Source organism: Phoxinus phoxinus, assembly GCF_949152265.1.
Source record: "Phoxinus phoxinus genome assembly, chromosome: 1".
NCBI classification, from domain to species: Eukaryota; Metazoa; Chordata; class Actinopteri; order Cypriniformes; family Leuciscidae; genus Phoxinus; species Phoxinus phoxinus.
In genome coordinates this window covers 45,749,869-45,821,957 of record NC_136876.1, presented here as the reverse complement: position 1 = coordinate 45,821,957, position 72,089 = coordinate 45,749,869, and the positions used below count along the sequence as shown (strand labels likewise).

General features: G+C 39.1%; 1 protein-coding gene across 4 annotated transcripts; it reads left to right on the top strand.

Annotated features, from left to right (window-relative positions):
* Positions 1–39,217: 39,217 nt before the first annotated feature.
* pecam1a (platelet and endothelial cell adhesion molecule 1a) lies at positions 39,218–65,999 on the top strand. 4 transcript variants are annotated; one of them, XM_079628710.1, is made up of 15 exons: positions 39,218–39,349; positions 39,440–39,463; positions 42,155–42,448; positions 42,693–42,974; positions 45,745–46,005; positions 46,428–46,694; positions 47,595–47,879; positions 52,066–52,335; positions 58,387–58,525; positions 58,619–58,704; positions 59,417–59,470; positions 59,547–59,612; positions 63,905–63,976; positions 64,768–64,790; positions 65,267–65,999. In XM_079628710.1, the coding sequence occupies exons 1-15, from the start codon at positions 39,310–39,312 to the stop codon at positions 65,318–65,320; spliced, it is 2,217 nt and encodes a 738-aa protein (XP_079484836.1). In that variant the 5' UTR covers positions 39,218–39,309; the 3' UTR covers positions 65,321–65,999. The 4 variants fall into 4 exon arrangements, with proteins under 4 accessions (XP_079484836.1, XP_079484837.1, XP_079484839.1 ...); XM_079628711.1 differs by having other exon boundaries at positions 65,270–65,518; XM_079628713.1 differs by having other exon boundaries at positions 64,768–64,842; positions 65,270–65,504.
* The last annotated feature ends 6,090 nt before the right edge of the window (positions 66,000–72,089 follow it).

Genomic DNA, 72,089 nt, shown 5'->3' with positions numbered 1-72,089 from the left:
TTTTTTGGAAACTGTATTTTTCAGTGTTCTCTGATGAATATAAATGTAAAGAGAACAGCATTAATTTGAAACAGAAATCTTTTATTATAATGTAAATGTATTTACTGTCACTTTTGATTAATTGCATACTTGCTAAATAAAAGTACACCCAAGCTTTTGAACTTTTCAATATTGATATGGTTCATGAATTAAAAATCATTAGCCGACATATGCATGTTCACTTATGTCTACCCAGCATTCCATATGATACATTTTTCATAAATTAAATCATTTATCATTTTGGAGTAGTAGTCTATGTTTACTTAAAAAACGACCTGTATGTGTTTTTATTTTATTTTTTATTCATTCATTTTTATTTATTCATTGCTGTTTATGAGAATTTGAGATCTCTTAAAGTCCCCCTGTGGTGAGAATCACATTTTTCATGTTGTTTATACTGTATGTGGTGCTTTTAATATGTTTTAAGACAAACCATGTGCACTTTCATAAGGCAAAAGCATTGCTGTGTATTTTCTCCTTAAAACTGCAGTGAACCAAAGACAGTCTCAAAAATGCGTTTTAATTCTTACCATCACAAATATGTAACCAATCCCATCAATGTGTGGGGCAGGGCTTTTCCACAGTGAGCACAAGAACACCTTTAAGATGGGACAGGATAATCGGGTATACAGCGATATAGAGGGTGAATTATGTATAAGATTTATATTTCAATGTTATGATGAACTATATGCCTTTCTCCACTGACGTTTTACATTGTTCAATGAACGGGAACATGGTTTGTGAAACATTAGCAACACATTATTAGCTGTTTGATAATGCAGACAAAAGGCTAATCATATCAATTATCATTATGTATCTGACGCTAGAGAGCGATACGTAAAACATATTAACATTCTGATACATCAACTTTCTTATCAAAACTTGTTTCCGCCACAGAACAAGTCATAAGATTGAAACTAAATTGCAAGAAAAAGTCAGAATTGCGAGAATAAAAGTCTGAAATGCGAAAAAAAAGTCAGAATTTAAACTCACAATTGCAAGAAAAATGTCAAAGTTGTGAGAGAGAGAAAAAATCGGAATTTTGAGATGTAAACTCGCAGTCAGAATTGTAAGATTTAAACTAAATTGCAACAAAAATGTCACAATTGCAAGATGTAAACTCGCAATTGTGAGAGAAAAGTCAGGATTGCTATTGTGATAAAACAATCTAGAATTGTGAGAAAAACGTCAGAATTGCTAGATAATTGTCAAAAAAGTGTGATATAAACTCACAATTCCGAGAAAAAAATTCCAAATTGCGAGGAAAAAAAGTGAATTGCGAGTTTATATCGGAAATTCGGAGAAAAAATAAACTATGCATTAAACTCGATGTAAATGTAAAGGAGATGTAAACTTGTAATTTGTGAAATTAAAAAATCTGAATTGCGAGGGAAAAAAAGCTTTTTATTTATTTTTTCATGGCAGAAACAAACTTCAATAGTTTCTGGTTCGAACATACAAAGCTGAATTAAACCAGTATTTTCACTCACCATCGCGTAGCATTTACTACAGTAAAGTAGAGCGAGTGGATCAGGTATTCTGAGCTGCTGTGAGTGAGTGGAGGCGGGGCTACTTTCCATATTCATGGCCCTGCATATATTAAATGAAGCAAGGGTGCTGAGATACATTCAAGCTATTTTAAGACATGAAGACATTTTTTTCACAGTAAAATTGACTGGAGGGGGACTTTAAAACATGTGAGACTACTGGGAGAACTGGAGAACCACGAGACTTGCATCTCAATTGCATCGCATTACTGTCTTGAAGAAGCAGTTAAGCTATAATGAGATCTTCTCCATGATTTTTCTCAACTGTAGCTTCTCTCCAGCTCTTCTTTGCATCTTTCATATGCAAACCCCTCCTTACCTGTTCCCTACAGGCAGTTATCCACATTCCCTGTCAATTGAGTCTTTTCCAATTAATAGTTTTACCGTCTCCAGTGCAGTGACTGGGACGAGGCCGGCCCTGATCGGAGAGGTTGCCATGACAACATACCTTGTTATGTTCTGATTAAATTTCCTTAATATGTAATAAATTCAGCGGAGTGGCAGGCGTTACGAGCACAACTGCAGGCATTTTCAGAGATTTGATTGTAGCGCAGGCATCCAAGGCTACTCTACTGTTCTGATCAGACAGAAGAATGAATGAATGGTGTTCAGACAGCTCTGAGACTGCCTGCAAACATTTCATTTAAAGTTTCAGCAGCATTACGTAACATTCACCCAAAATTTCACAGTGGGTGCCATTTTGTCTTTGTTCAGTCTCTAGTGTGACTGCAAACAAGACCAATGACCCGGGCACAGTGCAAAAAATATGGACAGCTAGAGAAGATATTTCTGGCTGATGAAATGAAGCTTGCATACACTGATCTGATGCCATACGTTCTCAAGGTTTATTCAATTCTGAACTTAGGAACTTGAAAAATATTTTTGTAATTACACATTTGTAATGATGAAGTTGCTATACTGGATATGCTGGACAACCCTGAGCTACAGTTGCATTATATAAGTTGAGTTATAAGTCTGTTGTTAAAGGAGTCATAACCTAGTATTACCTTGGATACCCACGCTCTATTATAGTCTTACAGACCCTTCTAAAGAAAAGTGAAAAAAAAAAATAAACACAGAGCTCCTCTGACCCTTATTTCTGAAGGCATTATTGTCTCGCGAGATCTGATGCGATATTTTGGCTGTCGTGGACGGTCATTTTAATAATGCAAATGAGGGGCGTGTTGATTGGTGGCAGGAAGAAGGGGGGTTGACACCGCCAGTAACTTCAGCATATCATTCCAAAATGACATCATGGCGCAAGTTGTGAATGAACCCGACCTGGCCGCGACCTACGGGATTCAACCGTATATGCACGAGCCAGACTCTGAACCTGAGCTGGAAAGGGAAGATGTAGAGTCGATAGAAGGACGTCTACATCAAGATGTCTCTGAATGGTAAAGACAATCATTTTGACTGAGACATACATTATACCTTTTATTTAATGTAGATTACATTAACGGAGATGTAGTCTACTTTTTTTATCAGCTTACAGTGGTTATTGAGATCAACGTTTGCTATCATGTGGTGTTTTTGCCTTGTTTCACGTTGTGGTTTTTTAGACATTCAAATTTGTGAACGATTCCGGCGTAAAATGATTAGCACAGACACCTAACGTTAAGCCAGTGGGAAGGGTTGTAGGAACCGCGTCATTAAAAATGAATTTAATCCTCTGGTCCCTGATAGCTTGGTCCGTTCTTGGGAGAGAAACACATTCAAGTTACATGTTGATTCTGTCAGTCAACAACAGAGCAACTCACGTGAGCACTACGTTTCTGCATCTTTCGCGACTGAATATGAGGGGCAGGGCGGGCTTCCTGCAGCATAGGTCTGCGGTGTCCATATATGGTATATCCGGCCCCGTCTTGACGTCAAGACGGGGCAGAAATTAAAATCTCGTGTTTTTAAAATCCAGTGTATAATCGTTAGGCAATCATAACATACATTGATTCTCGTGGAAAAGTGAAAATTACAGGTCATGACTCCTTTAAATTGTTAAATCTGTTGACTAATTTCACAAAAACTGGACCGGTATGATTTGAGTCAGACTAAAGTGTGTACATCACATTTAAAAAAAAAAAAAGACAAATTATTGCTTTTTCCGACTAAAATCAAACTTTTAAAGTGCATGTAAATATATTTAATGAAACAGCCAACAAAAGATAAGATCTGATGATTCAAGGCAAACATAAGGGTGTATAGACGGACACAAAGCAATTAACGCAAGAGAGTAAAGGCGTAGGTTAGGTTTGAAAGTTGTAAAGGACATATTGAGAGGAGGCAGGAGACAACCTTGACATTATCATTTTTTTAAACACATCAGTGATTAAAGCAATGAGTCACAAGACCTTGGTCCTATTCAGAATGTTGTTGTTAAGAAAATGTCATTGCGTGGATGTAAGCCACAATTCAATCACAGACTCTGCCTCTTATCTGAAAACGTCCTGCTCCAGTGAAATGGCAAACCAAATCTGCCAATGCTCTGATTTTTTTAAAAGCATATGCGATTGTTATTTGTTTAAAAACAAATGTTCAGTCAAAAATGTTTTCAATCTGACACATATGTTAAAATACATTCTCTTAACCCAGATTAATTGCTCATTGACTACTATTAGTAAGCCATTCATGGGTTTACAGAAGTGTGTAAATATGGAGCCTCCCAGGCACCATCTAAAGAGGGGTTTGCTCAGATCTGTCAATCACTTTTCAGTTCAACCAATCGCAAGAGTTCGGGGCGTGGCTGCATTTAGACCTTCAAAGATTAAAAAGATCATGACACGTCAAAGCGAACATTGCATTATGGAAACATATTGACAAATGTGCTTCTTAATTGACCGTTCACAAAAACCCGCCCCCCCTTAGTTACTGTCGCTATGTCCGACAAGCTACGCCGCTCTCACGCCACACCATGTTCTCACGCAGTGAAAAACACATCGCGGAGCAGAGAGGAGACTGACAACACGCTGACAGACAGGACAGACCAGCTTACTTTTCGGTTACTTTTGATATTAAACATATTAAACAAAGTCTCACCTTTCAAATTTGGTCATTTTTTTAAAGAAATTTAAACAATAAATACAGTTTTGTGGCTCTTTAATGTGTCTGTCAGATCGCTGCAGAGCATCAGTTAAAGCTGCTCGTGAACAGATCATCTCTTCCTTCTAGTTAATCTATAGCATCAAATAAACATGAACATCAGAAGGAATGTTGTTTTAACCTCGGAAAGGCGTCAGTACACCCCGCTTCTCAAGTTCAAATCCTCCCATGTTAATCTACTAACTCTCCTGACTGCTTCGTCGGACAAAATGGCGGATGGCGAAGTATAATTGGTCAGATCACCTGTCAATCAAGCTCCCTGCGAAGGGTCAATTGCACTAATTGAAAAAAACGGACACCAGCTGTGTCCCAATTCAGGGGCTGCATCCTTCGAAGTGCCTTCGAGGACGCACTGAGACTGGTTTAAAGGGGAAAGTATAGCCGATTGAGTCACCGCGGCGCGACAAAGGCTGTCCCAATTCGAAGGTCCTCCGAAGGCTCCTTCAAAATGTGGCCTGCAAATGCGTCCTTCTTTTCCCGTGAACGCAGGATACATCAGAAGGTGTACATGTATAAGATACATCACTTCGCAGCCTTGCCTACCCCAGAATGCATTGTGCACCGGAGACAAAATTGCCAGATTACACTTTTAAATGTAAGTATTGGTTTAAATTTAATCGATTGATCTAATGTATCTAATGATAAAAAATGAAAGTGATGATAAAAGTAAAGGTTCAAATGTTGACTTATATGTTACCAATATGTGATTTTACTTAGGCTAGTTACTCTTTAGATTGTATTATGTACAGTACATACATTTACCATGGTGAACATTTTTAGATAGGTTTTCAACCCCGTTTTGTTTTTAGGCAGTTACAACTATATTTATAAATATATTACTTATATAAAGTTTTATATATAAAGTCCGGTACAAATGTTACTGCCGCTCGTCTCAACGGCTGTCACCAGTTGCTAGGCGACAAAACCAGACCGTCCCATTGAACAACTCCCGCGACACAGCTTGCAACAACTTGTTAACGTGACAATGCATGTTGTCGGGTATCTCAACTCAACTACTGAGGTTAAATTGGAATTTTAGAAGCATTCTCAAATTACCTCTGAACTTGCACCGCTCTGGTTGTTATGGTGACAGTCGAGACCAAGTTTGTGATATTTTTCTAATTCTATACCACCATTCTATCTCTCTCTCTCAGCCCATCAGATAATGCCATTCATAAGCACTTGACACTCAAACACATCTGCGATTGAACAGATCTAACAAAGGCATGCATGAAAGAAGAGAAGCTCTTCTCTTCCCCCTCACGTCCTTCACCCGCACTCCTCTTTTAGAGGCCTGATATTTGTGAACACAAGCCTGAAATTACATATTTTTTTCCATCGCATGACACAGCGTTAGGGTTTGACTGACAGGCCAGTAAATGTTATTTTTTCTCTCTGATGTTATTATTTTTTTTTAAGCTAACTCGTTTTTTTTAGCAGGCTAACTAGAGCACAAGACAATGTGAGAATGAGACACTTTTACGAGATTTACATAATCCCGAAATGATAAAGAATACTGTGTGACCGTGAACATTTTCAAATGCGCAAGTTGTTGGAGTGCACATAGACATTTCTGTCAGGGTTACGGTTGGTGTGTCTGATTTTTAGGGTATTTACACGACAACGGTGTACTAAAAACAGAACAGTTGTTCGCGTACAGGCGACAACGTTATCAAAATGATCCCCGTTCACACAGATCCGTGAGAAAAACTAAAACGCTGTATTATTCATGCCAGGCCACGAGTTGGTGATGTCACTGAACACGTAATACGCATGCGCATGACGTCACCGTTTTCACTAATTCACAATTTTTGGACTTTAAACGGAGACAATAACAGTAACAATTTCAAAAACCTGCACTTTGAAAACCGTTTTCAAAAGTTTGTGTTTTCAGGCCCCCAAAAACACCATTGTCGTGTGAATGAACGGCCAAAACACATAAAAAGATTTCCGTTTTTAGTTGAAAACGGTGTCGAGTCATGTTTTGTTTTTTGCTTGCCTGCCTGTCTGATTTCCTTGTTAGTTGCCTTGGTTACTGATTTGATTTACACACCTGTTTTGCTCATTATCTTGTCGTCTTCATTTATTCTCCAGTGTATAAACTGTATAGTCCTCTGTTTGTATCATTGGTTGTCCGTTCTTGTCATTATAACCCTCCATTTACTAAAAAATGCTGGGTTGTTTCAACCCAATTTTGGGTCAAATATGGACAAACCCAAACGTTGGGTTAAAAATGTAATTTAAAAAGTCAACCCAACGGCTGGGTTTGTCCATATTTGACCCAAAAATGGGTTGAAACAACCCAGCATTTTTTAGAGTGTATAGAGGTTGTTCTGTTTGTGTTTAAAGTGTTTGAAGTTACCTGAGTATTTTCTAACTTTTTGTATTTTTTTCCATTAAATACCTACTTCTGCAATTAGATTATATTCGCTGCGTCAACCTAAGTCTAAGGCGTTTTTCCTGCAAATGCAATTTAGAGGTTGTGATGAAATCACATGTGCCAAATGAAGAAATGGTAATATAACTGGCTGATAACATTTTTCTCTCTTGTGAAGCCCTTTGGATGTTTGAGCAGCTAAAGGATTTAGACAAAAATGAGAGGGATTGTTTTTCAAACTTGAGTTCCCTAAAACCCTAAAATTATTAGTCTAAAAGTTTTTAGCAGAATTTGAATCCAATACTACTTTATGAGTGTTGAATATTTAGCAGGGGGATTGTGTAAGCCAGCTTTATGAGGGGTTTTGTCTTGTGCAGTCAGACTTATTGGCAATAAAGTGCTTTCAGTGCTTGCAGGCTTTTGCAAGTTTTTGGTGCAGATGTTAGAGTTGAGTGATATTTAGACTTTGTCAAAAGCAGCAGTTCTGACATTAAAATCTGTCAATCCAGGTCAGGACTACAACTTCCTACAAACTGTTTGCGTAGGGCACAAAAAGGCACCATCTTAGTTGCACAAATAAAATAAAAAATGTTTAATTAATTGTAAATACGTTTGTATATTAATAAATCTTATTTTTTTTATTAGTTATTAAAGTTATCAACATTCTTAGTATTTCTCAATCTATTCATTCTAAGCAATATAACAAGAACAAAATATAAAAGAATGTCTTTTTATTATTCTTTTGTAAAAGAAAAAGAAGATTATATTTTATTATATATATATAAGCAGAGGTGGACAGAGTACACAGCTTCATTACTTGAGTAAAAGTACAGATACCCCTTGCTAAATTTTACTCAAGTACAAGTAAAAGTACTACAGTCAGATGTCTACTCAAGTAAAAGTACTGAAGTACTTGTTTTTAAAAGTACTTGAGTATCAAGAGTACAAGAGTACATTTTCTAAAAATTGCATTACTACTGCCACAATGCTTACATTTATGTACAGAAACGTCCTACATGGAGTTATGAAAAAAGTTAATACCTTGGATAATGTAAAAGGAATTGAAAGTAAAATCAAGTAATTTTCATATTTTTACCACGTTGCTTTAGCCTTCACCAGAGCGAGGACGCACTGAAGCGTTTTTTTTTATATAGTTCAAAGTTATCAGATTTAATGTTATTACCTTGACAAACTATACATCATTAAAAAGATATAAGTCTCACGTTTCAGTATTTGACCACTATTGTATTCTGAGAAACTTATAGTGACAGTTATGTCTTAATTTGTGTCAGGATTTATGTATTGAAAAAATGAGTCGATACCTTTAATATGAATTATGAGCATCAGCCGCGTCCATTCAAAAAAAACTCCCGTGTTGTCATGAGAACGCGTGACAAAACAACGTCCCTCAGGGCTTTTGGCTCAAAAATGTGCAGATTTGGAGAAATATTGATAGATTCTCATAGGTTTACATCATATTTCTATAGACAGGAATAATATTTATTGAATTTATATCCAAATGCGTCGATCTAAACATAAAGAGCGCTGGATACTCTGATGTACTGTGTTTTCAATCCATCCAGCAGCCTGAGGGCGATCTATGCAGGGGCGATTCCAGGATTTTATAAATGGGGGGGCACAGGGGGGACCAAGAACCAGTCAGGGGGGGCCAATCAGAAAATTCAACTGAAAATAAATACTGGTTTAAAAAATATTAAGCGCGATTTCCAACATCTTGTGCAAAGCCACGTGCTCTAATATAGATGGTATTAAATTTTTGTATTTTGCATGGATTAGACAACACAGTTCTGTTTCAATAAATAAATAAATAAATAAACACAGACATTATTTAGTAATTTAACATTATTTTATTTACACATTACTTTATTTTCAATACAAAAATTAAGTGTGTGTGTGTGAGAGTGTGTGTGTGTGTGTGTGTGTGTGTGTGAGAGAGTGTGTGTGTGTGTGTGTGAGAGAGAGTGTGTGTGAGTGTGTGTGAGAGTGTGTGTGTGTGTGTGTGTGTGAGAGTGTGTGTGTGTGTGTGTGTGTGTAAGTGTGTGAGAGAGTGTGTGTGTGTGTGTGTGAGAGTGTGTGTGTGTGTGAGAGTGTGTGTGTAAGTGTGTGAGAGAGTGTGTGTGTGTGTGTGTGTGTGTGTGTAAATATCCTCAGCATGAAATGTGTCTGTTCCTGTGGGTTATCTGCACCATCACATGTGTTATGCTCTGCCTCAGAACAGCTGTATTCTGCGGTTTTTGTGCTGGCTACCAAATAGTCTGATAAACTCATCCATGTCCAGGGACTTGGCTCTCCGTGACTCTACACTGAGCACTCCCAGGTCACTCAGTCGCTCATCAGACATGGTTGTTCGTAGGTGGTTCTTGATTAGTTTCAGGGTGGAAAAACTCCGTTCACAAGAAGCAGTGCTTGCAGGTATTGCGATGGCAATTTTGCACAACCGAAACAGTTCATGGAACACCTCTTTGAAAGGTTCCAGAAACACTGTGAACTCCAATAGGCTGGTGAGGCTTTGCATGCCTTCTTTCCTTTTCCTCTCCAAAATCCTTTTGGCTTGGTGCAGCTCATGCTTCAGATCATCTAAATTTGACTCATAGATCTCTGCGAATGAAAAAAGGGGTGACTCTTGTAGAAAGCTGTTGCTGTTAGGATGGAGTGCTTGAACACCGCTCATTATGTTGCAGCTGGGCTTGGAGAAACGTTTCTGTAATTCCCCAATAACAGAGTCAAGGATTGGATAGAAGATGTTCCTTCTAAAACCATCTTTGTCATCTTGGTCACTTGTATGCGCGCCAACAGTGGATGTCACTACAGATCCTTCTAGTCTAGAGCTGGTCTTACGTTGCCTTTTTTTCACACTTTCAATGCTGATATTACACTTTTGAGCTGTGTTTAAGATTTCTCTCCAAAGCTCATCACAAAATGATTCTTCTCTGTAATTCTTAAATGTGTCCTGAAGTGCTTCAATAAGCTCAACAGCTCTCGCTAGGTCTAGTGACGGTGATTGAAGCATATCAGATAGAAGCTTGGTGTCACCCAGCACTTTGCAGAATGTTGCTAGAAGCCCAATGAAAGGCAAGTCAATTTGGGCAAGAAGACCCCGTGCCTCCACAGACCGGTCCCCACTTCTCTCTTCAGCAATATCTTCAAGGACACACAGCACTGCAGGTAACCGGTCCATCATATTACGGCAGGCAAAGTGCCTGCATGCCCATCTTGTTTCGCTAAGCTTCTGAAGCTCTCTAGGCTGACCTCCATACATTTCTTTCTGAACTTCAAGCCATCTGTGGTGAATGTATGAGCCTGACATGAAGACATATAGTTTTTCCAGTAAAGAAAAGAAACATGATGCCTCAGGTACTGACTTGACAGTATCAACTAAAACTAAGTTCAGGCAATGTGCATTGCAATGCACATAGAACGCATGTTTTGCCACTGCCTTTATGCGTGCAGAAACACCTGTATGTTTTCCACTCATTACAGACGCTCCATCATATCCCTGGCCAACAAGATTGCTTCTGTAATCCAATCCATATCTCTCAAGACAATTGATGATCTTCTCTGTCAACCCTTCAGCATTTAAACTATCAGCTTTTTGAAAATGTAAAAAACTCTCATGTACTGCACCCTTATAATAATATCTCAGGACCAGGGAAATTTGTTCTTTTTTTTTCATGTCCTTAGTTTCATCAACTAGAACACTGAATGACTCGTTTTCTTTGACTTCTTTGATGATATTTTGTCGAACCATCTCTGCCAAACACTCCAGGATTTCTTTTTGCGTGGTATTACTTGTGTACTTAGCATTTCCGCTGGACAGTTTTTTCTTTACTATTGGGTCATGTTTTGCTATTTGCTCCAATATGGCCAGAAAGTTCCCCCTATTCTCAGACTCCTCGGACTCACGATGGCCTCTTTGGGGAATATTTTGTGTAGCAGTAAGCAGGAGAACATCTGCCACAGTTTTTATATAGTCCTGATTCTCTTTGACTCTTTTTAGGTAGTTTTTATTAATTGACTTCAACAAAGATGTGTTGCTCTCAGCTCCCCTTTTGTAGTCAGACCATGCCAACATTGCATTTACATGGTGCTCTGATTTGGAATGCATTGCAAACCCACCGTCCTTATATAGTGCTTTTTTCCAGTTTGCAAAACCAGAGCTTGAAGTGAAGGCAGATTGAGGGGCAGAAGGGAGTGAAAAATGTCTGCATACAAAACAATGGGCCGAGTTCTTGCTTTGTGAATATTCTATCCATGGATATTCTTTATACCATGTAGAATTAAATGCCCTACTTTTTTTTCCTTGCTGTGTTCTAGGAAACATCGCTAAGTTAGGCTGCACAGGACCGACCGCTCTGGATTGCGAAATATCTAAATAAATAGACATATTGATAAAGCAAAGATTAGTTCCTGTCATTTCAACATTAACAATGTTCATACTAGTAAAATGGCCTAAAACACTTGAAAATGACATTTGTCACTATACCTTGAGGTCCAAGTGGAACAGCAAATTCTGATCCAGATAGGACTGGTTGGTGCTCTCTGTCACTATCACCTCTGGAATCTGAACCACTTCTGCTGCGAAGCCTGATAAGGGACTGGTCTTCTTCTCCCTCAGAGGTTTGGGAGCTTTCATCACCTTGTAGATCTAAAACATAAATCAAATAATACCATGTTGAATATTTATCTATGAAGTGGTATCATGTGAACTGGCTGCAAAGATAAAAGCTAAGAAAATGCATGAAAGATTCATGTTCTGACTTTCACCTGTTGCTGCAGATAGGTGGCTGCTGATGTAGCCCTCACTGGTCCTCTCAGGTTGGCTATACACTGTGCTGGCAGCTTCAAGCTTGCTCATTTGTTGGCCCTGCCTGGTGGAATTTTGGCTCTGACCTGGACTGGACTGCACTGCATCTGACTGTCCCTGACATGGTTTCTTCTTAAAGAAACCTTGGATGTCCTGTTGCTGTGTTTGACTCTGTCCTCTTTTCATTCTTAACTCTCTTTTTACTAAATTCTGCCTTAAAATAAACAAAAACCCATTTAATAATAGGAATAGTTCACTTTAAATAAATTGGCATAATTTACTCATCCTAAAGTTATTTCAAACCTGTATGAGTTTTTCTTCTGCTGAACACAAAATAAAATATTTTGAAGAATCTTGGTAGCCAGAAAGTAGATGAACCCCATTGACTGCCATGTTATTTTTTTCTTACTATGGAAGTCAATGGGGTCCATCAACTGATTTTGGTTACAGACTTTCTTAATTCTCTTTGGTGTTCAGCAGAAAAAAATAAACTCATACAGGTTTGAAACAAGTTTAGGGGGAGTAAATGACCATTTAAATTAAGTGAACTAACATTAATCCTTTAAGTAGGCTAAGTTATCTAAATTACACAGAGTTGCATGTAGCTGTTATTAGTTAACGTTCAAACATTTCAGTGTTTATCAGGACTTTTTGGGAAAATATTATTGTGCCAAGACTTTAAAACAACAGATAAAGTAATATTTATCTACTTTATATGTGGTGGTGTGTGCATTGCTGCTGAATAACACTGACAAAGTCAATTCTATTCAGTAGTCTGCCGAAGTTATGTTTGGTAACGTTAATCTACTAGCTAGCAGCTACATGCAATAGCTTGGTCAGTCACACACATAAAAGTATCAGACTACTAACATAAGATGCGATATTTCAAAATATAGAACTTAATACATAGTTTGGTCAGTCACACACTAAATTATCAGACTAAATACTAACATACGATGCGATATTTCAAAATATATAATTCAGTGTGTAACGTTACATACCTCCTGACGTGTCGTCGTGTCTCTCTCCTCCTGTTTTAAAAACGCGCAACTGCTTGCTTACTCTTCGCGCCAGTCTCAAATCAAGGAGTGATTGACAGCGCTCTGGTCCAATGGTGCGGTGGGTGTCATGGTGTCTCTTTCCTCCTGTTTTAAAAACGCGCGACTGTGCTCGTTTCTTCTTCGCGTTCGCGCGAGTCTCAAAACAAACAGTGATTGACAGCGCTCTGGTCCAATGGTGCGGTGGGAATTTTTTGGAGGGGGGGCACCAGGGGGGGCCAATCATATTCCAGGGGGGGCCGGTGCCACCCCGTGCCCCCCCTCTAGACACGCCCCTGGATCTATGCACAGAATTTTTCCAAATATGGTGCACAGTGCACTCACGAAGAAGAACCATAACCTGTGACCTTCCAGGACGTCACTCACATAAACAACGCTATCAGAGATCGCTGTAACATGCAGATAAAGATGTTTTGAAGACAATAAACATGATTGCAATGATATTTGATTTACCTGTGTTCTTCGAGTCATGTCAGGTATTTTTATAATAATAGATTATATTTATAATGTAATGCTAGTCGATATAGACTTTAGCATTGTGCAGAATACGATAACATAATATATGTTCTGTCTGATTTTCTTTTCTGAAGCCAAATAAGATCATAGAAGATTATTTAAAACCAAGGGGGTAATCCATCCGCCGGAAACTGAAGCCTCCGCGGGCGCCGCCATTGTAGCAGAACTTCACCTGCTGTTAGCATTCCATTGACTCCCATTCATTTTTGCGTCACTTTGACAGCGAATAACTTTACATCTGAGGCGTCCAAAGACTCTATTTGTCCATTATTTATTTAAAGAAACTCGACAATGTATAAAAGGCTCCATTACCTTGTACCTTACGTTATGGCCCCGTACAAGCCGTTTTTGTAAAAATAGGCTAACGATTGCGTCATAACTCACGCGACTCTCTGTCGCACGGTAGAGAAATTACCGTATAGACCGGCGGAGAAGCTCGCAGGCAATCGGGGGGACGTGGAGGCATTAAGTCCGATAAAGTGAAGGGAGTAGCCCACAGAGAGTGATAAAGTTGATCCTACTGCTAGCTCATGGACAGCTAATGCTCACGCTCTCCGTCTCTGTGAGATTCGGAAGGGAATGATTCAGATTTCTCTCGGCACAGCTAATAGAAGACTGAAAACTGTCAGACACGTTGCTCACGTGTTCAAGCTCAGTTTGAGCCTGCGCAGTTCGCCTGCCGATCAGGAAGTGAGTGCTTCAAATGGGCTTCACTTTTCTCCGTTGAAGTCTATGGGGTCGCTGTGTCCATCTTATATACTGTCTATGTTTAAAACACTCGACTTGCGCTATAAAGTAAGTTTGGAGCACACACATGGTTTTAATCTCATAAATTGTCGTGTATTGATGGTGTGCTAAGCTAACATGCTAGCTAGCTCTCTAGTTGCACCAAAGAGTATAGAAGTAACAAGAGGCGAAACTCCGTTGCAGTTTTGACAACAATCGCTAGATGGCGCTGCGGTCGCGCTGACGCCATTTTGGACTGAACCAACGGCTTTACCGTTAGCACAACTATACAGCATTAACAGCATTATGTCTGGAAATGATTGGAAACAAAGAAAACAGTGTTCTGCCATCAACTGCAACAACTAATCAACTAGCATTTCATAGATTCACCAAAGATCCAGAGAGGTAAAGTAGAAAAGGTTTTTATTAACGTCAAAGTGAGCTAACGGCAACGATAACAGGTGCTGTAACGTTAAGCTATCCTATAACCGCAGTAACAGTTTATTATAACGTTATGTGTTTGGTCGAAATTGGCTTTTTAAATCGCATATTTTCAGAGATAACACCTAACCTGGCAAATTACCGCTTTATTAATTCATTGTTATCACTAAATTAACCCTTTAACTGTCACCCCCCCCCCCCCCCCCCTTTCGCATAGACATGAAAATCACTATCCAAACTTAAATGGTTGTAATTCAAGAATGCTTTAAAACAAGACCAACCATATGTCTATATTCTAAAGGAGACATTTGCCAGATTATTGTTGAAGTTAAATCAATTATTATAACCGATTAATATCAGAAGATTAGTTATTCTTATTTGATTGGAAGTGGTTCATTTATTACATATTTCTGTCATATTATTATACAGATATACACTACCGTTCAAAAGTTTTGGTGGCAGTAATCCTATTTTAATTTTTTTATTTAGCCTATATAATTTCGATTTCAAATAAATGATGTTCTTTTGAACTTTCCATTGTTCAAATAATCATGATTTTTTTTTATCACAGATTCCACAAAAATATTAAGCATAACATTGATAATCAGAAATGTTTCTTGAGCAACAAATATGTTTGGAAAAGTATGGAATTTGATTTTAATCATTTCCAGACCTGGATCATATGGAAAAAAATGTTTCCACTTTCCAGACTATTGACAAAATTGCAATATCCATATTGACCATTCAAATTTCTAAAAATAAAAAAGCAGAACATAAAAGCAGAGTGTTTTCATGGCAAAAGTTTAATTACACACGCAAGGTCTCTCACTCCCTCACCCTTTCTGCCGTGTGCGCAACACGGTCTGGAGCTGCGCGCTCTTGCTCGCTCGCTCTAGATTTCGGGAGATTTTAGCTAATTTGCCGGCATCAGGGAGCCGCTATCAATATGCGGGAGACTCCCGGAGCTTCCGGGAGACTTTGGATGTCTGCTATAGAGATATTAAAAACGAGAAACAACTATTTAGTTCCCTTAACAGCTTTTGAATTGGAACCGGTATCGTTCAATTCTATGACGTGTTCAGTCCAAGATGGCGGAGCTGCAGCTCTGCGCACGGGTGCGTTTTTTGCAATGGAACGTTCTATTGAGTTTCGCCTCTTGTTACTTCTATACTCTTTGGTTGCACCTGCCATCTAGCTGTTATTTTTTATGATTTTTTTCTAAATCGGAATGCTTACTGAAATATTTCTTTATTTAAGAAAGGCATTTGATACAGTTTCAAATGTGAAGTGAAGATTATGAAAGAAATTAGGGGGTGAAAAACCGTGAATAGCCAGTCGTTAGGCATTATAATGGAGACAAAGGAAAAGCATATTTATGGCCATAAGCAGGCTGGAGATGTGTAAATGTGTGCAGGAGAGAGACTGTCACTGAATGGGTCTCGTTTGCACCACAAAACAATAGAGACAATAGACTGAATAGATGCTAATAGATGACAATAAACACAAGTTTGCATTTTAGAGTCAATTCAAAATAAAGTCATTTGAGATGATCTTGAAAAACATTTAACAAAATACAGAGTTTTAGACTTATCACCTTCAAATTTTAAATATAACATGGTCAGACATGTGTCTTTAGCTGGAGTGCATTTCTAGAGTGCTGACGGGCCAACTTCAATTTAATTTTCATGAAGATGTTTCATAAAAATAAATTTCTAATAACTTACACAACTTTGAAGCTATTCATATTTTTTTTTCATTATGACAATAATTCATTCTACATTTCCAATAAAGTGCCAGGTGTCAGCTTTCAAATGAGATCATGCTTGTGCTTTTAGTACAAAGCGTCAATGAACTGAATCTGTTTTCGGTTGAGAATGCAATTTCTGGGGATTTTTCAAAAGTGGCGCTGAAGGCTAACAGGTTAACATTTCGCACTTGCCCACAAGGCAATAGCACAATGGCAATGCTCTGACAAACCTCTGCTGCTAGAGTTTTAATGGATTTTTTGCACCCACATTTGAACTAACAATTGTGTGTACATGTGAGTTTCTCTGTTTTTTCATCAATCAAATCAATAAACCTAAACCAGCAAAGAAGGCAATATAGCAATGTTCTGACACACCTCTGAACCACACCTCTGAAAGCTGATTGCTGATAGGCTGTCCCAATCAGTGACGCCTGCACAATCCAGTCACGCTTGAGAGGGAAACAACAAACTGAGGGTTTCCGAAATTGTTTTTTATTTTCCTTTATTTTTTATTTTTTAGAAGAAGTAACAGGTACTCAGTACTCACGGTTATGGATAGAAAGGTAGTGGAGTAAAGAGTACAATATTTGCCTCTCAAATGTACTTGAGTAAAGTCATGAGTACTCCCCAAAAATGATACTTGAGTAAAGTACACATCCCTCAAAATTGTACTTAAGTACTGTACTCAAGTAAATGTACTCCGTTACTGTCCGGCTCTGTATATAAGCAACTCCTCCGTGCAGCTATTTTGGACATTCAAGACCAAATCCTATCTTTTTGAATGGGGGAATCCTGAAATCTCAAATACTGCTAACTAAACTCACAATTAAATGACATATTTCAAATCAGCAGCAAAATCTGACATGAACTGTCCCATACATGTCGATTCTTAGGCTCAAATAGCATTAAAAAGGCTTATTTTTCAGGCTAGACTAGACAGGGCGCATGTGCAGGGCCGGCTCTAGCCCTTTGGTTGCCCTAGGCGAGATTGAGTTTTGCGCCCCCGTAACGTAACATAACGGCAACCATAGAGGGAGCCCGTGCCCTAGAGATACGCGGGCTATTATTTCATCCGCAAAGTTTTGCAAAGTTTTTCATCACAAAACTCATCCTCCGTACGCCATCCATCCTCACTAACGCTTTTGACCAATTTTCAAAACCGCACCGCCTGCCATCCGCTGATTGGACGATGGAAGGCACTGCCGATGATGACAGCTGCGAGACTAGAAAGCTCTTAGCTCAGAATATCAGCAGTGAACTCCGTCTTCGATCGGCGCACAGGGACAAAAATAAACAAATAGCCTAAATCAAACCTGACCTTATCTGATAGGCTACTGTACAATATTTTCATTGTAGCCTAGAAAACGCATTTTGGCACATCATTTCAACATGCTGCTATATTTAGCCTACTACTAATGAATGCCTATTTCACTTTATTTTTTAGCAAATAGATAGAAAGCTCGAATAAAATAACAAGTAATTTACATAGGCAAACTCTACGCACTGTCATGTCAGGGTGACGACTATAGGACAGCGCCGCCGCTCCCACCACGCGCATCACGCGCTGTGCGTAGGGCACCAAGAGCTGAGGGAGCACCAAAAAAATAGCATAATGAAAAATCAATAATTAGAATGCCGATATTATTTCAGTATAGAAAGTCAGACATCCCAAGTCTCCCGGAAGTATAGAGCGAGCGCGCCCGCGAGACAGAGACTGTGCTCCAAACCGTGTAGCGCGTGCACGGCAGAGAGGGAGAGCGAGCAAGAGACCGCACCGCGCGTGTGTGCCTCATGAAGCGCATGTAATATCATTCCCCTATTTTCTTTTTTTGGATGTAGGTATAGTCAGATAACAATATTTAACAATGTATACATATATTTTTCATTTGATTGGTTCAACCACCCGCCACCCACCCGAATTTAATTAAAATATAATTTTTCGTCACGTCATCCGCCCGATCCGTCGCGCATCTCTACCGCGCCCCCAACACATTTGTCGCCCTAGGCAACCGCCTAGTTCGCCTATAGCAATCGCCGGCCCTGCGCATGTGAGGTCCTATGCACGACTCTCAAGTTTATATGTGAACTAGAGCTTTTAACAGCAGCTGCGGTGATGTAATGACTTTACCAATCAGTGATAGGCTCTTTTATTTAGAAGGCGGGACTATTCCACCATATTGTTTCTCCCATTCATAAGTAATAGGAGTGAATCGTCTTTAAAGGTGGTAAAATGCCCTTTTCTCAAGATGTAAAATAAATATTGGATGTCCCTAGAGTGTGTGTGTGAAGTTTTAGCTCAAAATACCTCACATATATTTTTATATAGCATGTTAAAGTTGTCAGTTTTTGAGTGTCAGCAAAAATGCACCGTTTTGTGTCTGGCCCTTTAAATGCAAATGAGCTGCTGCTCTCAGCACAGAGGGCGGGGTTTCAAGAGCTTGTATGTGTTAGCAGCTGTGATTACCTCACTAAAATGACAGAAAATCTTCTGCTTTTTATGTTTAAAGGAGTCAGACAAAGATGGAGAGACTCAAGAAGTAGTGACAACAAGCAACAGGACGTCTCTGAATGGTTAGTTGATGAATTTATGTTGCTCATGTGGAGTTAACTATCTTCAATTAGCATATTCTGTCATGATAATCTATAAATCGCTCGTATAGGAACTGTTGTGAGATGCACACAGAGTGACTTTCTTTTGCATGTGAAAAGATGGATGCTAAAGTTTGAGCTGACTCACAAATGTACTCTTATACAACAACTCTTCCTCTTCTCAACACCGGGGGCGGGGCTTATGTAAATTTTAGGGTTGGTTGATGTCACTAACCCGTGAGGAATATCGTGTAGTCCCTACCAGCCGTTTGTTGTAGTCCTTAAAAAAAATGATTTCTTTAAAAGCAAATATCTCCCTTTGCTTTGAACTTTGAGCGTTGCAACTTTGCAGATGTTGTTTATACTCAAACAGCAACATTACACACTAACTAAAGTTAGAAAAGTGAAATCATACTCAACCACCCCTTTAATATCTATAGTCTTTGGTTTCACTCATAATTACCACAGGCATAAAACAAAAGAATATCGTCCCTTTACGCTCCCTAAAGGGAAGTACTGATGAAAAAGTATGAGATTGGGAGGGAAAATTATATTTCAATGATTATGCGTTCTATAAGAAATGTTTTACCGAAAAACTTTGCGTTTTGTGTGTGTTTATTTTAAAAGCGCGCAACACATATTTACATATTCATCTCATTGTTGTTGGAGTCGGGATGTTCACTAACAGAGAAACCCCTAAAATGATGAGCGAATAAAATAACTTTGCAGTGAGTATATCAGGGCCTTAGCCCTACTGACTTGTCATATATCCAGGGTGTTTTACTGCCCATGGCCCAAAGATGCTGGTATAGGCTCCTGCATTCCTGATACCCTACATAGGACAAGCGGTTTGGAAAATGCATGGATGTCAAAACCAATCAGAGCATTCCTGACATTCATCCAGTAAGCCAGTGAAACACAGCCACAGGGATTTATTGTGTATAATGCAGAAAGAGTTCCCCCCTCACTCGTCTCAGACGGAGTGGCGTGTTTCGCAATCGTGCAGAGACAGCTGATGGGCGCCATTGCTTTTCTCTCGCTGATGTCACTATTGATTTGTGAGTGGGCTTTCCCGGCTTTCCTCCTGGTGGAGGAGCTCATTTTAATGAACGTGGAAAGACGAGAGAGAACCATCGAGAGCTGCGTGATTATTGAGGGGAATTCCCGGAGTCCCTGGCCTGCTTTCAGACTACTTACACAACCCACCTTCAGATCCACCCTAGGATGATGAGCACGACTGAGTTTGACGCGCATCAAAACTACAAATGAGATTCAGAGGGGATGTAGTGATTGAACAAGAAACTGCGGGAAAAACAGTCAGAGAATCAGATTAGTAGAGACATGATAGCGCAGACATACATTGGAATTACACAGAAGAACTGAAATATAACAATAATATAAGAAACACAATTTTAAATAATGCAATATAATTCAGTTTCAGAACATAATATATATATATATATAAGATTTAGTTCAGAGTAAGATACCATTCTCAGTTCATTGGATCATTGGGTTGATGCAATCCTGTTACAACATTACATCCATTGTCTTTGCCTGTGAAAGAGATGCACAATATCACTCAGTTCATTTCAGTTGAATGATTCTGCGTGACATTTCAAAGAAACCACAAAAAAATACTGTTGCGTAAAAGAAAACTTTTTTTGTGGCAGATAAAGGTAGGAACATTTGCAATTCGGTGCACTTTCAAAGTTTCTTGCTGTAAAGTTTCACATCACTCTGATACTGACAGCGGACTAAGTGACGACATCTTGTAACTTCTGGTTAGGATTTCTGTCTTTGAAACGGCAGCAGAATGGAAGGCAACAAATATCGCAATTCTAGAGGGTTTTTATATTGCATCTGTGCTGTGGCTTCACCCATAGGAGTGTGGCTGCCAAATGTTTGAAATCCCCACCATTAGGCCTCAACAGTTTCTAAGCCAGAAAAGTACACAGAGGACCACTAACATACAAGATCTAGAGTTAATGGAACAGTACACCAAAAAAGGACTTTCTTTTGAGGAACACATGAGAATTTTGAAGAATCTTCTTCACACGACATTAAAGGGAAAGTTTGCCCAAAATGACAATTGACCTATGGCTAAGCCACGCCCCCAAACGTGATGAGCCAATCACAGTGCGCATAGCTAACCCAATACACTCGGACATTCTCTGCATCCTCGTCCATTGAAATGCATTGCAGTTCGTCAGTTTTCATTCGTTTTAATATGTTTTTTCTTGTCATTTTTAGTTTAAAATGGTCAAACGGTGTGCATGAGGTACATGCAACTCCGACACTGGGTATCCCGAGAGGCTGGGCGACTGTGTATTTTTTACCCTTTCCCAATCCACATCTCAACCGAGATAAGTGTCTGCTCTGGATTAAGTTATGCGGTAGACCACAACACCAACTAAACGTGGATAAATTAAACAAGGATGTCTACATCTGTTCTAAGGAAAGTCAACAGGGTATTTGAACGTTGTCTTTAACCCTTTAGAACCGAATGTGTCGTCACCGTCATTGTACCGTAACTCTTCAGCCGTTTGCACTATAAAAACCATTCAAATTGCCTCTGACAGTAGACAACATGCGCTTTTTGGCAATATACGGCTTATTACGGTAATTTCATGCTTTCCGTCAGCAAATGACAGCGGGCTTTCTGGCAGAGCGGGAAGGAAGGATTTGAACCGAGAGATACGAAGCGCGGCAGGTTAGAGTGTTTTGGATCTGGTTAGGATTTCTGTCTTTGAAACGGCAGCAGAATGGAAGGCAACAATAATTACGGATTTTAAAATAATAAAAGAAACGGACAAATACATGGTGAAAGAAGTGGTAGACAGCAGAAGAGGGGATTGGGATGATTTTTTATGAAACTTGGGAGGCGGATGGCCGTTACTTTTTCACGTATCTTTACATGTGTTGTATGCATGTGTATGTGCGCGTGCCAATATGAATGGACGCATTTGTATGTGTGCGTGTATGAAAAAAAGTGTCCTAAGTGAAAACTGTGCAACCCAATGTCACAAAATAGACTTGTATAGTTGTATTATACTTCATTTTTCAACTTTAAAGTGTTAGTTTCTTTCGTTCGTGATTTTTCTGTGTTTTTCTAAATAAAAATCGGAAAAATTATTCTCGTTTTTTTTTATTTTTGTCTATTTAAATTCTATTTACAAACTCACCACACACAATAATGGTCAATAACTGTAATTTGTTGAAAGCTAATCTTTTTCTGAAAAAGATGACACCTTGCACATGAAGATAGCACATTGTTTTAGAATTTTACAGTAAAAAAAATCAAAATATGTGAAAAACACCCATTTTAGCTTCAGGTTCTAAAGGGTTAACATCTCTAACGTTAACGTTAGCTTCTAGCTGCGTTGTACATCATGTCACTTAGCTTCATTAACGTATCTGTAAATAACCAAGATAACAAATGTTAGCAATGTTGTGCTGAATGATTCATGTAATACTGTAGCACCAAACTAACGGAGAGGTCGGCTACTCTCGGTAAAGATGGTAAAAAAGCTTGTCCTGGAAACGTAACGTTATGCAACTTAGACCTGTACATATTTAATTTGATCATGAACCATTAATTACATTTTGAAGCACAACATTTTTGACAACTTTCTACCAAAACAACTGGGGAACTTTGTGTTGTTGTTTTTTTTTTGTTTTTTTTTGCGGTTTATCACATTTACACTGACCTGTACATTTTTGCCTGGAGCTGAAGCATTTCATCAACCTTCTCAACAATAAAATTATTAATATAACCCTCCAATGCATAGTTAAGGCCCTTTTGGTGACTTCGAGATTATATATAATATTTCTGTCTCCAAAAATCATCAATTGCCTCCTGTGAAATGTCTCCTACTGTGACAGCTGCCATAGCGCCCGTCACCGAATGTTGACTGTTTGTCCGAGTGAGTGGAGGGGGCGTGGCTTAGCCACAGGTCAATTCTGTCATCATACCTCATTTAGTTTTAAACGAAAAATACTTTCTTCTGTGGAACTTCTTTGTAGAATGTTGGTACACAAGCAGTTTTGCTAACCAATGACTTCCACTGTATATAAAAAAAAACAAAAAAAAAACATATTTCTCAAAATATCTTCTTTTATGTTTCAACTATCCGTTTAAAGCGTCATAAAGCTGTCGCTAAGTTCTAATACTTCTGAAGTCATGCAAAAGGTTTGTGTGGGAAAAATACAAACCTTTATTCACTTATAAGCAGATTTTGTAAAATCAGATAGTTCGAATTGGCGTGCCGCATTACGTTATGACACACATCATACCTATCATGAGTTATCAACGTGCCATTTTAAATTACTTTTTAAAAATAATGCGTTGGCACGCAAAGAGAAATAATATTTTTTGCAGCACTTGTACTGCAAAGTAAAAGGATATGAACGTATCTGTATGATGCTGTCTTCAGATTTAGATGACTGCTCCCAGAAACTACAAGTGAACGAGTTTAAAGACCCTGCAGAGATGTTCTAGTGGGCTTTTGTCCATGAAATACTGCTTGCAAGGATTTTATGGTAATGTTCTGTGATCAGCGTTGAGGCTGAGAGCAGGGTTTAGAGATGATGGGGCAATGGGGAAAACTGTGGGTCAGCGAATCTGGAAAGTTGTATCAAAAATAAATTGGTCTTGAGACCTTGATGGCATTATTATCACTATTGTTGGGGAATAAACATTCATTAACATACAATATATTCACATTCAAAGTTTCAATGGGTAATTTCAACACCATTAGTGGCACCGAACTGAATTGCGACAATAAAGATAGTTTTCAAATAGATTTTGGTTGAGCCAGAAGCTCACAAACCACACCGTTATGGTAGCAAAAAGCATCTTTCTCCATTGGTGGCCATTCAAAAGCTTGTAAATATTTTATTATGTTATGATAGCAGTTTTAGCAGTGCCCATTTTGAAGGGCTCTTAACAGCTTGAAACAATCTTTCCATATAAGCCGTTATTGACGTCAAAGCACAGGATAGACGTATGCTGCTTTCAAAGCAAACTTAAGAAAACCATAAAAGAAGAGTTATTCACTCATATGTCACATACGCCACAGACTTGCTTTCCTCTCATGAATCTCGGTCACAGGTTATATTAGGTGGCCTTGACTACTATGTACTTATTATGTACTTACATGGTGGTGCATTGTAATTCGACTTATGTGACTTAAATTAACATTTGTGACCCTGGACCACAAAACAAGTCACATGGGTCAATTTTGTGAAATTGAGATTTATACATCACGTGAAAGCTGAATAAATAATATTTCCATTGATGTATGGTTTATTAGGATATAACAATATTTGGCCGAGATGCCTTTAAAGTTGAACATTTACGTTCGCGATTGTGCTGCATTCACTCACTTTGATAAATTTACAAAATATCTTCATGGAACATGATCTTTACTTACAGTAATATCCTAACGATTTTTGGCATAAAAGAAAAATCAATAATTTTGACCCATACAATGTATTGTTGGCTATTGCCACAAATATACCATGCGACTTATGACTGGTTTTGTGATCCAGGGTCACATTTGTAGTTACACTGTTAACTTTAACCCTAATCGTAACCCAACCATTAAGCCTAACTCTAACCCCTATATTCCTAACCATATAACTCATAAAGCGAACAATACCTCAAAATCATTAGCAGAAATGTGTCAATTTTCCAGAACAACATGTAGTTACACAGTGAGTCCATTGTCTTAGTAGTTAAGGCCACCTAATATACAGTGTGACCCTAATTTATACACTTTTAAAAATAAAGGTTCTTTATTGGCACCTATGGTTCCTTTAACTCTCCGTGGAATCTTTCCATTTTACAAAAGGTTTTTCAGATTGTTAATATTATCTTCTCACTAAAGGTGATGATACACGTGGCAACAGTGTTGCCAAGCGAAGTTGATGTTATAAATAAGACTTCGCCCGGTCGTTAATGTGCTCGGAACACCCAATTACAACATTTCCGACTCCATTTGAAGGGATTGAGACTTGTGCTGCCATCAGCCAATCGATCAGTGCTATTCTTATGTTATATGTGGAAGCATTTACAGCTCGGGTAATGGGTCCAAAATTAATGAGCACCCACGAGCAAATATGGCAGAAATCTCATACTTTCAGGGGGTTCTGCACCCACTGAAGAAGTGCTATTGAGCTCATGTGAATGCTAAGAGATAGCATCCAGGTATTATATAAACTCAGTTGGATGACTCAACCCATCCAAGGTGTCTGCCACTCCTGTACACACGTTTCCGTTGAGTTGGCTATGCGAACACTGACTCAACATATTGTGTCAGTTCTCCCCAGCAACTGGCGGAGTAAAAGAAGCGACCATCTAAAAACTGCTCATGTCATGTATTATTGAAGGACCACAGAAGGGAAGAGAGAGAGAAAAGAGGAAGATAAGATGCACATTCAGGCATTTCACTTTGAACTTAACTTTGGGTTTGGTTTATCAAGCCTGGGTAGTGGAACATTTCACACTTGTTATTTTAGAAGGGAGGTTAGCACCACTTTTTATCTGCGGTTATAAAACCCTGCTCCAGAGTTTAGCAGTGTAATATGAAGCAGTTTTAAAATGTTTTGGAGATATCTATCAACAGACATTCAGATACTGAAAGCACGTGCCTCATATCGCAAGCTTTGTACAGTCACACAAGCCAAACAGCCAAGGAGGATTTACGCAGCCACTGATGTGAAGGCGCAAGACAAGTCAGTGTTTAAACTGACCACGCACTTTTGTTGCAAAGTGAAATCTGTGCTTCCTTACTCTTTCATGAGAGTGTGTGAGAACACTCCAGCTCACCCAAGACAAGCACACAAGAACACCATTTTGATTAAAACACGACACAATACACGAGTCTAAGAAAATTAGATATGCTTTCTTCTCTGAGCTGAACATCTCTCTTGTGTTACGGGTTGTCGCAAACAACAACTGCGAGTTCTCATGGTTCACATCTCCTTCTGAGTCCACACTTTCCTGGTGTAAAGCCACTTTGACTGTTGGATAGAAGTCTGCTGCACCCTTTTGACACCTAAAATGTCTAATGGGACACCCTACGGTCTTGACTTAATGGACACATGCACAAAATGAAGGACATACATTCTAAGAAACGTCCAGAAAAATACATGGTAATATGAAGGAATTTTCTGTATTGACTTTTCACAGGTATTTTACATTTATTTTGAATTATGCATTGCATTGTGTTGTTTTATGGTTGAAGGAATTGTTTGGAAATCCGGAACTTAATGGAAAATGAACTGGGACATTTCAAAATATCGGTCCAACAATGCTGTCTACTTAAGTACAGTGTTATTTTCTTCTGCATAACAATAATTTAATCTTTGATGACTGAATAAGTGCAATTTACCTTTGTTCCTCAAGGTGGCCATGTCTGATAAACAATGAAGACTGGTTGCCCACTGAAGCTAAGCAAGGTTTAGCCTGGCTAGTACCTGGATGGGAGACTCCTGAGAAAACCAGGTTGCTGCTGGAAGAGGTGTTAGTGAGGCCAGTAGGGGGCGCTCACCCTGTGGTATGTGTGGGTCCTAACGCCCCAGTGTAGTGACGGGGACACTATATTGTCAAAGAGCACCGTCCTTCGGATGAGACGTTAAACCGAGGTCCTGACTCTCTGTGGTCATTAAAAATCCCTGTAGGGTGTAACTCCGGCATCCTGGCCAAATATGACCCTTGGCCTCTGTCCATCATGGCCTCCAAATCATCCACATATACTGACTGGCTTCATCGCTGTCTCCTCTCCACCAGTAAGCTATATGGCGCAACATGGCTGCCATCCAGGTGATGCTGCACACTGATGGTGGTTGAGGAGATTCCCCCTTCCATGTGTAAAGCGCTTTGAGGTCCCAGAAAAAGTGCTATATAAATGTAACAAATTATTATTATTATGAAGTGAAGTTTCAATCATAGTAATCGCGGGCAGAAAACAAAAGAATATGCAAGTATCATCTGCAAAACTTGAAATGACTCAGCGTTTACTGCAGAGCAAGTACTGAACGCAATCAAATATTAGTGTCACTGTCACTTGATGGTGAGTCTGGTGAAGAAGCTGTCAGCGATCAAAATATTGATTTTGAAGATGTTGAAAATGATAGTTTTGAGAATATGTTTGAGATTACAAATATGAGCCAGATGCTGAATGTACTGAGAAATTAGCTCTGACGAGGACAGTGATGATAGTATAAAACATCTGCTCAAACTGAACCCTTTCAAGCTCCAAAAGGTAACAAAATATGCTTTATTTGATATATGCTAATATCAGGAGAGTTTTATATTATTGCGACAGGTGTTAGATATAGATCCTGGTCGCTAAAGATGAACGAATGCCTCACGAAACACAGGCACTCGCCATTTTTAAAAAGCAGTGTTTTCACACAGTTTATATACTTACTCCACGAACTAACTCCACAAACTTGAAAAACAGCGATAGATGGACAGACGCCAAAGTTCAGGCACTTCTCAGGCTCTTCTTTTCCTTTATCACGAAACCCATGAAAAAACCCACAGCAAAAGCACAGCGCCGAAAATGCCGTTCTCCATCCTCCAGTTGTTGTTGTTGTTAAATAATGCCATTTTCAGCCAGTTTACGTGACTTCAGAGTTCCTACTGACGGTGCAAATGCAACCAAGAAAACTTTTCCCAGCTAGCCAAAACAGTTTGGCCCGATAATGGCCCAGATCCAGCAGGTCGGAAGAAATAACTCGGCCCGGTTATTAAATACACTGGCTTGAGTCCGTCTGCCAAAACTGTACCACTTAGCTGGTACTGGTCCGAAACTAAGAACTAAAACTGAACCGACACTGTCTGCACTAAGCCACAATCACGCCAACAAAAATGGTACACATAGCAAGTACTGGTCCGAGACTGGGCACTGAAACTGAGCCGACACTGAGCCACCATTGTTGCCTTCAAATCCTAAGGATGGCATCCACATCCAAAAAAAAAAATATATATATAGTAATATATAGCCTATTTTTTACAGTGTGGTTGTTAAGCCTACTTAAAATATGTCAACTTTGCAAAGATCCGTTTATGAAAATAGCCGTCCACGTGTAAAAATTATATTATATGTTAGATTATCAAAGATACTCACCACAGAAATAAGTTCTTCTGGTCTTCTGGCAAGTAGCACAAAAAGCCCACCAGGTGTCGTCACTTGATATTGCAGCTAGCATCTAGTGAAACTCGAATAGCAGAAATAATGTTAGGCCCTGTTTACACGAGAACGCTCGCGGGTGAAAACGTACAAATATTTTATCAGACGTGCCTTTCGTTTACACGCCGATGGCGTTTTGGGGGCTTAAAAACGCAAAAAAGTGAAACCACCCTCCAGAGTGGAAATCTTAAAAACGCTCCACCGTTCCCGTCTAAAGGGTAAAAACGGTAAAAACGCAAAAGTCTGCTAGACAGTGAAGGCGTCGCGTGCACGTTTACGTCACAGGCATGCACCAGTACAGGAAAATAACAAAACATTATCAAACTAAAATATAGCATTAATTTCATTGACAACAAAAAAATTAAAAATCTGTAATTTTTGAGCGACATGCGAAGAGCACAGAGGGTTAAAGCAGCAGCTTTACCGTATTAAACATGAAAAACTGTGTCAGGGTCACTTTCAGTGCTCCACATTGCCACCTAGCTACCTGGAGTGCACACTACATCGAATTTCACACACTTTTGCGTCACCATATGCACGCAGATTTCCCCCTCATAACGCTCATCTAAAAGCAGAATAAAAAGTGATAACACAACGCCACTTTTGCGTTTTCTCTTCAGATTGTTTCCGTGTAAACATAGCCTAAAAGTCCTCTTAACCAATTTAAGCTTGATTCATTATATTAATTAAATCATTAATTAAAAAATTTAGTTAGTTAAGGAAACAGATAAATGTGGGAAAAAAAGGAAAATATATGAATAGTGACTCAAATAAAAAAATACACAAATGAATAACATGACATTGACATGAAAAATATATCACGTTTAAGTTAAAGGGTCACAGCTACATACAATTTACCACATTGTAAAAGAAGACCCACCCCCAACACTCAAGCTAAACTGACCCGGGTCTGTGTTTCTATACCCAAGATCAGACCAGCCTACAAAAATGCATCATCACTGCAGCGCTCTGGTGATTTGCATTAAAAAAAAAAAAGGTGCTGAATTGCAAATTAAGTTTTTGTAGTTCATTTGAGGTCACTCATAAAGTGCACTAAAAGAGTTCAAATGATTTTAAATGACCTGATGAATGTACAGAAAATGAGAGCAGTCACTCCTGAATTAAATTAAACATCCTATAAGCGCTTGTGTAAAATCCTATGGGCTTTGATGCAGAGTCAATAATAAGGGATTCTCTCTAAATCGCTCTCATTTTAATTGATCTGTCCCTTTCCCCGTGGGATGAATTCAGATTGGATTTATCACTTTAATATAAGGTGACTGATAATATTGTGAGATCGGCTAGTGTGCTAGATAAAATCGTAGTGTTGACTGACACAGATAGCTATAAAAGCATGTCTTTAATTGTTTTTACCTAGTCACGTGCGAGGACGTTTGCACAGCACCCGCAGAATGACCTAGATTTTACCGATTAAGAGAATGTAAGTGGCCGGCCTTTAGCATAGACACGTGTCTGCGGGAAAAAGCAAAGACCTGTCACGTCTGATGCATGTCGCTGTCTTCATTGTCCCTTTGTCAAAAACAAAATGCACCTGTCACCCTCATTCGATTTAGGCAAATATTACATCTCATGGCTGTCAGTGTCTTGGCAAAACATTGTCAATTCAATTTCCGCCTCATGCCTCCAAAGGGAAAGTGGCAGCTGTGTCTTTCTAGCTGAATTGTACACTTCAAATTCATAACAAATGTGCAATGACAAATCAAGGAATTGCTAGCTGCTCGCGCTATAAGTGAGAAAATAGCGGAAATAATGACGCATAGCATAATGGTAAATTCAAGTACAACGTGTGAGTTATCGGGTGCCATTTAATCTTATTTAACTTGCTCGGTAATGCTGGTGTTGAGACATTTATCCTCACTCCGGTTTGTTTTTCCCACATGCAGCTTGTTACCTTGGCGCTCTTTGCCTCCTTGACAGGCGCTATTAAGACCCTGAGTGATTTTTACGACTCGGAAAGAGTCGCTCTTTCTCACGGTTCAGCCCGGCGCAGGCGCTGCAGCTTCAGGTCGAGCCATTAATCAGGACCCTCAACGCATGACCCCTCCATCAAGACAGCTCTGCCAGGACCTCACATAAATCAAGCTCGCACTTTAATGCGGGTTGTTACAATACTAAATGTGTTGCACAGCTCCTTCAAAGCAGTCTGCAAAATCATTACTTCAGCATTGCTGATACAGCCAGATCATTATACGTGGGGAAGCCAAATGTAAAACAAAGGCTCTGTTCCAAAAACCTATTGGCAATATTTTAAGTATTAAAATACTATCTCTGGTAAGTGCGTCCCCGGTGGAAAGCCTGTTCCTGAAAAAAAGGTAGATGGCATTATAATGCCTTCTAAAATATTTTTAAGCATTTTTACGGAAAAAGCAATCCCATACTCTTGGGGGAACTGTAGAAAATATGTCACTGCGGTAAGGTACAAAGAAGGGTACCACTGGACGCTTGATCTGTGTTATGTTTATAATTAGGTGGAGTTTTGTTTTGTGTTTCAGTCCTGTGTCCCAGTTTTCTGGGTTCTTGCAGAGCCCGTCTACGGAGAGCCTGGCCACTCCCTATAAAGTCCTATTGTACCGAATTTTGGTTGTAGTTCCACCAGAGTTCCACTGGGGGCGATCGGCCGAGTGCAAAATGAATGGGAGTCTATGGAGCTAGATGGCTAAATTTGTCTCTTTCACCCGATTGCCGTTTTGATTGTAGGTTTTGCAAGTTCAACATGGGTCATAGGTCGAAAGTTGAATGAACAAGTACTTATGTCCTTTCGATTTCGCTGATTGGTCAGGGAAGGACTGGTTACGACCAGAGATACCGCTTGATGGCATCGTGGCATCCGAAGCGGGACCAGAATGTCTTCTAGCAAAAACTCTTCTAGCACGTGTATTTACCTGTGTCAGCTGTGTTGTGTATTTACCTGTGTCAGCTGTTTTGTGTGTTTATCTGTGTCAGCTGTGTTGTGTGTTTACCTGTGTCAGCTGTGTTGTGTATTTACCTGTGTCAGCTGTGTTGTGTATTTACCTGTGTCAGCTGTGTTGTGTGTTTACCTGTGTCAGCTGTGTTGTGTGTTTACCTGTATCTGCTGTGTTGTGTGTTTACCTGTGTCCGCTGTGTTGTATGTTTACCTGTGTCACTGTCAGCTTTGTTGTGTGTTTACCTGTGTCCGCTGTGTTGTGTGTTTACCTGTGTCAGCTGTGTTGTGTATTTACCTGTGTCAGCTGTGTTGTGTGTTTACCCGTGTCACTGTCAGCTGTGTTGTGTGTTTACCTGTGTCATCTGTGTTGTGTGTTTACCTGTGTCAGCTGTGTTGTGTATTTACCTGTGTCCGCTGTGTTGTGTATTTACCTGTGTCAGCTGTGTTGTGTGTTTACCTGTGTCAGCTGTGTTGTGTGTTTATCTGTGTCAGCTATGTTGTGTGTTTACCTGTGTCAGCTGTGTTGTATATTTCCCTGTGTCCGCTGTTTTGTGTGTTTACCTGTGTCAGCTGTGTTGTGTATTTACCTGTGTCAGCTGTGTTGTGTGTTTACCTGTGTCAGCTGTGTTGTGTGTTTATCCGTGTCAGCTATGTTGTGTTTTTACCTGTGTCAGCTGTGTTGTGTATTTACCTGTGTCTGCTGTGTTGTGTATTTACCTGTGTCAGCTGTGTTGTGTGTTTACCTGTGTCAGCTGTGTTGTGTATTTACCTGTGTCAGCTGTGTTGTGTATTTACCTGTGTCAGCTGTGTTGTGTTACCTGTGTCAGCTGTGTTGTGTGTTTACCTGTGTCAGCTGTGTTGTGTGTTTACCTGTGTCAGCTGTGTTGTGTGTTTACCTGTGTCAGTTGTGTTGTGTTTACATTTGTCAGCTGTGTTGTGTATTTACCTGTGTGAGCTGTGTTGTGTATTTACCTGTGTCAGCTGTGTTGTGTATTTACCTGTGTCAGCTGTGTTGTGTATTTACCTGTGTCAGCTGTGTTGTGTGTTTACCTGTGTCAGCTGTGTTGTGTGTTTACCTGTGTCAGCTGTGTTGTGTATTTACCTGTGTCAGCTGTGTTGTGTGTTTACCTGTGTCAGCTGTGTTGTGTGTTTACCTGTGTCAGCTGTGTTGTGTGTTTACCTGTGTCAGCTGTGTTGTGTGTTTACCTGTGTCAGCTGTGTTGTGTGTTTACCTGTGTCAGCTGTGTTGTGTATTTACCTGTGTCAGCTGTGTTGTGTGTTTACCTGTGTCAGCTGTGTTGTGTGTTTACGTGTCAGCTGTGTTGTGTGTTGTGTGTTTACCTGTGTCAGCTGTGTTGTGTATTTACCTGTGTCAGCTGTGTTGTGTGTTTACCTGTGTCAGCTGTGTTGTGTGTGTTTACCCGTGTCACTGTCAGCTGTGTTGTGTGTTTACCTGTGTCAGCTGTGTTGTGTGTTTACGTGTCAGCTGTGTTGTGTGTTGTGTTGTGTGTTTACCTGTGTCAGCTGTGTTGTGTGTTTACCTGTGTCAGCTGTGTTGTGTGTTTATCTGTGTCAGCTGTGTTGTGTGTGTTTACCCGTGTCACTGTCAGCTGTGTTGTGTGTTTACCTGTGTCATCTGTGTTGTGTGTTTACCTGTGTCAGCTGTGTTGTGTATTTACCTGTGCCCGCTGTTTTGTGTGTTTACCTGTGTCAGCTGTGTTGTGTATTTACCTGTGTCAGCTGTGTTGTGTATTTACCTGTGTCAGCTGTGTTGTGTGTTTACCTGTGTCAGCTGTGTTGTGTGTTTACCTGTATCCGCTGTGTTGTGTGTTTACCTGTGTCCGCTGTGTTGTATGTTTACCTGTGTCACTGTCAGCTTTGTTGTGTGTTTACCTGTGTCAGCTGTGTTGTGTGTTTACCTGTGTCAGCTGTGTTGTGTATTTACCTGTGTCAGCTGTGTTGTGTGTTTACCCGTGTCACTGTCAGCTGTGTTGTGTGTTTACCTGTGTCATCTGTGTTGTGTGTTTACCTGTGTCAGCTGTGTTGTGTATTTACCTGTGTCCGCTGTGTTGTGTGTTTACCTGTGTCAGCTGTGTTGTGTATTTACCTGTGTCAGCTGTGTTGTGTGTTTACCTGTGTCAGCTGTGTTGTGTGTTTATCTGTGTCAGCTATGTTGTGTGTTTACCTGTGTCAGCTGTGTTGTGTATTTACCTGTGTCCGCTGTTTTGTGTGTTTACCTGTGTCAGCTGTGTTGTGTATTTACCTGTGTCAGCTGTGTTGTGTGTTTACCTGTGTCAGCTGTGTTGTGTGTTTACCCGTGTCACTGTCAGCTGTGTTGTGTGTTTACCTGTGTCATCTGTGTTGTGTGTTTACCTGTGTCAGCTGTGTTGTGTATTTACCTGTGTCCGCTGTGTTGTGTGTTTACCTGTGTCAGCTGTGTTGTGTATTTACCTGTGTCAGCTGTGTTGTGTGTTTACCTGTGTCAGCTGTGTTGTGTGTTTATCTGTGTCAGCTATGTTGTGTGTTTACCTGTGTCAGCTGTGTTGTGTATTTACCTGTGTCCGCTGTTTTGTGTGTTTACCTGTGTCAGCTGTGTTGTGTATTTACCTGTGTCAGCTGTGTTGTGTGTTTACCTGTGTCAGCTGTGTTGTGTGTTTATCCGTGTCAGCTATGTTGTGTTTTTACCTGTATCAGCTGTGTTGTGTATTTACCTGTGTCCGCTGTGTTGTGTATTTACCTGTGTCAGCTGTGTTGTGTGTTTACCTGTGTCAGCTGTGTTGTGTATTTACCTGTGTCAGCTATGTTGTGTGTTTACCTGTGTCAGCTGTGTTGTGTATTTACCTGTGTCCGCTGTTTTGTGTGTTTACCTGTGTCAGCTGTGTTGTGTATTTACCTGTGTCAGCTGTGTTGTGTGTTTACCTGTGTCAGCTGTGTTGTGTGTTTATCCGTGTCAGCTATGTTGTGTTTTTACCTGTGTCAGCTGTGTTGTGTATTTACCTGTGTCCGCTGTGTTGTGTATTTACCTGTGTCAGCTGTGTTGTGTATTTACCTGTGTCAGCTGTGTTGTGTTACCTGTGTCAGCTGTGTTGTGTGTTTACCTGTGTCAGCTGTGTTGTGTGTTTACCTGTGTCAGCTGTGTTGTGTATTTACCTGTGTCAGCTGTGTTGTGTGTTTACCTGTGTCAGCTGTTTTGTGTGTTTACCTGTGTCAGTTGTGTTGTGTTTACATGTGTCAGCTGTGTTGTGTGTTTACCTGTGTCAGCTGTGTTGTGTGTTTACCTGTGTCAACTGTGTTGTGTATTTAACTGTGTCAGCTGTGTTGTGTGTTTACCTGTGTCAGCTGTGTTGTGTATTTACCTGTGTCAGCTGTGTTGTGTGTTTACCTCTGTCAGCTGTGTTGTGTATTTACCTGTGTCAGCTGTGTTGTGTATTTACCTGTGTCAGCTGTGTTGTGTTACCTGTGTCAGCTGTGTTGTGTGTTTACCTGTGTCAGCTGTGTTTTGTATTTACCTGTGTCAGCTATGTTGTGTGTTTACCTGTGTCAGCTGTGTTGTGTATTTACCTGTGTCCGCTGTTTTGTTTGTTTACCTGTGTCAGCTGTGTTGTGTATTTACCTGTGTCAGCTGTGTTGTGTGTTTACCTGTGTCAGCTGTGTTGTGTGTTTATCCGTGTCAGCTATGTTGTGTTTTTACCTGTGTCAGCTGTGTTGTGTATTTACCTGTGTCCGCTGTGTTGTGTATTTACCTGTGTCAGCTGTTTTGTGTGTTTACCTGTGTCAGCTGTGTTGTGTATTTACCTGTGTCAGCTTTGTTGTGTTACCTGTGTCAGCTGTGTTGTGTGTTTACCTGTGTCAGCTGTGTTGTGTGTTTACCTGTGTCAGCTGTGTTGTGTATTTACCTGTGTCAGCTGTGTTGTGTGTTTACCTGTGTCAGCTGTTTTGTGTGTTTACCTGTGTCAGTTGTGTTGTGTTTACATGTGTCAGCTGTGTTGTGTGTTTACCTGTGTCAGCTGTGTTGTGTGTTTACCTGTGTCAACTGTGTTGTGTATTTAACTGTGTCAGCTGTGTTGTGTGTTTACCTGTGTCAGCTGTGTTGTGTATTTACCTGTGTCAGCTGTGTTGTGTGTTTACCTGTGTCCGCTGTGTTGTGTGTTTACCTGTGTCAGCTGTGTTGTGTATTTACCTGTGTCAACTGTGTTGTGTATTTAACTGTGTCAGCTGTGTTGTGTGTTTATCTGTGTCAGCTGTGTTGTGTATTTACCTGTGTCAGCTGTGTTGTCGATGCCTCGAGAGAAAAGAAAGTGCAGAGCGTGAAAGCACCAAAGTGACTGAAGGATTGCCGTAAAGCAGTATCTCTGGTCGTACGATGTGTATGACGTCATTGACATTTTAAAATATTTTTTTAAGCAAATAAGTGACTCTAAAAAATCTAACACCCATCAATCTCCTTTCGAATACAACATTCAAATTACTAGACAAAAATTATATCCCGAGAAAAGTGGATTTTGAGGGGTATAGCTCCATAGACCTCCATTCATTCTGCACTCGTCCTGTGAGCGCCCTCATATGGAATCAGAGTGGAACTGCAACCAGTTCAGAAGCCGGAAGTTTACTGAGAGTGGCAGTTCTCCCCATATTAGACATTCTCTGGTTCTAGTTAGTCATGGTTTGATTAATTTGCACACCTGTTTTCCATTTGGTTAATTAGTTTGATCTGTCTATTTACAGTAAGCCCCATGTTTCTTTCATTTCATTGTCAGTCCTCGTGACATTTTACGTTTGGTTGTTCTGATTCCTGTTATTCTGAGTATATTGAGTTATGTTAAATACTTTCACTGCTGCGAAGATCAAGCTTTCATCAACTTTATTTGCAACCTAGTGGTGACAGAAGGAAAAATGTATATGCACACAGGTGAAACTCGAAAAATTCGAACATCGTGCAAAAGTTTATTTATTTCAGTAATTCAACTTAAAAGGTGAATTGAATATATTATATAGACTCATTACATGCAAAGTAAGATATTTCAAGCCTTTATTTGATATCATTTTGATGATTACGGCGTACAGTTAATGAAAACCCGAAACTTAAAATTAGAATATTGTGAAAAGGTTTTCATAAGCTGTAAACCATAATCATCAAGATTATAACAAATAAAGACTTGAAATATCTCACTTTGCATGTAATGAGTCTATTTAATATATTAGTTTCATCTTTTAAGTTGAATTACTGAAATAAATTAAATTTTGCCGGATATTCTAACTTTCTGTATATATATATATATATATATATATATATATATATACTGTGCTGTGCTGTGGTTGCTAAGTTGTTGTGAGTGGTTATTAGGTAGTGTGGTTGTATGCTAAATGTTGTGGATGGTGCTATAATGCTGTTAAGATAAAGCTTTTGAGATGATAAGCAGTTTCCGGATTTTGCTGAGCACTTTTGTTTTAGACAGACTCTTAACAGTTTCTGCCGTGTTTATGAGGCAACGCATAGATCACGAACATATTTGCGTGAGTGGTGTGGCGGTGAGCCCCTTTTCCAAGCGATAAAAGGCATTGCAATGTGTCACTCGATAACAAGCCTAGCTAAACCAACATTTCCATATGCTGCAGAAGAGCCGTGCCACTAAAACAGAGTTTAACAGGCAAGCAGAAAGACAATAGAGTATTAGTGTCGGTCACTGATTCTGTTGTGATCATGGCATCTTTTTTTTCATGTGGGCAGCAGGACATCCTGTGTTTGGGATGGTGTGCTAAACCAGAGCTAATTCACTGAAAAAGACTAAACTTGTGCGCTGGTGTGTGCTGGCGTGGCAAGGTAGACGCCCAATTATGCTCTAACATACAGCATGAATCATTTAGCACTGTTAATTCAGGAGTTCCCTCAGGCGAGTGAGGGAAGAAACTGCCACGAAACAGAGGCGTTCGCTCAAAAGCGTCACACAAATGCGGTGAATGTGACGGCTTCAATTAATTCTCTCATCCAAGGCATTGTTTTGACAAGTCATTTAGGAGTGTTGGGAAATAAATGCCTTTTTTGCTCCGTTCTTGTCTCTGATAATGTGGAGATGAAGCATTATACTAATTTAACATCAACACAAACCTCTGCCTCTTCATAGACTGTACACAGTCTCACTGCACCCAATATCCTCTCTGCAAACTTAGAGCAACATCTAGTGCTCAGACTCGCATACTGCATCCTAACAGCAGCGCTCATTGGCCAGACTGATACTCTCTTTTCTGATATTCAGAATCAGAACCTTGAACTCTAGAGGCACGAATTGCCATTTGGTTTTAACTCATTCTCTTTGAACAAGTTTAATCACAGACTTTCTGTCGTGTGCCCAACATGTCTTGTGGTCACTTTTGCAGAGGCTGTTCTTTCTGTGGATCTGACAAAAGATGAGTATGACTTTTTTCGATGGTCTTGCCTTTCATATCGTGACGTATATCTGGGTGAAACAGCTTCTCAAAGATGAAAAAAATGTATGGCGGGTCTTGATTTTGTCCATGGGGAATTAATTTGGATGGTTGTGGTTCGCTATTGGTGGATCTCATGTGAGTGACAGATTGCCCCGCCCTCGTGCCAGTAAACATGGTAAATGCCTGTAGTAAAAAAAAAGAAAAAAGATGTGTATGGATAATTCATTTATAATAAATAATGCAATATTCCATACAAAAATAAGAATGGACAATTTTGATGTTATGCCGACTTTATCATTTTAAGTCTTATTCACTTACAAAAGATTACTGTAAAGTAAAGTGATTGTACAAGACCTTAATATGATAATACTTATATAACATACTTATAAAATACCATAGTACATGTCCACAAAAACATGGTATTATCATGGTACAGGATCCAAAAATACATAGTATTGTCATTGTACCATGTTCAAGAGACATAATAATACCATTGTGGATGTCAAAACAAAAATATATGTTTTTTGGATAAATACTACCATGGTACAACATAGTAATATCATGTTACATGTCTAGAAATACATAGTTTCTACTATGGTGCAATATCCAAAAACCAAATATTACTGTTAATATATGCCCAAAAATACATAGAAAATGCGTCAATGGTATTGTAATGGAAACATGGGCAGCACTTTATTTTACAAGCCTGTTTTGCATGTACATATTATTGTAGTTATTACAATAACTGGGTAATAACTAGGTACTAACCCTGAACCTAGCCCTAAACCTAACCTTAACCCATGTAGTTACCAGTACTGTCTTGCTAAGTACACTGTTGTACATTAAAAGTGCACGTACTGTAAAATAAAGTGCAACCAAAACATGGTAATACCATGGTACACACCGCCACAAACAGCGTTGTTATTGTAAACTAAAACTGCTAATTGAAATAAAGCTGGAATTAAAATGAGAAACTAGATGGAAAAACTTAAACTTATCAAAAATAAATGTAGAACCATTGTCTTGGCGACTAACTGAAATAAAACCAGTTTTAAGCTATACTACAACTAAAACTAAAACTTGAACTAAAATGAATACAATAGAAAGTGTAAAAATAAAATCTATTAGTTTCAGTACTTTAATATGCATAATAGTAAAATAACACCAGCCAAAAACATGAAATTAATTACTGTGACAGTTCAACCACACTCTAAACGTATACCCATAATAACTATATTGCTAAACAGAACGCCACCCATTACATCCAGAGAGGTGGAGCTTGACTTGATTAAGCTCCACCCATTATGCTCAGAGAGGGGGGGATAGACAGTGAGCACCACTTGAAAAACAATAATTGTATGATGATAGTGAAAAATGTGTGCTTTTTCTATGGTATGTGTTCAAAACCATAGTAATATCTAAAAATGTCCAATGAATACACAGGTTGACCATAGTTACCATGTCAAAAAATTTGACATGGTACCATGGCCAAAAAAAAAATGGTACTTTGGTGTTTGTGCTGGACGGATGCCACACCGTCGATCATCTTCTTAATCGTATATGTTGCTGTGATGTCTTCTGCACTGAAACGTGAGGCCTTTGAGGCCGTAAACAGAATGGCAATGTTTTCAATGGCCTGGATGAACTAAGCATTCAAATACACACATCCTGAGGAAGGAACGCGTTTCCTGATCTACGTTAAACAAAGAAAGGCGGTTCCATGTGATAAGTGCGAGCGTTCTGCCCTTCTCTCCATCCTCCACGTCCTTCACATTCATGAACACTCACCTGTGAAGATGAGCGTGTGTCTTCTCTGGCTCGGCCTGAGCGCTCTGTGTAAGGACACTCCGGACAGATTCAGACCATCTCATCCTCTTTTTTATCCATTTGTCTCACCTCTTTCTCACTTTTTGCTCTCATCTGCAGGGCAAGCGGCCGACACACAGGCAGGTAAGTCCTCAGTTCGGTTTTCCCGTTTTTATTTGCTTGTGAGGGAAACGGTTTTGGTCACGACGACAGTTTTGGGGCTGTTGAGATATTTTTCCCTATCTCAGATTGACCCGACCGCTTGATTTATACAGTCGGGCAAGAAAGCGGTGAAATATCTTGACAGTTCTGTGCTTTTCTGGGACTTCTTGGATGTATTTTTAGTCGGAAAAGATCTGTGATTCGCTTGGATGCTTTGATCCTTCAGAGATATTTTGTCACGCACTGTTTAGCCGCTCACAGGAAGTTTGCGCTTCGTATAATAGCAAGATGTTTAGTCTGCGTTTAATTGGAGGCTCAAACAAGATCAGTGAGATTCCAGCCCACAAACACTGTCGCTTTCTAATCAACCCAGCGCCATTAACTTTGGGTTTGGATTATCCTCGTTTAATGAGATTCTAGTGGTGTTTACTGACATGTACAGCGGAGAGCTTCTGGTTGTGTTTGTTGGCCAGGCTGAGAGTTGTGCGCCAGAAATCACAGGCTCCGCGCTCCTCTGGGAATAATGTTTTGTGTTTGTTTATGTGCTTTCCTTCCTTCCTCTTCTTTCTGTTGGGAACGCCGCTGCTCTCCACACTCTCAGTGTGGCCTTCTTTAAGACTTCAGGAAAAGAGAGTGTGTTCTGCTCAAAGTAAACATGCCGAGAGGATGACTCTTTAGAAGTGGCATCTGATGGCCTTCTTTTTTTTTCGTGAACCGAAGTAAGCGCACATTTCTGTGAGAATTAACATACTGTACTGGCGCTGTCTGAAGCATTGTTTTACCCTTCACTGAGAAGACAATCCCAGAATACACCCCTTGTGTTAAATAATGCACTCAATAGTTTGTAGTGTACTTCAAATCTTAAGAGACTATTTTAAAACCTGTACTTGCAAATAATATAATATTACTGAAATAAAAGGCCACTTAAAGAGAGACACTTTCGTGACTGTTGCTTAACACACTTAAATAGGCCTTTAAAACATGCACTTAGTAATGGTTTTACTTTAAAGTACACTTTAAATCATTGTTTCAATAATCTTTTGTCGTGCTTTAAAGAAGTGCACTTATTTTGACGTGTTGACTGTAAACCCTAACGCTCAAAATAATGAATTGGATTGAGTAGGACAATCTTAAATTAAACTAATTAGTTCAGTCAAATGAACTTTTATGAGTATTTAGCACTTTATTTTTCTTTCAAGTTCACAGAACTGATATATTTGAAGTAAACTGAACTGTTTCATTGTTTTGAGAACAATTATGAAATTATTTCGTTTAATTTAGACAAACTTAAGTTTAACTGAAACGACTGGGATGTATATTTCCCAGCATGCTTTGCCGATGGCACTCGAAAGGGAGAGTAAATGCTAAAATTAAGTGTAATATAATGTTTTTTATGCAAGATTACTGTTAAGTGGGAGATTTAGTAGTGATTAATGTTTTGTAATGCTAATTTATAAGAATTTCTGTTAATGTTGGTTTTAGGATACTGTAGTTTCCATCATGGTGACGAGTGGTGCATGCGCTTGATTTCAGACTGAATATTACATTTAAATTGTTGCACTCATTAGGGATGGGTGATACCACACTTTTAGGATTCGATACAATACCGATACATTTTCTTGCATTTTCATCGATACCGATACCGTTAATTTCTTATTGGCAATTTTTGTCAGTAAAAATATTATTACATTTAAGACAAATACAGACCATTTATACAAAATGTATTATGGTCAATACATCATTTTAGGAAGCAATCTAAAACGGCTTAAAGTGATAAATTCACCCCCAATTACAATTTTTTTGTTTATATTGATTTTTTTTTAAAGGAAATCGATGCCAAATGAGTAGCGTGAGTATATCGATACCACATGATCGATACGACCATCCCTAGCACTCATACAACTAGTGCTTCGTGCTTCTACAACAAGAGCAAGAGTGTGTGTGTGTGTGTGTGTGTGTGTGTGTGTGTGTGTGTGTGTGTGTGTGTGTGTGTGTGTGTGTGTGTGTGTGTGTGTGTGTGTGTGTGTGTGTGTCTGTGTGTCTGTGTGTCTGTGTGTGTCTCTCGTTCAGTTCTTGACAAGATCAAGATTACCAATAGTTGTTGTCTAACATTTAGCGGGAGAGAGTTTCTTTGTCTCCTTCTGACAGCCTAATTTGCATGTTTTATGATGGTGTCAGAATTGTTCATTTTACTCCAAAGGATGGCAAACATTTGTTTGTGTATGTGTATTGGTGCATCTCTCAGAGGTCTGCATGACACTTGGCCTTCTTGCCTGCCGTGGGAGGGACGTTGAATTGATTAAGATATTTTTGAAGCTCACGACCGAGTCTGGAGGTGTTTCTGTTTAGCCTCTGCCATGCCACTAAAGTGACAATGGGGCAATTCTATCCAGACACGTCAGCGCTAGGCCTGTGATTTACATGAATGAGCCCAATAGGTTAAAAGCTTTCTGAAGCTTTGAATGAATAAGTCATCGTGATTTCATCCAGACGCTACAAAGGCTTATAAATCGGCCAAAACGTGTTTTAAATCTAGTGTTTTCTTTCTATGGTGGGTGTAGGTTTAGTGGTAGATAGTTTGACATAAAATCAATGGAAGTCTATGCAATGTCCTTTCTAATATAGTGAAACAAATGTGTGTGTGTGTTTTATCTCTGGTTCTTTTCTGAGCAGCATTCACCATTGATCAGGTGACGTTGACTGTGCTTCCTGGTAATAATGTGGCGAGTGGCACTAACCTAATCTTGCGTTGTGAGGCCAAGGTCAGTCACAGCCTCACCCAGCCGCTGACATACACCTTCAGCTTCCTGCAGGACGATCAGCTCATGTACTCCAAAAATACCAGCGCCTCAGTGGTGGAGCGCAGTTTATCTTTAGCCAGGGTGTTCAACTCGGGTCGCTACCAGTGCGCTGTCCGCATCTACGACAAGATGAAGACAAGCACCAGTCAGGCACTCAGAGTCACAGGTTAGTTACATAACTGATGCTCATCAAAGCATAACTCTACTAAATCTATATTAGCAGATGTTGCTGTCCACTTACAGTGGATATAACAGTCCACTTCACTTTTAGATTTGCACCAATAATGTTTGAGATCTGTTTGGATTTGGAAAGTATTGCATGGTTTTTGTTGTTGCCACTAAATTTAGTAGGTGATGTGACTGGCTATGGAGAGGTCAACGGTTAATAAAGAGTCTCTAAACCCATGCAGGTCTTCAAGTCCCCACGCTGAAGGTGAAGTCTGATATCATTTCTGAGGGGGAAGATATCATTGCCACATGCAGTGCACCAGAAGAGACGGGCGGTCTGAGCTTCTATTTCTACGAGAACGATCAGGAGGTCAAGCGAGTCCCTAGCAAGAGCAACTCTGTGACGACCACTCTTACCATGCAGAAGCTCACAGACGTCTACCTGCACTGTGTCTATGTGGTTATCATGCATCCTGACGCAGGCTCCTCCAACAAAAGCAACACGGTGAAAGTGATTGTTGAAGGTAACATCATGTACATTTTGCTTGGTCAAAGAAACTTGGTCTAAAGACCCATGCATGAAATCTAAATTGTTGTTTTGTGGCTTTTAGTCCGCATCTGTTGGCTGCACCCAAAATTATTTTTGTCTGTTTTTAAGGGTTAGTTCACCCAAAAATGAAAAATTTGTGTCATTCATTTTTCACCCTCATGTCATTCCAAACCCGCAAGACCTTCGTTCATCTTCGGGACACAAATTAAGACATTTTTAATGAAATCCGAGAGCTTTCTAAACCAACCAGGCAGCAATGTCACTGCAACTTTCAAGGCCCAGAAATGTAGTAAAAGCATCGTTAAAATAGTCCATGTGACTCCAGTGGTTCAACCTTAAAGGGGTGGTAAAATGGCATTTTCGCAAGATGTAAAATAAATCTCTGATGTCCCCAGAGTGTGTGTGGGAAGTTTTAGTACAAAATAGCCCAAAGATATTTTTATATAGCATGTTAAATTTGTCACTTTTTGAGGGTTTGCAAAAACGCACCGTTTTGTGCCTGGCCCTTTAAATGCAAATGAGCTGCTGCAGAGGGCGGTGTTTCAAGAGCGTACTTGTGTGTTAGCAGCTGCGATTAGCTCACGCAGACACACTAAAATGACAGAAACTATTCTGTCTTTAATGTTAAAACGGAGTCAGACAAAGATGGAGAGACTCAAGAAGAAGTGAAAACATGTAGAAGCAACAGGACGCCTCTGAATGGTTAGTTGATGAATTTATGCTGCTGATGTGGAGTTAACTACCTTTAATTAGCATATTCTGTCATGGTAATCTATAAATCGCTCGTATAGGAACTGTTATGAGATGCACACAGAGTGACTTTATTGCATGTGAAAAGATGGATGCTAAAGTTTGAGCTGACTCACAAATGTGCTCGACTACAACAACTCTTCCTCTTCTCAACATGGACTGTGTTCCGGGGGCGGGTTTATGTAAATTTTAGGGTTGCTGATGTCACTAACCCCGGAGGAATGTCGTGTAGTCCCTACCAGCCGTTTGTTGTAGTCCTATTCTTTAAAAGCAAATATCCTCCTTTGCTTTGAACTTTGAGCGTTGTAACTTTGCAGATGTTGTGTATGCTCAAACAGCAACATTACACACTAACTAAAGTTAGAAAAGTGAAATCATACTTTACCACCCCTTTAATGTTATGAAACGACGAGAATACTTTTTGTGCGCAATGAGGTTGAGTAATTACTGACAGAAATGTAATTTTTGGGTGAACTAACTTTTAAGAATGATGCATTCAATTGTATGACTGATTGATTGATCAAATTAAGGCGAGACACGGCAGGCAAAAACATCGTTTTTTTTTCACTGGTCAATTTTGAGATTTTGGGCTATTTGTCTTCAATAACATGTCTTCTTTCAGACTTGTGCTGAAAAAAAGTCCAAAATACACATTTAGGTCTTTATTTCACTACACTTTGTCCATTTGCGTCTGTAGATTTCTCCGAAATTCAACACAAGTTGGCGTTCTAAATCAACGCGCTGCTCCGCGATCTCTGTGTTCTTCCTTTAATCACGCACATGTCTGAAAAGCTCTCTCTCTTCTGTACAATGCGGTCGGGTCCAAATATGGTCATTTCCTTTTAATCAGCAACCAATCGTGAAAGTAAAATGGGCATTTAACCCTAAAAGCGAAATCTCATTGGCTCATGTCAATTTCTGACAACGTGATTGGTTCAGATGCATCACGTGACGCGCTCTGACATTTAGATGTGTGTTTTTGACTGTTTTTCTGTTCAGTTGAAGGCCATAAATGCTGTGTTTATAAGTTTTGAAGTGATTTAGGTGGTTTGTATTGTTGTTGCTAATTATTTGATAAGATATTGTGTCAGTAAATTGTTGTTTCTACTAAAAAAGTATGATTTTTTACATTACAAATCTTTAAATGCCTTTTTCTCAAAATGGGTTTTTTGTCATCCTCCAGTAGAAACATCTCAGCCTATGTAGCACCGATGTACACCAAACTCTCCAGTTATACACTTAGCAGTATTCTGAAGATATGTTCAGAGGGATTTGTTAATAAATCATTCCTGGCCTGATTTATGGGACATTTTAATCCCAAAAATATGGCGAAAATCTATTTTTTAAGGCTATGGACAGTATATTTTGATTTCCTAGGTAATGAAAGCATATATCCTGAAATCCCTCTGAACATCTTCTTTCATCTTGTGTGTAAACAAAATGAAAAAAGAATTTTGCACCTGGCTTTATCATATGTTCAGATCTATCTACCGAAAATATATGCAAAAGTGTGCATATTTAATGAGATAATACCTAATTTGCATAATTAAACATACAAATTTCAAAAACTTGTAATACATTTTTTTTATGAACTTGTGTAAGTAATCAACTGAGGAAGTGTCATGGTGATATCTATTATTTTTAAATCGTACCCTATTCACCTGTAGTGTCTCGCCTTAAATGCAGCCTTGGTGAGCACAATTAAGAAACATTAACAATCTTACAGAGCCCAATCTTTTGAATGGCCAGCATGGTCATTACTATCAAAATTATTGAATCGTCTTTCACTCATGGATTATGTACATTTTAGTCCAATAAAACGTAAATTTATAATGCCCCTATAATGCCTCTATCCCCATATGATATGGAAAGAAGTACAGCAACACAAGAAAATACAGCTAAGCAAGTCATTTCATGGGGTTTTTATTGAGCTTATCCACAGCTGACCATATTTTGCATCGACAGTGAGATTGATATTTGTTTCCTTTTAACAGATCTTGATGCGATCAGGCCGCAAATAAGCATCTCCCCCAACGCGAATGTTGTTGAGGGGGACAGGGTGCAAATCACATGTAAGGTGCAATATCCCTCAGATCTCGAGCTGTTCCTTACCAAAGGCAACACCGTACTTCGTCAATTTCATACAACGTTCACATACAGCCTCACCGTAAGAGCTGAGGATTCAGGGGACTATGTGTGTAAAGCAGAGAAAGGCACCGTGCAAAGGAAGACAGACTATTATCTAAATGTCACAGGTAACTTAACCACAAACATACACATTTGGACTAATCTTTGACTAAACCCACTTTCATCTCCATATGACATTCTTGTATTAAACGGTTTATTTGTTTTTTTGTCATTATTATTGCATTAAAACAAGTTTGCCTTTTTATTTCAATAATATCACTTATGCATTGAAATTGCAGCAAAAATTGGAATATCACATTGAAATAGAAAATGGAATGTTAGACATTTTCACCATTACAAATATTTTACACACATTTTGCACATAATTTTATACTGTGTGCAGAGTTCTGCGCATGATTTGTTTATCAGAACAAAATGAATATATTTATTAATGAACAAATGAACTATTTTATGGTTTTACTTTTAGTAAACTATAATAACCCTCCACTGTAATGAACAAAAAATGTCTGACTCCATGTTCACTCTTTAGAACTGTTCTCGAAGCCGATTTTGAGAATGAGGCCAGATCCGGTTTTTGAAGGGGAACGCTTCACTCTGACCTGCCGCAGTACTGTAAGCTCACAGAAGATCAAAAAAGAGGACATAAAGTATACTTTGCTGAAAGAAGATCGGCACATTAATTCAGGTGTCGACTACTTTACCACTGCGAGCCTGGCCTCCAATGGGAAATACTCCTGCGTGGCAGTGGCTAAAGGAGTTAACAAGGCCAGCCAACCACTTGACTTAAAAGCTAAAGGTGAAGATTTCATGCTTTTACCAAAACTCCAGCATTAGATGATATGCATATATTATCCATATTATTATTAGAGTGTTATAACAAAGCATTTTCCATTATTACTATGTTATAACATGTTATAACTTAGTAATAACAAAAGATGTTTGATAAACTAGTAATAGAGTCACGCACCTTTCAGGAAATCTAAAGGACTCTGTGGAATGGAAAGTTTCCATGGATGTTAAAGGGGTGATGAACAGAGAAATCTAATTTTCCTTGAGCTTTTGACATATAAGAGGTCATCATACTATAAGAATGTCCTGTAAGTTTCAGAACTGAAAACTTCCCTGTTAGTCCAATTAAAGCTTTTATTGACACGAGGCACAGCGAACGACAGGTTTTTCAAAGTGGGGATCTATGAGGTCAAAGGGCATCAAACACCCCCTCCGCAGAAGAAGATCGACGCCTACTTCAACACCGCCTGTTTAGCCCCGCCCACCGATTCATGCATTACATGAAACTCATTATAATATGCAAAACTGTTATTCAATCATAGCAGTGGGCGTTTACTTCCAAGTCTTCGATGCGGCACGCCCATAAAAACTGAGCGTTTCAGGAGCTAGGCTCAAAACCAGTGTAGAAAATAGCCGAATACTTATTCATTTTGATGTTTTTTAATGTAAAAACCAAGCAAACGTCATAAGTTGACCTCAGGCAACAATATAAAAAAAATTAAAAGCCAGTTCATGATCCCTTTAAATGTTCTTCATTGACCCATCAATGCAAATAAAGCACCTTTATTTTTAAAAGTATTTATTTCAATTGATGGTGCATTGCAAGAACACACTTTATTTAGTGAATAGGCACACTAATGCTTTTTTTCATGCTTCTCATTTTCCACCCCTCTTTTTTTTTTCCCAGTGCCTGTTTCTACCCCAGTCATTCGTGTCATTGATAAGGTGATTGTTGGTCGGCCATTCAAGGTTTCGTGTGAGGCTGAGAATGGAACGCTTCCAATAACATACACCTTACTAAAGGCCCACATATCATTGGCTGAGAGGAGAGTGGTTGAGGCAACTGACAAGGCACTCTTCAGCATTGACTCCATCAGTTCTCCAGAAGAGATCTACAGCTTTACATGTCAGGCTCAAAACCAGGGGCCATCGGTCAGTAGCACCAGTCAACCCCTTAGAGCAGAAGTCATAGGTAAGAGGACCAAACCCTGACATCTTCATGATTAATGATTTGTGTGCCTAATGTTGCTGCTATTTAATCATTTGGAAGTGCATGTTGCCATTTTTTTGATTCCATAATCACTGATAGACTTTTGTGTCCGGCACCATTAATGATGACTGTTACATTCATTGTGTTCCTGTTCTGCACGTCAAAGCCTGAAAAATAAAAAGCATTGCTGTTTAGCTGAAGTTTAACTTAAAGCTTTTCAAGACTAAATTCAAAGTATAAGCTAATTTGCTTCTAATTACATTTTTAAACATACAAAAACATACTTATGCAAACAATTCACTGCAGTTTCCAGCTGAAATAAACACTAGTGGCAGTAAAAAACCAATGGCATTAATGCCTTTTTAAGTTTTCAAGTTAATTAGCACTAACACATTAAAGGATTAGTTCACTTTCAAAAAAAATGTTGCTGATAATTTACTCACCCCGATGCCATCCAAGATATCCATGTCTTTCTTTCTTCAGTCGAAAATAAATTAAGGTTTTTGAGGAAATCATTCACATATACACAGAATGGACTTCAATGGCAACCATCTATCCCAATGTTCAAAAGAAGGTTCAAATGTCCGTCTCAATGCAGCTTCAAAGTCTCTACACGATCCCAGACGAGAAATAAGGGTGTTATCTAATAATAATAATAATAATAATAAATTGAATTTGTATAGCGCTTTTCTCGAACTCAAAGTCGCTTTACAGGGCTGGTAAAAAAAAAAAAGGAAGGGCATGGGGCTACGGATAGGCAGAGGTGAAGAGATGGGTCTTGAGGCGGGACTGGAAGATGGTGAGGGACTCAGAGGTGCGGATCTCATGGGGGAGGGAGTTCCAGAGCCTGGGAGCTGCCCTGGAAAAGGCTCTGTCCCCAAAACTGCGGAGCTTGGATTTGTGGATACGGAGGAGACCGGCTGAGGTGGATCTGAGGGACCGTGACGGTTGGTAGGGGGAGAGGAGGTCAGTGAGGTATGAGGGGGCCAGGTGGTGGATAGCTTTGTAGGTAAGGACCAGGGATTTGTATGTGATCCGGTGGGAAATGGGAAGCCAGTGTAGTTGTTTTAGGACTGGAGTGATGTGGTGCCAAGATTTGGAGCGAGTGATGAGTCGGGCGGCTGCATTCTGGACCAGTTGGAGTCTTTTTATGTAGGTCGAGCTGATACCAAGGAGTAGTGAGTTACAGTAGTCCAGTCGTGAGGAGATGAATGCGTGAATGAGTCTTTCAGCAGCAGGGGGTGTGAGTGAGGGTCTGATTTTGGCGACGTTGCGGAGGTGAAAGAAGGAGGTTTTAATGACATGACGGATGTGGGGCTCAAGGGAGAGGGTTGAATCAAAAATCACGCCGAGGTTGCGGGCCTGGGGAGATGGTGAAACAATGGTGCCGTCGATGGTGAGAGTGGGGTTATTGGTATTTCTGAGTGTGGATTTGGAGCCTATGATGAGGAATTCTGTTTTATTGCAGTTAAGTTTGAGGAAGTTGCGTTGCATCCAAGTTTTAATAGCTGACAGACAGGAGTTGATGTGGGAGAGGGGAGGATTGGAGGGGGATTTGGTGCTGAGATAGATCTGGGTGTCATCGGCATAACAGTGGAAGTTCAGGTTGAAGTGGCGGAGTATCTGACCAAGGGGGAGGATGTAGATGATGAAGAGGAGGGGGCCGAGTACGGAGCCTTGGGGAACGCCTTGGGTGACTGTGGCTGTGGCAGAGGTGTGGTTATGAAGAGAGATGAAGTGGGATCTGTTGGAGAGGTAGGAACGGAGCCAGCTGAGTGCGGTACCTTCGATTCCAAGGTCTTTGAGTCTGGTGAGCAGGATGTTATGGCTCACGGTATCAAAGGCTGCACTCAGGTCGAGAAGAATAAGGATGTTTAGGGAACCGGTGTCAGCAGAGGTGAGGAGGTCGTTGAGGACTTTGAGGAGAGCGGTTTCTGTGCTGTGGAGGGGGCGAAAACCAGATTCGAGGGGTTCAAATTGGTTATTGGCATGAAGATGGGTTTGTAATTTTGAGGCAACTATACGTTCCAGGGTTTTAGGGGAGGTTGGATATTGGGCGGTAGTTGTTGAGGGAGGAGGGATCCAGACCAGATTTTTTAAGGATTGGTGTGACAGCGGCAGTTTTGAAAGCAGAGGGGACAATTCCAAGGGACAGTGAGGAGTTGAAGAGGTTAGTGAGGTAGGGGCAAAGGACGGGGAGGCAGGACTTCAGGAGTGGAGTAGGTAGGGAATCAAGTGAGCAGGTAGTGGGTTTGGAAGAGCTGATGAGTTTAGAGATTTCAGGAGTGGTGACCGAGTCAAACTGGGAGAGGAGGCAGTGTGACGGCGCGCTCAGCTCTATGTGATCCAGCGGGGGAAGCGTTCCGATGACGTGGAAGAGTTGCGACAGAGCGTGCAGGTGACCAGATGGATGGAATGGATTGTACGTGATGGAAGTAAACAAACTTGCGGCGAGAGCTTCTGTGGATGTGACGGGGTCGACGTAGAAGTCCGAGCTGTTTGATGACTGGGATGCAGGATGGAAAAGAGTAGTTGATTAGTTCGACCAGTTGCAGAGTTGAATATTTGAACATGGGAGGGAGGGACTGAGAGCTCCGTGATAGCAGTTTGCGATGGAATAGAGACACAGAGATGGATGACTGATGTGAGTGCCAGAATGATCCACGGCATGACAGGAGGAGATGAAAGTCTTGGTCACGGCTCGCATCTGGTGGAGGTTACAGCAGCAGCAGTCACAGCGAGGCAGACAGGAGTTAGGTGAACGCGGGCAGCCTGTTAGTGTTAGCGGCTAACCGACGAGGCGACACTCAGTCGACAGTCCGGTCGAGGTGCCCAAGCGGCTTCCGGAACCAGCTGAAAGGCTGTCCAGAGGTAAAGAGGCTGTCCAGAGGTAGGGGTACAGTGAACACAAATAAAACATGAACAAAAGAAGGAATAGCAGACGGAGAAGCGGCGAATAAACAGCGCCAGCGTCCTCTCACATCCAGTGCCAATGAAAAATGTGAGCAAAAAATCTAGCGAAACGATCGGTCATTTTCTACAAAAATTTTTACATATATACTTTTTAACCACAAATGTCCGTCTTGTACATCTTTGAGATGCGCCACGTATTGCATCATCACGTTGGAAAGATCACGGATCACGTCATCTATCTAAGTTATTTGTCCATGTACTCCGGTTAAAAAAAGTAGGGAAGTGCGAAAAACTCCATCTCATTTTCTCCAACTTCAAAATCGTCCGACATCTTTGTTTGAATTTATCATTATTATTTATTTATTTTTTCCTGACCTTTCCAATTACCTTTCCTATTACGTAATACGTGGCACATCTCAGAGATGTACAAGAGGGGCATTTGTGGTTAAAAGGTGTTTTTTTTTTTTTGAAAATGACTGATCGTTTCGCTAGATAACACCCTTATTCCTCGACTGGGATCGTGTCGAGACTTTGAAGCTGCATTGAGACGGACATTTGAACCTTCTTTTGAACATTGGGATAGATGGTTGTCATTAAAGTCCATTCTGTCTCGAAAAATCCTGGAATGTTTTCCTCAAAAACCTTAATTTCTTTTCCGACTGAAGAAAAAAAGACATGGATATCTTGGATGACATCGGGGTGAGTAAATTATCTGCAAAAAAAATTTTGATAGTGAACTAATCCTTTAACAATAATAATAAATTAGCAACAAGTCCTCCTCACTAGAATTACGTGTGTTTTCCATAGTGCTAGCTATTTTATAAGCATTTTTAAAGGGGTAGTTCACATAAAAAAATAAAAATCATGTCATTATTTATTCATACACACACATGTTGTGAAAAGGCATTAAAAGATGGCCTAATGCACTGTTGTCACGGTTAACGTGTAATAAACACAAAGAGATGCATGATGCAGGATGACTATTGTCATTTTAAATACATTTAATAGATTTAATAAACACTCGAGAAAACACAACCACCATTAACGCTAACGCAAGACAAGGAACTGAAGAAAACCGAGGGCTTAAATACACATGGAATGAAAATCATTGGAACAGGGAACAGGTGTGAACTAATCAGACGCCATGACAACTAAAGTTGACTTCAGAAAATGAATGGGCCATAGTATTATTGGTGTGAACTGTCTCTTACTATTCTTGACTAAAGTAGCTGTTTTTTCTCTGTCTGTCTATCAGTACCAGTGTCCAAGCCAGTCATGGAGCAATGGGACATTACAGTCACAGAGGGCTCAGATCTCACCCTCAAATGCCTTGTACAGAAGGGCACTTACCCGATCATCTTTACCTGGTATCACAACAGGAACCCTTTATCCACCCAAAAAGTCAGATCCTTAGAAGGAAGTTATATCATCAAAGCCATAGAACGAGACCAGCGAGGCGACTACTACTGTGAGGCGTCCAATTACAACACTGAAATTAAAAGAAGTTATCCAGCCAGGATTGGAGGTACATTTTTAAATACCACACTGTTAGCCCTTACTGTAGAAAAAGCCCACATTCTTACAATATCATACCATTTTCCATTAAAACAGTAATATACAGGAATATACCTACAGGAATATACTGTGAATTAACAGTGCTCAAAGTCGACACTCAGAGGCTGTGTTCCCAATCACACCCTATACCCTCATTCACTATTCCCTACACTAGTTCACTAATATAGTCCACTTGACTGAGTGAATGAAAAGAAGTGAGTGAATTGAGACACTGATGAACACCTGATAAGCAGAATCACTGAAGGACAGAGAAACAAGAACAGAAAAAAGAGAAACACAAGAACTAAAACTGACTTCCAGCCACACTGAGTGTGAAACCAGTTTAACATTATTTATTTCAAGTTCTTGTTGAGAATGAACAGGGATTTAGTTAATAATAAAGTTTGTTGTCACCATGATGGAGATCCGTATTTGCTTTAGTTGGTCTCTTGTACCTTGACTTCAAAACTTCTTACATTCTTCTCTCTCTGGCTGTTGTAACATTGAGTTTATAAAGCACATTTGTTACAGCAAGAAAAAGTCAAGGGGAAGTTGATCAGGAGTTTTTTGGTTTTGTGATTTCAAAATTATACATGATTTATTACTTTTTTAACTTATGTGAGCTGTGAATTTCTGGTTTAATACCATATATCTGATAATCTACAACATGAAATACAGCAATATTTCTGTAATCAGGTCAACTGAAAATTTTTGAAATCATATAGTGCATTAAAATTGAATTAACTCCTGCTTGACTCTGACACACACAGACATCAACAATCAGCGTATGAATCTCAACAATGGTGATGATCAGAAGTTTCATGTCGCAATGCATGCTGGGTACCAGGATAGTATAAAACTCCCAGCATGCTCTGCTGCATGAATAATAATTAAAAATATATATATTCCTACCATTGTTGAGATGCATGTTCTAATATGTGATATTTCTGTGTTTCTACAAGACAGTGTAGCCCTTTTATTTTTGGTTATGCATGTGTTAAATAAATTAGTCATTGTTGCTGTTGTTTCACAGTGGTGGTAATGTAACACTTTTGATTGAGAATTAAAGTCTGAATGAGTGAGAACTAATTTCTTAGTGAATGGACAGGCCACATAATGATTTTGTCATGATAGTGAATATAACCACAATCATTCACGAACTCTGTGTGTGTGCACAAGTGTGACTTGCAAAAACACAGCTCAAGCAGTAAGAGAAAAAATAATGTGTTGGCATCAGCGACCCAACTAAAGCAAACACTGATCTCTATAATGGTAACTTTAAATCAAACATTTTCAATTAAACATCTCAATAACAACTTCTACAGATATATGACAGAAATAAAGTCAAACTGGTTAATAATACGTGTAATAATGTGTTATGGCTGGAAGTCAGTTGTAGTTCTTGTGTTTCTCTATTTTCTGTTCTTGTGTTCCTCTTTCCTTCAGTGATCCTGCTTGTTAACAGCAGGTGTTCATCACTAATGCTCAACAATCACTTACATATTCTCTTAATTATCTCACTGCAACACTCCGTCAATGTTACTTTTTACTCTTTGTAGTGTGGATTTTCCTGTGGGGTTGAAAGGGTTAACAGTGTAAGATAAAAAGACACACCCACAAAATGTATTTTAACAGTAATAAACTGTAAGTTATAAAACAGGTTTATACTGGCAACACTGTTGCCAGTAGTTTACTGTAAAATTTTGTTTTTTGGGTCACCATTGTGCTGAAGAGTAGAGCCTGTGCTTCAGTCCAGGAGAAGATCAGGAAACATTGATGATACGCTGCATGTTGCTTTATTTAACAGAGTGTAATTGCTGGTTCAGTGGAAATCTTTTTATGTACTTAAGTTTTTTAATGGTTTCTAATGGAAGTTCTTAACTCTTTTCTCACATTATTAATGCATTACACATTTTAGTTTTACACATTTAAATTACAGTTGGTCAATTTAAGGCAGTCGGTTTCTGCAAGAGAAATTAGTTTTAAGTCAAATTTTAATTTAGTGCATTTTACAGTAACAAACTGTATAATACAGTAAATAACTGTACAAATAACAGTAAATTACTGGCAACAGTGTTGCCAGTATTTTACTGTAAAAAAACCCGGTAAGGTCTAACAGTGCACACAAACACACCATTTGATCACCCTGATAAGCCGTAGTAGAACTGCTCTGTTTTGAATTTTTTTTTTTTTTTTTTATATATAACACTTAATCTATTCAAGTATGCAGATGAACGTTAAAGAAAGCAGTCAGTTAATGCAGGAACATTTTTATGAATTTCAACAATGCAATGATGTGAGAACAAACATGAACAACGCTCTGGAAAGTGGACGGGCCTGTTCTGCAACGTCACAAAATTGTAAGCCTTGCAAATTTAAATATTCAAGAGCAAGATGACATGAAAGGAAACTCAATTTGTCACTCGCATTTCAGACAGCGCTCGAATACCGAAATTAACTCTCTTTTACATTTAACTCTTTTTAAATTCACACAAAATTATGTAAATAGTCTTGGCTCGACTATCTTAGTAAAGATAGTCAGTTATATCTTAAAGGTATACTTCAGGATTTAGCATTAAGCTTTGTATCAGTAGAAAACCTGTAGTATTTTTAAATTGCCGTGCTTCCCTCCCCCATATCCCCCTCAGACGAGAGATTTATGTATTTTTTTGTCTGTAAAAATACGTTTTTTGCGTCATCTGAGGATTTTTTACAGACAAAAAAATACATAAATCTCTCGTCTCAGGGGGATATGAGGGATGGAAGCACGGCAAGCTTTTTTGGCCAGAGGCTAAAAACTACAGCCAGTAGAAGGCACTAGATCCGCATGTTTTCAACCAGCCCGAGGCTGGGATCTCACTCACAGAATGTACAAATAGAGTCAGCCATCTTTTATTTTGAAGCTAAGCTAACAGGCTCTTGTTCTGTGGAGAAAGCTGATTAGTAGGGGTTACCATCCTCTTTTTCCCGGACATGTCCACCCGTCCAGATCCAAAATGTCCAAAATGTCGTGATTCGGGCTTTTGCTTTCTGCAGTCGCCATTCATTGTTTACATGCACACCTTTTGTTTCAATCTAACTGAATTCATTCTGATTGGTGAATCTGCATGTAGTGTTTACATGAACGCTAAACAAGTGATCGGTTGATGTGCGTTTTCAAATTGCTAAGAAAATTCCCGCTCCTCCGTGAGAGATACGTGACCGGTGCGTCTCACAGGCGCCGGCGCCGCTCATCACAGGTGTTGCTCATCAGTAATCACGCCACCGGCCTCGCGTCGTTCTCCCGCGGCCGTCAGCCTCGTCCTGCTCGCCGCAGTAAACATGATGAATGGCGACTGTAGAACGCAAAAGCCGAATGCTGGACATTTTTGGCGATCTCGAAATCTCGGGCAGACTCGTCACGGAGACTCACTAGTAGCCTAGCCTTGTTCAACTGCGCTCTCTTACCGGTAGGCATGGCTTGGGAGTGGCCTCGTAGGGCAGCGAAGCAAGTGCATTCTGGGAGCTGTTGTCTTTCATCCACATGAGCCACAGTCTTCTCAGTCTAGAAGGCTCCAAATTTAAAAACTATTTAAAATTTCTAATACATAAATTACCCATTTTAAATACACATTCATCTTTCCAGAGGTGAAGTATCCCTTTAAGTGAACGTAAACAGTCAAGAAAGACAATGCTTGTGTATCAGTATATTGAATCCATGTGTTAGAGTGTATTTGAAATGTACATGAAATTACAGTGTAACTTTCGGTAATTACAGTGTACCTACAGTATAAAGTGCATGCATGTAAATATAGGGGAACAATACTGTATGTAAAGTCTTGGGAATAAAGCGGGTAACAACCAGGAAAATAACAAATTATTTAGGCAAATTATAAACTAAAATATAAGTATTTTAGAACTACGGGGTACTTATAATAAAATCTTACTTTTGGGAGCAATTTAGCGAGTACACTGCACCTTTTTGTAATAATAGTGTATACAAATTCATAAAGGCATTTTTCAAATTATGGGGTACATATTAGTGCATTTATAAAGTAGGCTAATTTGTTATTGCAAAGGTGCACTGATTAAGTTGTTTCAAGGCAAGTAAAACTATTGCGACTTTTTTTTTTTTAAATGCTGGGGAAATGTACTCTTGTTTCTTGCAGTTACAGGGTAAGTATGACATTGCGGGCTGTAAATTAAAGTGGTGCTTCTTACCCTCTTGTTTCATGTAGTTACAGGGTAAGTAGAATAAAAACATATATAATCTGATATCACTTGGAAAACTTTATTTGAAAAACAACTTATTTCAAAACAGATTTACAACATATTACACTTCTTATTCTTTATTCCTTTTTTTAAAATGAACTTTTCATTTCAAATACTAAAGTCCTGACATAAGTGTATACGTTTTGTCCTTTTTTGTTTCTCTTGCATGGCTTAATAAAAACATTAAAAAAAAGAGTCGTCATTCGGTTTCTCGGCGTGTTTACGTCACGCTTTAAGTGGTCAAGCGTGAACTCAACCTCTCATGCACGCGCGCAGGAGACAGCTGGTCGGAAGCGATAGTCTACAGTTTAAACATTTAAACTATTTGGTATTTTTCGTACAAACACTTATCGTCTCACTTCAGAAGACATTGATTCCTCCATTGGGGTCGTATGGATTACTGTAGTTATTGCTGTATGTGCTGTTTGATGTCAACTTTTAGCAACACATGAGCTTGCATTATGCATTCACAGAGATTATTTATTTTTCTAAAAACTTTTGTTTGTGTTCACCTGAAGAAGGAAATTTGTATACCTCTCGGATGACGGGAAAATATGAGTAAATGGTGAGGACATTTCTGTACTGTATTTTCTTTTAACACATAATACAGAATAGCAAGAGACATTAGATTCCTTCTCAAGATTCATCAGTGGAAAGAAAGAAAAAGAAGAAGAGGAACAAGAGGAGGAGGAAACCAAGCAAGAGAAACAAAGTGTTGTAAATCTGTTTTGAAATAAGTTGTTTTTCAAATAAAGTTTTCCAAGTGATATCAGATTGTGTGTATACATGTGTTTTTATTGTACTTACCCTGTAACTACATGAAACAAGAGGTTAAGAAGCACCAGTTTAATTTACGGCCCGCAATGTCATACTTACACTGTAACTACATGGAACAAGAGTATATTTCCCCAGCATTTAAAAAAAAAAAGTTGCAATAGTTTTACTTGCCTTGAAACAACTTAATCAGTGTACCTTTGCAATAATAACAAATTAGCCTACTTTATAAATGCACTGGTAATTTTAAAAAAGCCTTTATGTATTTGTACACTATATTACAAAAAGGTGCAGTGTATGTAGCCTACTCGCTAAATTGCTCCCAAAAGTAAGATTGTATTATCAGTGCCCCGTAGTTCTAAAATACTTACAGTATAAATAATTTGCCTAAATAATTTGTTATTTTCCTGGTTGTTACCCCTTTATTCCAAAACTTTACATATTGTTCCCCTATACTAACACGTACGTACTTTATAGGTACACTGTAACTACCGAAAGTTACACTGTAATTTCATTTTAATTACGCATGAACTTTCCGGGCTGTAATCTAAAGCGTTACCAAAACACACTCTCTGCTCTTGACTGAAAAACTTTTAATAAGGATTAATCTGTTTAATTTATTCAGTGAACTTTGTTCAATGTCTCTACCTGAAAACTACAGTTACTTGTCTCAATGTTTTAAATGTATATTAGTTAGGCTAGTTGTTTTAGCCGTGGTAACGAAATTGGAATAGAGAATTGTGTATCATCAAATTTTGTTATCATAACTGCCTGTTTTTGCAAAAACATGGCCGGTAAAAAATATTTTACGGTAAATGTTCTTAAGTCAGTGGTTATTGGCAGGACCTGGTGTGACAAAAAAGTGCGTTTTTAGGCTTTGCTTGTACTCACATAGAGCATGTTTCTGGCATAAAAGTGACAACATTTTCAGAAGACGTTGGTAAAGATGTTCACAAGTTCTTTCTGATTATTTATTGTCTGTGTGTGTGTTTTACAGTCAGTTTAGCGGTGTGGAAGAAAGCTCTTATCGGAGTGTTCTGCATCTTGCTTTTGGTGGCTATCGTCATAGTCCTGACGGTCTTTTTGAAGAAAATGCCAAGTCCACGCAGAAAAAAGCAAGCAACTGAGTTATCAGTGTAAGACACCCCTTAATTTCAATGTAACATCTACAGTTCATGTCTTATATCATAATTTGAATGTTTCTTTATTCTGTGTGAAAATGCTTTTAGTCTCAGAAAAACTCCAAGGCCCAAATCAGGTGACCCTATGAGAATGAGCCTCACTCTGGACATTGAAGACAACACCATTCTCAATGGTAGAAAATTTCCCTATTCTTGTCATATTAATATTAATAGTGCATTTGGCTATTTTTGAAGCTGCTGTGAGTTTAAGGCAAGGCACCACAGGTGAATAGGCTAAAAACTAAACCGTTTATTTATCAAAGTATTTAGACAAACGTTTTGTGGGATGTTATGTTTCAATTTGCATATTAGGCATTATCTAATTACATGTGCACACATTTACATAAACTGCATAAAGCCAGGTTCAAAATTCTTCTTTTGTTTTGATGACAGAAAGGTTTTTGAATTTCTCTATTTATCACAGCATAATTTAGAAAGTACTGTCAACAGCCAGAAAAAAAAACGATATTATTTTTAGGTATAAAATGTTCTATAAATCAGATGAATGTGCTTCTAAAGTGATATTTTTGGCTTTTCTCATTTTGATAAAATGGCCTTTGATGATATACACTGTTAGACCTTACTAGGCTTTTTTACAGTAAAATACTGTTTAGCAGTAAAATACATAACATGTATTTATTTATTACCAATGTAATTCTTGTGGAGTTTGGTACATGCAAACAGTGATATGCAGGTTTTTGTTAGGCTTTGCGTGTTGGGTTAGGTTAGATTATTATAATGGCTGAATTGTATTTTGATTACCAAATCATACTGAAAATTGCATTTTATCACTTTTTCCCTGACACCGAATGTTGAAGTCATATCTTGTTTGTGTCTGCCTTACAGGCACTCCCTGTGTGATGGGCAGGAATGTCTGGAGTGAAAATGTATCTGGCTCAGGTACAGACTTTAAACAGTATGAGGCCTATGTGATGTGAGTTCATCTCATGATAACGTCTGCTTGCTATCAAACTAGATTCTGACGATCATACCGATGTGGAGTCTGAGTTGGTTCACCCACAGGAAGTGGATCCCAGCAAAGGTGAGATGCAAGAATGTCAACGAATCCCTCAAATGGAATCATTGCCAAAAAAAAATCAGTTCTATGGAATATTGAAAGAGCATTGAAGTACAATTGGTATTTTTGTAAACTATATCTGGTATAAATACCTGTGGCGAAGTAGAAAAGCTATGTTTGAAATGCTGAGCCACTGTGAACTTTGTTGTTGTCTTGACACTGTATTTTCTAATCACAATTAATTTTATTAAGAAATTGAAAGAACACAATTTAGTATGCAAATATTACAAATTATATCACTGCCATCATATTTTCTAACTTCCAATTTTTAAAACTATAAAATGAGTCAAAGTATAAGCACAATCGGTTCGGCTTCAGGATGCAGATTTCAAACTGGCGACCCAACACAGTGCAACATGTGGTAGCCTACTATCATTGATATTGTTTAAAGGACAATTCCGGTGAACAATTAACCTAGGAGTAATTAACACATGGTTACCGAGCCGATCGTTCTCTGGGATGTGTTTTCATGATAATCGAATGTAAAGAGTTTTATCTCTAACAACTGATTAGCTTATGATGCTAGTATATGGGGCATCGAATATAAGTAAAAAGAAATTGCTAGTTAATACCACTAACAAGGCTCAAAATATATGTCGCGTATGTGACCGGAAGGTTACCGACACGGCGGAAGTCAGCCTACCTAAAGAATGATTCTTAATATAATTTTTGGTTGTCGACTACGCCACCTAGGGACTTGCACCCTAAGAATGAATTACAAGCCACCGGCTTTTATCTACTCAGAGCACACAGGTTCGTTATCAGCAAGTAACTGGGCAGAGTCATGGGTTCTACAAAAGGATATTTTATTATAACACCCAGTCACACTCTAAAACCACCCCTCAACGGAGCATTAGACAAAATACTAATTAACATACCCACAATAATTTACAAAGAAATAGATCGAAAAGTTGAGATGTCAATAACGCAAACAGTAAATTACAAAAGAAAACACATTCATCAACGTGACCATACAGGGCTGGAGGACATCTACATTGGGCACCCCCGGCTGGAAGTGGCCTATAAGGAAAGCAAAAAATAAAAGCTCACTTCATACTCACACCTCACCACACCACACAAGTGAAATAAAGCACTCAAGTGAACGGGAGCCCCACTACCACAGCCCCGGGACACCCTCGTAAGTGGCCCTCAGCTCCTGTATGGAAATACAAGAAAATAATCAATACAAATACAATAGACAATTTTACACCACTAGCGGTGTAGGCTAATACAAAACAACAATAAATGGGGTCAGAATGGAACAGTTAGCTGGACTTACACAGCCCAAAAATCCAGCGTCCCCAATAATGTCATGAAAATCACATATCAAGAAAATAAATCACAATAATGAACATACGAACACAGGAGAATAACTCATTTTAGTCTTTAACAAAACCCCAAAAAATCAATCAACTTAAGTCACAAACACATACAATAACGACCAGACAAAGTATCTTAAAGACAAGAAAAAAAGGAAACTACACATCAATTTACCATTGCACCTTTCAGACAGACAACACAAACCAGATTAACTGGAAACAAAGGAAAAGAAAATCAAAAATCAGAGCGAGACAACAGCGGGCCACTGCCACATATTGCAGCACGTCATGCCTAACCTATCCAACACGAAGGAATCAAGGGTCAGAATATAGTAAAATAAATGCTAATGGAATAAATAAACACTTGAGCCATTACTAGTTAGTTAACATGATCTTCACTTTAGAATACGGATCCAAATAATTAATAATTCCTATAGAAGTATGCATTAACACTTGAGTCATTACTAGTTATCATGATTCCATGCTGTAGTTACTAATGAAGAGCCAACCCGAAAGGGTAGAATCATCTAATCATTCACAGGATATATATACACACACATATGTATATATATATATATCTAAATATGAGCAAAGAGACATACATAAAAACACTTTTGAGAGGTAGGTTAAATAATAAAATAACTGGTATTTGGATGGCTGATGACTATGTTCCAGTACTCACCATGATGAGTCTAGTTATTCAAAGCCAGTCCAGAGGAATGCCGGAAAATCGGCCACAGGGTAAGTGTTCCAGACAAGTGCATTTATAAAAACAATTCTTAAAAATGATTTAGTTTATGAATAGTTCTCTAAAAGACAGCAGTGCATAGGCTAATTATTGACAGCTTTCCCAAATCATAAGTCTGCTACGCTATTACATATTTATAATTAGTGTACAGTATCTAGCAGTAATGTTAATCTAGTGCTAGTAATTTTTCCTGCATTAGTTATTAAGTTTTGCATGAATTGTGAATTTTTTTCATTATTTCTCTGGGAAGTATTGAAAAATAGTAGTTATTGATTAGTTATTAGTGAACTACCACTTAAATCTGTAAAAAATTCACTAGTTCTCTGGGAAGTATTAAAAAAATAGTAGTTATTGATTAGTTAATAGTGAACTACCACTTAAATCTGTGTGCTATTAATTACTAATTCGTTAATCAGAGTTACTTGTTAGTTAACTGTAGTTACTAGATTGTTAACATTGTGTTACTCATTTGTTCCTGTGTAGTTATTCATTAACGAAGGATCCGTAAACTTATAAAGAAGGAAGACAAATAATATAATAAAATAATTTTGAGATTTGTATGGCTTTGGTTAACTATAGTAACCCTGATTTGCATTGGAATTGAATTGACCACGGCCCACAGGAAAATTAGTTGAAATAGTAATTTACAGATATTCAAAGAAATTGAACACAGGTAGCAGTATTCTGAGACCCTTAAAATTAAATTAATGTATTACTGTTAATATTACTAAATATATAAAAATAATACAGATTTGTAAAGGTAGCATTTCAAAGACTAATCATAGGCCTACATATGATCTATTTTATTTCTAATAATCTATTACAAAATAGAAAATAGAGATCGATTGAATGCACACAAAAAAAAAAAAAAGTTGATAAGCCCTACTCTTTATTTCACTGACCACGAGTGCGAATGGACTTTGGGGTTTTCACACTTTTGCGTTTGTTCCAAGTACACACTTGATTGTATTGAACCCTCGTTCATCTTACGCCAGCACAAAAGACACTTGCGACTCTTCTCTTATCTCTTGCGTAAAACTGACTCTTTTGAGGAAACAGTGGATTGTGAGCCATTCATTTGCTGTTGACCCTGGAACAACATTCCTGTCTGAAAATGTTATCCTATCCCTACCCCTAAACCTAACCCTACCCATAAGTTATCCCTAAAATCAGAAGACAATGATAGGTGAATAACACTGATGTAGAAGCGCTTAACCCTCAAATATGATTTGTTGTTCGTAATGTTGGGTAACACTTTACTTGAAGGGGTGTGCATAATCCTGACATGACACTTGTCATGAATATGAAGGAGGTTTTATGCATGTTTATGACAACTGTCATTAAGTGTCATTCGCTCAATTATGACATTTTTAATGCAAATATGACATTGTTTGAGAAGTCTTTGTTATGACAACTTGACATAATCCAATACATCATAACCTGTCAGTGTCTTTGTCATGACAACTCGACATTAACAAGACAACATAAATTGTCATAAATATGTCATAAACATGACATAGCAGATGAATTATCAAACTTAAAAACCCACTTAGCTTTATAGGTTAACATTACATTAAACTGCCATGTGGTTGGTTTTGACAATGGCTGTCATGAGGCCATTTAAACTGTGTCATGAATATTTTTCTTGACCTCAACTACAGTGGTACAAATTCAATTTGTCATTAAAATGTTATAATACACCCCTTCAAGTAAAGTGTTACCGAATGTTGTTCCAGGATCAGCAAAGATGTTGATCCAGGAACATGTTGCACTAGGTGAATCAGGTTCTGCTGGTACCCCGATGTGCATCCGGGTCCACATGTGAAAACCCCCGTAGTGGACCCATCTATTTGAGCATTCAATCACTCAGACAAGTGGACACAAAAATTGAGCTGCGTGAGGACTGTGTGCATGAACATCAGCAGACTCTGCTGATTATGAAAATTACAGAGTTAAACATGGAAAAGTAAAGTATAACTTTGGGTTTATTTAGCTGTCCTCACTATGCATGCTTATGGTTGGTTTAATTATGTACATGTATTATTGTGTCTTCTTCCCCCTACTGTCTAAAACCAGAAATGTAGTTCTTGGGTTCATGACTATTTATAAAATCACTAATCTACACAGTAAAGTTTCAATTAAATAAGTAAAGAAGAGACATTTCCATTTTGTGTCCATATTTCTATTAGAAGTTCTTCTGAAGAAAAGCACAGAACCTGAATACAGTGGCCAGCATACAGAGGCCCAGATGTCCACACCAGGTGAGCTCTGATCTTTGAATCACACACATTACAGCACGACAACCCTAAGGAAGCTTGTTTCCACCATGGAATAATAATAAAAAAAAAAATTAGAAAATTTGAAAATGGCACATTTCTCGCAATTGTGAGACACTCGGAATTGCGAGGCATAAAAAGTCAGAATCGTGAGATTAAAAGTTGCAAATACCTTATTTATATTTCATTCTGTGGCAGAAACAAGCTTCCATACTACCCTCCCCTTCAAGCATGACCATAACAGGCAGTAAAAGAGCTGGCGCATTGTTGCATTGCGTACTAACATTGTTAATGCAAGTGTGGTTTCATCATGCACGAGACGCCAGGTGGCTATTTCCTGTGCCGGTGGGAAACAGCTTCCTGTTTTCACAATGGGCCCTGGAGCCTCATGTTCCTCTGCCCGACCGACACAGAAACGCGGCTATTGTTTCATCAGCGCAAATAAACACTCCACAGCCCCTTTTCCCTAGTTGATTAATAGCGAGACCTCTTGACAATCATTGCGGTATGCGTGTAAAACAATGCTGAAACATAGCAGAGGTCACGCTGAAATGGGTTTTGGCATGCACACATAGCGCCAAACAATAGCTGCATCTGGAGGGAAACAGATTACTTTACACAGGCACATTAGCATGGCACTAACACGATAAGCCCAAGGCAGGCATCGCACTCCTCTTCCTTGGGAGTTGGTTCGGGAAGTTGGGCTGTAGTTATTAAATATTCATCTATTTTCCGCTGCGGCTCTTTTGTGACGGTGGTTCATTTGTTTTTTATAGGAGTTTCGGAACAGGCTGAGGGCGTAAGTGACGCACAATGTTGACACAGACACAGACACACAAGTCCACATGTAGGTATGTACAAATAGTTTTGCCACATGGACGCCCTCTTGTGGAGGAAACACAGTAAGACAGAAGAAATACCTCACAGTATATCTCTAACCTATGAAGCATGACAAGAAAATGTGCTGGTCATACAAAATCCAAAGAGGAAAAATTAGAAACTATATTTTGCACAAACATTTTTTTATTTTTAGGATAGATAGATGGATAGATAGATAGATAGGCCTATATAGATAGACAGACAGACAGACAGACAGACAGAGAGACAGACTGATTGATTGATTGATTGATTGATTGATTGATTGATTGATTGATTGATTGATTGATTGATTGATTGATTGATTGATTGATTGATTGATTGATTGATTGATTGATTGATTGATAGGCCTACGTGACTCTGCAAGCTTTCAGTGAAGCTTATTTGTGTCTTTCTCAGCAGGCGGCTCTGGAGTACGCGCAACTCAACAACAGTGAACAAGAAGCTGCATAGTGTCTCATCACATTACATCTAATTTATTCAGCTTCTTCACCACCAGAAGCTGATTTTCATATGTTGACATTGAACACGTTAGTTTGACGGTATCATTAATAATAATTTGTGGCCTTGATGGTTTGTAATGTGAGTAAGATGTGTCGTGATGTTAACAGTATCAGAGATTAAAATCTGTGCAGTCAAGTCTTTATTTTTATTTCATTTTTTGGAGTGTTTTTTTCAAGAACTATGAGAAAAAGGAAAACCATCTGTGTTTTCAGAACATGGTGGAGCTGCTGAGCCACTGGAAAAATGAAGTCTTTAAAAGTGGAGTAATTTAAAAGGGTCCTTTTAAACATTTTAGGATGAAATACTAACTTATTACATTGCAGTTTGAAATGACTCGACCCTTATAGGAAGTTGTTGTAACTTAATTGCAAGAATATTTCTTTAGGAGAAATTTCACAGGTTTTAATTCTCACCATAAAACCACAACTGCATTGATTGCTGTTGTAAACAATCTGAGACCGAGGCATACATGCTGCCAATGAAAAAACTGTGTAATTTCTCATGGAATACCACAAAGTTCTATTTTAGGACCTCTGCTCTTTTTGTTTTAATATAAAGTTACCTTTAGTTTGTGTATTCAGGCAAAACACATATCAGCCCTGTTTAAAATAAAAAAAAGTTTTCTTACAAAAAAAATACTTACAAGTAGTATCCTTAAATTCAAGTTGTACCCTTATTTGAGCATATTTTACAAACTAAGTAACTCAGTGTTTGTGACTGGACAGAGGAAAGGTTCTCTTACAGGCCATTTCTGAATGTCACATAAAATAGTGCACTGCCTGTGATACCTCTGGTGTCCTTGGATGGTGTCAGGCTGCTTGAGGGCTCCAATGTGACACTCATGGGCTTATCAGCATGACTTTCCATCAATCATATTACATTGTGGGCAGTCACAGCAATGGTCCCCCTTTGTGGAAATAAGGGAGTCCCATAATGAGGTGCCACTTTAGCAGCTAGCAATGAATGGATCTTCAGGCGTGCCACAGTAACTCCAGTGGCTTGGTGTAGGAAACCACGCTTTGCATAAGTCGTAGCACTGAGGTGTGTACACTGATCTTTTGACCACTCTCAGACATGCGCTTATTTTAGGGAGGGGGAACGTCATGTACCTCTGTTTTACTGCCATATAGTGTCCCTCTCTTGCTCTCATTCGGTCATAACATGAGCCCTGACTCGATGTTGCGCAGAATTCCAGTCCTGTCGTTAGCTGCAATGCTAAAATTGGCACGCTGACCCCTGTGAAATGTATTCTGGGAATATGTTGTCTTTCACTTTGCCTTATGGGGCCAGTCCAGAACGCTACATTGTGAATATCTCAGACTTGTGACAAGAAGCTCCTGTTTCCTGGATACACACCCTTCAGCACTGTAATGCAACACTACATATCTAATATCTTCAACAGTTAAAATATACTTTATTATTAGATATCATTAATCATAATGGTTGTGTAATCTGGTTAGCTGGAAAGTAAGGAGATAGACTTATACAACATCTTTTTCTTAGATGACTCTGTTTAAATGTGGTACAACTCAGGTCTGCAGCTAGGAAATATGTGTCTGCTAATTGATTTCTCTCCAGGTATATTATCCTTTCAATAAATATGTAAATAACAGAAAATGAAGGACATACGTATGATAGCATGTATGATATCTTTCATGTGGATGAATGGAAGTTTTGTTGGACTACACATTTAAGGCTAGCCCACACTTAAAGATTTTTCAATCAGATTTTCAAAATGTGAGAGACCACAAACATGACGATAAAAAAAATAATAGATTTGCAGTTTTTTTCGGATAGTGTGTGGAGTGCCGGGATGTGACCAAGACAGCACAGTAAACACTAACAGATTCATTCACAATCAACCAGAGTCCCGACTGTGAAAACAAGAAATCTTGCAAAATCTCTTGTGGTCAAACGTGACTTTAGAATAAACGAACATGGCGGACGACGGGCAAGAAGAAATGGCGATAAAAGTGTTTGGACTGTTTTTGACAAAAAATTCAATAAAAAAAAAAAGAAAAAGAAAAAGATGGATGAAGCTGGTTATGCTTCCGTCTCTATCTGTTTGGGTATCGTTTTGTTCCATGTGACAATCTACAGAGTGTGTGCGCGTTTGTCTCCGGGTTTCCCCTCACACAACAGGATTTCTGATCATAAATATTCAGTGTTCAATGTTGGATATTTACAATTTGACATTAGCGTTGCCCCAGACATTCTTCAAAGCAGTTTCAATCATTTTTAACACACGTCACACCACAGGAAAATCTGATAAGGTCACCTGTAGAACCATGAAGATAATAGGGATTTTACCTAGGATTGTCCGAAGGGGAAAATTGGGCCAAAATTTGGAACCATTATCTTATAGTGGGGGCCTTAAGATTGACACCATCATATGCCGCCAAAATATCCTGTCAGCAAGACATGTGGCATTTCTGTCTTTACCTGTCTGTCTTCTTTTCGATAAGCTTCCACTTTCCTTGAAAAGCTCCCGATGGGATGACAAGATGAGGGAACAGGAAGGTGCCTGGAATAGACTTTCATCCATCTGAAGATGATATCTGTGTTATGCAATGAAGTCATGTGGGTATATCTCACTACTCGCTAACCTTCACCCAGCCTGAAGATCAAATTCATTTTCCAAATGGATTAAATTAATAGTTTTAGAGAATGTTAGAGCTTAATGTAGATTTTCGACAGAATTTTGATTCTGAATGTACTGTTTATATGTGCCCTAAACTCTGCAATCCAATGAGAATACCTGATTACCTATTCATCACATATATTCTGAATGAAATGTATGTGGAAGTTCAATATCATTGTGACAAGCAGGACATGCGTGATTACTGATGAGTGGCACTTGCGCAACGCACCGGTCTCGTATCTCTCACGGAGGAGCAGAAGCATAAAAGGAGGAGCGAAGAAAGTGAAGGACAAGAGAGGACCAGGCCTGGATTTTACATTGTGTTTTGTTTATGTTTTATTAAAGTTGTTAAATGTTCGCTGGTTCCCGCCTCCTACTTCCCATAACCTTGCTACATTGGTGCCGCAGGATGTTGTTATGGGAAGAAGGAGGTGGGAACTGGTGCAAATTCAACAACTTTAATAATAAAATAAACAAATACAAAATTAAAGTAAAGGCGGTACAAAACATAAAATCCAGGCCTGGGTAAATGGAAGCGGTCGTTCTCGACTCCGAGCGGGATCCCTAAACTTCACTCCCACCCGGGTCACGGCACCAAATGTAACCGGTCCTACTTGACTCGAACCAGGGTCTCCGGCCTGGGAGGTGGGCGCTCTAAAAAAAGGACGATAAAGACCGCAGAGGAGTGAGGTTTACATGCACAGCTCTTACTGGCCTACATCCGTTACATAAACATATTAGCCTCTTGCCCATTCCTGTTGCAATACCTCTGCATGAGTCAAATTTGAAGACTTTCTCATGTATCTAAATATTCAAGACTGGGGTACCACAGGTAAAAATGTAAGAATCAGTCATTTAAAAAAAACTATATGATAGACCACTCATCTGATGTGTGTTCCTCAATGTCTGTGAGGGTTACAATACTGCTCTTGGCACTGTGTTTTAAATGCCCCTTTATCCCCTGTTGCAAAGTGTAAAGCACTAACATGTGTATATTGCAACACGGCACCTGTTTTGCTGAGTGTTACTCTGATGTATTTTCCCCGGGGCTAAATTAGTTTACCTTGTACTGTGTCCTTTCCACTTCCTGTTTCCTTGCTAAGCACGCACTCATTGGCTGATGATGGTGTACGGGTTAAACTCACGCCCCCATTGTGTAACCAACACAGTGACCGTTCGAAGAACCCACATCTTTTTTGGAGTTGGGAACTCAATCCCCACACAAACAATCATACCATCAAAGCTCTCTCGACCCACCCAATGAAGTCAGCCACACACATGATCCTGCAATGCTTCAAAAACAGCTGCGTGGCTCTGCTCAGAACTTTAGGCTATTCGCAAGCTAGCATTCCTCATACCTGCTCAATGTCAGTGTGCCCCGGCTCACATTTGCACGAAACAAACAGCAGCCGCTCAGGAGATTCGTGAGAATCAAAGAGTCCAATCATTAAACACGTCATAAAAAGCTTTGAAGGGAGCATTGTGTGAAGCTCTCTGAGGTGGACAGACTGTATTTGTGGATTGTTTTGTTTGGATCTAAGGAAAAGAATCAGGGATTTTCATTCATTCATGAGATAAGAGTGTTAACCCAGCTACGACCTGTAAAGTGTTTTCTTTTGTCACTTCAGCAGTTCAATGTTCCACCAAAACCATTTTTCCAATGAACATTTGCAAAGTCATCACAAAATGATGTGGTTGGAACAACAGCAATTGCCCTGTGGTTAGAAGAATAGTTTCTTGTTATTATGGCCTGTGTACTTACATAGATCATGAAATAACTGAAATCATTTGGCGAAGTGATATGGAACTGTTATGCGGTCAAGACCTGACTGGAACTACTTTAGCTGCATGTGCGTTTTCCTGACAATAACGACACACCATTGAACATTCGTCAACCAATCCGATTCAAGCATTCAGCAGCCCTGCAGTATTTAAACAAATAAACTCATGTACTCAGTCGCTTTCACAGCCTTGTTGTGTTTATAACCGCGCACTTACAAACTACTCACACTTTCAGGGAAAATGTTTTAAAAATAAAGACTGAGAGAATTGTTGGAAGCTTAATGATGGTGATGTTGAAGTCATGCGGCTGTGGTGTAGTTCACGTATATCACGTAATGTTCAATTTTAGCTTTTTACGTCTGACAATTTTGTATTTAGGCTCGGGTGACAAGATGAACCTGCAACTGAATCAAACATCATGAATTAAAGGAAAACAAAGGAGAACAAGTAGTCCTCAGATGCCATGTTTGCTATTTACAGCAATATTCTGATTATGACATTTACGACAGTTCTATTGTAGAATCAATGTGGTTTAAGTGACAAACGTGCGACAAAGTTACTGCATTTTCTTGAAACTGTTGTGACTAGCTAGTCATGCTGATGTTCCATTATAATGTCTATATTTCGAGAAACTGTAGTCACTCTGTCCACAAACAAAACCTTACTGTCTGGTCTTTTCAGCAGGGGTAAATGGTCAGGGAAGAAGGGACTTTTGCTTTCAAGCTCAGTGTAAGGAGGCTGAGACCTGTTAGGGTGACCTATTTTTGCAACACTACATTAATCTGCCATCTGACCTAAACTGTGCTCCATTATTAACAGCCCCAAGAGAACCTGCACTAATTCTATAGACTGACTTTTAGTTCCAGGAGATCATACTGCTCTAAATGTTTGGTGAGTTACGTGTTGCATATTTTGTGTATGACATGTAGTGGCTTAAAGAAGTGCTAGACTAATCCTTAAATTACCTTTAATATCAACATGTATTTCCTCCAGATAGACAGTTAAAGTTGCTAAAATAGTTTCATTATTTATATCATTTGCACCTTTATTCCACGTATACCACGGTCACACCTAAATACATTGTTCAGGTGTTTTATTTCAAGACATTTGTCAGGTTTTTGTCCTTTAACTCTCTTGTGTGTAGGACTGATTTCTTAAGCCTTGCTTAGACTACAGGAGTAGCTGTGGGCCACTATTACCTAAAAATGTGTCTATTAATGCAGATTGTCTGTCATTTTTACTACTTTGAGGAAGGATAAAGGATGGAGCAAGATTTGCTTTGCAAACTTTAATGTTACATCAATAATTCACGTTAGTGCTCGGCTAACGTACGCACCATTATTGATACAGTTAATGATACAGTTCCCACATGTGCACCGCAATAAATGAGAAATATACTCATAGGTTTGTTGATGGACGTACACGTGTTAAAGGGGTGGTAAAGTATGATTTCACTTTTCCAACTTTAGTTAGTGTGTAATGTTGCTGTTTGAGCATAAACAACATCTGCAAAGTTACAACGCTCAAAGTTCAAAGCAAAGGGAGATATTTGCTTTTAAAGAAATCGTTTTTTTAAGGACTACAACAAACGGCTGGTAGGGACTACACGACATTCCTCTGGGTTTAGTGACATCAGCAAGTCTAAAATGTACATAAACCCCGCCCCCGGGAACACGCAGTTGAGGGAACAAGTCAAATATTTGTATTTGTAATATTTGTATAGTATTTTGTCACAGAAGTGAGTCAGCTCAAACTTTAGCATCCATCTTTTCACATGCAATCGAAAGTCACTCTGTGTGCATCTCACAACAGTTCCTATAACGTTACGAGCGATTTATAGATTACCATGACAGAATATGCTAATTGAAGATAGTTAACGCCACATCAGCAACATAAATTCATCAACTAACCTTTCAGAGACGTCTGTTGCATTCTACATGTTGTCTCTCCATCTTTGTCTGACTCCGTTTTGACATTAAAGACAGAACAGTTTCTGTCATTTTAGTGTGTCTGCTGCATGAGGTAATAGCAGCTGCTAACACACACATGAGCTCTTGAAACCCCGCCCTCTGCAGAAGCTCATTTGCATTTAAAGGGCCAGACACAAAATGGTGCGTTTTTGCAAATCCTCAAAAAGTGAAAACTTTAACATGCTATATAAAAATATCTGTGGGGTATTTTGTGCTAAAACTTCACATACACACTTCTGGGGACATCAGAAATTTATTTTACATCTTGTGAAAATGGGATTTTACCACCCCTTTAATGCTGATGGTGAGGAATTACAGCTGCAAC

Bases quoted from the DNA above. Each gene is read 5' to 3' on its own strand.
- pecam1a (XM_079628710.1), top strand. From the start codon at position 39,310: ATGAGCGTGTGTCTTCTCTGGCTCGGCCTGAGCGCTCTGT. The intron at 42,975-45,744 runs GTAACATCATGT...TCCTTTTAACAG, and splicing joins GGTGAAAGTGATTGTTGAAG to ATCTTGATGCGATCAGGCCG. The intron at 52,336-58,386 runs GTACATTTTTAA...TGTGTTTTACAG, and splicing joins TTATCCAGCCAGGATTGGAG to TCAGTTTAGCGGTGTGGAAG.